The sequence below is a fragment of the Haemaphysalis longicornis genome, unplaced genomic scaffold (assembly GCF_048455015.1).
Source record: "Haemaphysalis longicornis isolate Haplotype H1 unplaced genomic scaffold, Haemaphysalis longicornis Haplotype H1 scaffold_8, whole genome shotgun sequence".
NCBI classification, from domain to species: domain Eukaryota; kingdom Metazoa; phylum Arthropoda; class Arachnida; order Ixodida; family Ixodidae; genus Haemaphysalis; species Haemaphysalis longicornis.
Genome location: NW_027526445.1, coordinates 131,110,107 through 131,173,460, shown reverse-complemented (window position 1 = coordinate 131,173,460; position 63,354 = coordinate 131,110,107). Strand labels below are relative to the sequence as shown.

Genomic DNA, 63,354 nt, shown 5'->3' with positions numbered 1-63,354 from the left:
GATTTAAACTAGTTAGTTCAGTAAGTTTCAGATTTACGAGAAAGCTGACGGAACTTTTATAATCCGTATTTATCAGAATCAGTTGCTCCTTTCGTCTTTTGTAATACCTCTTAAAACACAACCGAATTGTTATTCACCAATTTAGAAAACGGAGTCCCATTCCGGCAAACAGTGCGCAAAAGGTAGCCTTTCTCTAGCGGCGAAATGTCTGCATATGGTTTCCACATTGCGTTTTCCCACCCTGCAAACCAATCCTTAACGTATGTTTGCTGTACGACCACCTAATTGCGTTGGGTCCGGGTTACCCAGGACATGATGTCGAACAAGTTAATCCAGCCATGCGAAGAAAGCTCGCAATGGACGCGAAGCTGCGCCAAAACAGGCCTAAAACAACCGTCGCTAAAGAAGACGAGAAAGTCGTACCGCCGCCGCCGCCGCCGCCGCCGGCGAGCAGGCACTTCCGCGTGGAGAACGCTGGGTAAAGACGCCGCGCCATCTACAGTGTGCTCCGTGAGTGAACTCCCCCCCCCCGCCATCGCCTCCGCCGCGTTGGGAGTTGGTTGTCCCGCACGCCACGAAACAACCGTTAACTGGTAGAGCTAGAAAGCTTTGCTTTAAAAAGAGAAAAAGCATCGAGCAGTTGTTAGGGACATTATATTTTTAACTCAATTTATCATTAGTTTTCATGCCACACGTGCAACAGTCGATGAACTTTGACAAAGGCAATGCTATTGTCAAAGCCCCCTGTCCAGGTGTAGAGAATTGCGCTCCGTATAAAGCAACACCAGGCAGTAGACCTCCTCAGCAGTACTTTTCTTTTTTGCGGTAGCTATATGTACGAAGTAGGTGAAATATTTACACGCCTGCTTTGAGCCATCCAAAACAAAGAAAACCTGGATGCAATATACACCTGCATAAAGAGCTTGACCTGCGTGATCTACTGAACACCCCTTCAAATCAAACGTGTGGGTAACGGGAGGCTTGCAAGACAAGACAGGCTGACAATGGATTTTTTTTCATCCAAGCCGCAAAGACACTTCCACCCCCCTTAACAGAAGGCTCTGACAAATTAATAAAAGTTAAAGCCTTTCCTCTCAATGTGAAAGCTGTCGGAAGTGCAGAGCAATGATTCGCCATAATGGGCTGCAGCGCCGTTATCCGCTCACTGCTGGGTTTGTAATTTCCCGCCTTCGCAGTGCTCGCGCACCCCCTGCCTGAAACTGCGCCAGCGGGAGTTCTGTTCTTTTTGTGCTTGCTTTAGTTTCGTATGCTGGAGTTGTTTTGTGTCATTCCGAACGCGTCATTTTTTTTCTTGCGTGGCTGGAGCATTTCTGCGGCATTTCGAACGCACCATTCTTTTCTTGCACGGCTGGAGCCTTTCTGCGGCATTTCGAAGGCGCCATTTCTTCCTTGCGCGGCCACTTTTCTCGCTTACTATCGTAAAAACCAACCCAACGAGCGCTTGTAACTAAAAGAACGCAGGGTCTGTCCGTTCTTTACACAGATTTTGCCTGAAATGTACCTGCACTTTCCTTTGCGCTAAATAACGGGGAGATGTATGACAAGGGCTAGCGCTTCACGAGGATTGTGAACGATTATGAATATTTAAACCACGTGGTTTTCGAAGCCTCAGCGTGACCAGGCCTCTCAAGCTTGGACGTTCCTTGGTTTCCCTATAGGCGGCGTAAAAATCGACACCAACCTACAGCGGCAGTTTTCAAAGTCAAGTCCACCAGACGGCGCAACCGAGAGGTTACTTTTGGTAGAGAATACAAACCATTCATTCCGTGACTCAGAGAGCCAACAAAGTTCGCTTACAATGTGTTGTTTAAAAAGATTATTAACAAGTTCCGCATCAAACATCTGGTGAGCAAAATGTACGCAACTTTTTGCGAACAGCCGACTGGTGCACCACCTCGCTTGTGAATTCGCAACCACAAAGCCAAGCTAAGCCAAGCTAGATTGCGGTTAACTTATTCTCTGTGGTCATGTCAAATCTAGTTTTCTTGAGTATTTCTGCGCTGTGAACATGCAGTAAGTGTGATACGTGCCACCGGAAAGGCTCAGCGACCCGCGTGAGCCTGTTGGAGGCCATGTTAGCGGGGCCGCTGTACCGCCGCATCGACTTGTTGTGATGGCGCATCTAGGCCTATAGCCAGGCTGCGACTCCTCTTGCTATTGGCATCACTCTTCGTTTTACGGACTCGCCTCGGTCCAGACCTCGCCAAACGTACGTGTTGCTCCTCACGACGGATGCGCCCGTCCGAGCGTGCTCGCCACTACAAGTATGTCTCGCGCGCTGTGCACGGAGTTGGTTCCCACCACCTCGTTGAAGCATCGCCCCAAGGTATGCCGCCACATGTGCGCACCCCTTTCTGGCCGCCCGACAGTCACGTTGTGCCTCTTGCTCGCTGGAGACATTGCGATCAATCCCGGCCCCAAGCGCACGTCGTCACGTCCTACTTGCAGCCGCTGCGAAAAGGTTGTATATGACAACGTCGCCGCTCTCCAATGTGATGGATGCGGAAGGTGGGCACATCGCACGTGCGAACTGATGACGCTCGCTGTATACCGCCGCCTTTCATCGTCGACTGAGTGCTGGTTGTGTGCCCTTCGTTCGAAATCTTAGCGCAAGTGAACGAGTTGTTATGGCAGAACAAAAAAATGTCACGAAAGCGACGTACAATTGCAGCGATCGAAATGAAATGATGTCCTGGCCCCTGTAAACTTGCGGATGTCAATAAACGATTTGTTCTCACTTGCTGCTCACTGTGGTCTGTGCCAGTCGAGGCCATCTGGTCACCTGGCGTAACCTCACTTCACTAGCGCGGCGCAAGTAAACACGCGGCCAGCGTGCCAGCCAGCAACCAGCAGGAGCAGCGAGCCGGCGGCTGCCGTGCGAGAGCAGCCATGTTATTAAGGAGCTCAAGCGGCCTGTGCAAAAAGCATCCGCCATGTTTACAAAGCCTTGTTTCAGCGGCACCAAGCGGGCTCCCTCGGTAGTTCACGACGCCGCCGCTATGATTTTTCTGGCACTACAGGCAAAGCTAGACCATTGCTTCTCTAAAATCCTCCCTGTTCTGCGGCGTGACTCCCTGACCCCGGTACAGAAGCTTCTACGTGGGTGCATCATCTCGGTGCACCGCCTGATTCCGGCAGTCGCATCAACCGTTAGCGAGCTAAGACGACAAGGCGAGCTTATAAAGTGCTCTGCACTTAAAACAAAAGAGGATGGTTCAGCGAGAGAGTAGGGGAGAATTAGAGGGGTACCTTGACGTTGAACACGCGAATCCGGCCAGTCTCAAGGCCAAGGTAAATCTTGTGCCAAGCGAGTGTTGAGCACGTGATGGCTGCTCCAATCGGGAAGGTGTCGGTCAATTTACCAGTCTGAAACAAGATAGAGTCACGCGTTGGGCATGCAGAGCCGTGCAATGAACCCTTTCAGAAACCATCGAGCACATGCAAGGCGTAATGGTAACTACGTGCACGTGCACTTATTGGCTCGTGTCTCAACACATCTGTTTCTGAACATATGCGCATTGTATTCACTGAGTGCGCATGTATTATGGATGCATTTGCGCATGTTTAGAGTGTACTTATGAGACACGTTGCATTGGTTATGGCGAAAGACTTATGTTTCCATGGAAGGTGACCTTAAATGACACCGGCAGGTACATGAACGGTACAAAAACAGAGAACCGAAGCATGGCCAGAAGCGAAACAAAGCGTGCCAGCCATGTATATGAGCTGATTAAAGGGACACTAAAGGGTGGAAACAAGTTGGCCTGTATCAATGGATTACGGTGCCGAGAATCTAAATACATTCTTGCAACTAGCAATTGTTTAATAAAGGAGGAAATGCCAGAAACGTGAAAACAGGGATGACGATCCGTGCGAATTTAATTACTATGGTTTGTGACGTCACAGAAGTGGTGAATGGCGAGAGCTTATTGTAGAAGCATCTATATATATTTTCCTAAAATGAACAGTTCCCACGTGGTTGAGCACGTGGAATAAACGTACACCAATACTTAACGTGAGGTTATTCCACAGTACACCATGCAAAGACAGAAACTCGTATTATCTTTGTGCAGGCAGTTTGGTGCGGGACTTAGCTGAGGGCTGTTTTGGGTCCTTGGTCGGGTTTCAGTCAGGCTGCACGTGCAATAAAAGCTCTCTTGGAGTTTCTTCGCAGCACAGAACTGGACAGAGTTCTGTGATTGAAAATTTTGGGCGCATCAAATGACATATTTTCGTTTTCACATTTTTTCTGTCTTTTTTTTTTGTTTTTCTTCTCTCATCTAGCGTAGCAAGCCAGCCCGACGGGTCGGCTAACATCGCTGGTCTTCATTCAAATTATTCCCTCTCTCTCGTATCTAAAAAACACAGACTACAGCTTTTGTACACTGCAAGGCAGGCTGCTTCCCTCACAATTCAGTCAGCCATCATGCTTTCAGTTGCGTTTTTGAAAAGCATTGCCCCGCAATTAGCGAAGTCAATAACCTACGACAGTGAGCACGCGAGCTTCTGCAAGCAATATACCCGGCAGGAAGCAGCTAAAGTTCCTTGACCAGAATCGGCAAAAGAAACAAGATGTACTACGGGTGGTCAAGCGAACCGCCCGAGCTTCCAACCTCCCGTTCGCCGCGCCCGAAGGAAGACTAGGAGGAGGAACGGTTTATTTAAAATGTTGCTATCGGTAAAGCGTGCCCCGTTCGAACATAGTCGCCCGTGAAATGAACTTACTGCGAGTGGTTAGCTCACCGATCCGCACGTTCACCTCGAGCCGCCGTTGATAATCCGTAAAGCGTGCGTCACTCTGCCCGTGTTATGTTTGAGCCAGGGGGAGCGCAGGAAAGAATGAATGTCGACTTTGCTGCCGTGGTGAGTGTTTATTCTACGCTGAGTTCGCGCCCCGTGAGAGAACATAATATGAAATGGCTGTGATCTCCAGACGACGTGAAATGAAGACGTTTCCGTGACGGCGTCAGCCAGTAGCCCAGGACGCCGCCGCGCTTGATATTCGAAGTGGCGCTTGTTGCTTCAAAAGAGGCTTCGGTGGCAGTCGGCTGGATGGGGTTTGGGAATCAGGGGTAGGCAGGCACACCGGCCGCCCGAGCATAAAGCGTTTCGGATTCCGTCGGTGAAAAATCATAAACGTCGAATCCTCGGCCAGAGAAACGAGCCGTAGCCCGTCATGGCTAGGAGACTTAAAAAGCTACCGTTGCCAGCGTTTAAGCTCTAAACTGCACCGTTGCTGCCGGTGCCTCGGTCCTATTTTGTGACGCAATGGCTACATCACGAAAAAATGAAATCGAAGCAGGGTAGAGAAATGCCAGCTTTGTTTATTTCTCAGCAAGTAAAGCATCGTTGCTCGTCGAACAAAGCCGAGAGATCTTAGAAACGTATGATCTTGCAGTTGAAAGAAGATTTCATTCAGCCTTTAGTGCCCCTTTAAGGAATACCAAAATAAGTTATTGATTAGAAAGGTGGATTAGGGCGAGATTGAGATGAATTTAGATGGAACAATTATAGATTAGTCATCTATAGTACGGCGGAGTTAAGGTGGGAATAAGATCGATTAAGGACATCAAAATAACGTGGTAGTTGTGTCAGCGGGCGGACATGTATATAGTATTCTTTCCTCCATGTATACAAAAGATACCCAGGGGTAATATAAGAGGGGGTCAGGGGGACTCAAGCTTCCCCTCCCCCCCCCTCCTCTAATTTTTCAAACTACGGGGCTCATGTCCCCAGGTCTCCGCACATTTAGACAAATTATGCCTCTAAGACAAAAACAACAAAACAACTGGCTGTAGTGGTCCGAAGCAGGAGGCTCAATACGGCTGAGTCACTTAGCTAGAACGTCCGGCCCTTCTGCCAAAAGTGGTCGCTAATCCCCAGCTTGCCTTGTTTTTACTTACAGTGTTTATTTTTCCACAGGGCATGGATGACGGAGTATGAGGTGCTTATGAAGAAAGGTGATTAGGTGAACATGAAAATGCTCGCTTTGCGGATGAAGCCGAGGCGGGAACGGTGATGGGGCACATGTGTTCATGCAGTGTATGCGGGTGCGTCGTCTACGCGGAGGCTCCCATCGGTGCAAGATCTCGCATCCTTGTCAAATTCAGGGCAGGGCAGGACCAGAGCAAGCGGTGGAAGTCGGATATTGCATCGCTGCGGCGGAACTTGTAACTTATGCACTGGTATCATTAGACTTTTGTTGTGTTGTAAGGACGAGCAAACGATTTCTTTCGCATAATTTTATTCTCTGTGTCTATGCGCATTGTATCACGCATGGTTGGTTGACTGATTGTAGAGTTCAACGCGCCGACGCTACACAGGCGATGAGGAACGCCGCAGTGGAGGGCTCCAGGTTATTTTGACCATGTGGGTATCTTTAACGTGCGCCGAAATCTTGAACACACGTGCGTTTTTGCTTTTCGCCTCCATCAGAAAAGCGGCATCTACGGTCAGGAATCGAACCCGCGTCCTTGTGCTCAGTAGCACAACGCCACAGCCACTGAGAGCGAGACCAAAAGTTTTATTGAGCATTGATAAGCGTGGGGATGGCTTCTTAGTCCATAAGTACATGCATCGTATTTGCACGTTCCGTCCTCTCCGTCAGAATGATCTGGTCTGGGAAGTGTGCCCTGGACAGCGCTGTCTCCCACTGCTCGAAGTTGGGGTTACGGGAACGGTTGTGGCTGTATTCCAATTTGTGGCTGTATTCTCAGACTAAGTGGTATAGGGAGCCTGAATTTCCACAGAACTTGCCACTGAGCCACCGTGGCGGGTGTGTATCACGCATGAAGGCATACAGTGCAGTTCAAGTGACACGCAGTGCTCTTCCCGAACAAAACAAATAATAGCTTAAATAATTATATACACTGAATGTTTGAAGTGGGCAGAGAGCTGTTTCATAAAATATTTAGTGTTTGGTTCAATATTCAATTATAAAAGCCAGGGAAGAGTTGTCTGAAAAACACTACTCATTTCAGACGCCGGGTAAAAATAACCCGCTCTAGTTTCCGGAACCAAATAATAATAGTAATAATAATAAGAACAACAACAACAATAATAAAAATAACAATAATAATAATAACAATAATAATAATAATCGATTGACTTGAGCACCCCCCTTGCAAACACTTCCGAAGCCTCTTAACATTAAAAGGTTATCCGAATAGCACGCCCAACGTTATAGCTAGGTAATAGTACGCCAGCTTTCACTTTTAATGCACCTATAAGCAGAGTTAAGAGCCCCGAGTTTATCATTTTTTCAATATTAGATATGGCCCCGAGGAAGCTAGAAGGTGGGCAAGACGTGCTGTGTACCCAGTTATGATAAAAAAAGGCCCATCTCCCCGCGAGGGGGACTCGAGTAAATGCGTCGCATAGGGGGTGGGTGTATTGCGTTAACGTTTATTGTTTGGGGAGTTGGTGGTAGTGAATGCGTTGTATCAGCAGCTTCTTGACGTAGTTTGAATGAGTCAGGGATATAAGGACCCGTAACGTCTTCGCAACGGTGGCAATCAAGGCATCCACTGGCGAACTCCTGTCAGCGTGCTCCGTACGCACGAAAACAGTCGGCCAAGCGGAAGAGGCGGCAATAGCGCTGGCCATGGGACTACCAAACACACGTACAATACTGAGCGACTCGAAGTCAGCAATCCGAAACTTCGCTCGAGGAACGGTCTGGCGTGGTGCGGAGAGGCTAGCGAGACCCCGAGGGGTCGAGCAGGCATCTCAGGGCACCGCAGCGAGATCTCCCAACATCACCATCAAATGGTTCCCGGCCCATATGGGCAACGAACTAGCTACCAACATCAAGAACCGCAACGAAGAAGCGGACGCCACGGCCCGTGTCCTCGTCACGTGCCGGACCGAGGCGACCGCGTCTTTCGACACCAACGGAGAAGACCAAGAACAAGACTGCGAGCCCCTCACAGAATACAGCGGGATCCTAGCAGCCTACAGGGAAGCCAGGAGAGCCTTTCCGCCACCGCACCGTGAACTCACGCGCGCGGAGGCGGTGAGACTACGACAACTACAAACAGAATGTGTGTTGACGCCCACCCTGGCCCGACACATATGCCCGGAAATGTTCGCGGACACCGTGTGTAGTGTGTGCAGACGCGAACCCGCCACCCTCAAGCACATCATGTGGGGGGAGTGTGACAGTGCTGTGAACGCAGGGGATGCGCAGTGCCTGGATGCGACATACCCCGAAGAAGTGGGAGCGTGGTTACGTTCCGAAGATCCAACAACACAACGCAGGGCCATCCAGCGGCTCGAGGAGGCTCTAGCGAAGCAGACGAGAAAGGGAACCTCTGCCCCGGTAAACGGGAGTAGAGGAGCCCGAGTACCTGACGCCTAGCCGGAGCCACAATCCTCGGGGTCTAAGCCCGGAACTATAGGGCGTATTAGCCATAGTTCAAAGACAGGGATCAACCGCGCCCTGCGTGGCCGGAGACTTCCCACATGCCGGATACCAAATAAATGTTATTTCTCTCTCTCTCTCTAAGGCGCGTTCGTAGCCTTTCATTCTGTGTCGGTTTTGTGGCGCAGTGGGAAGAGCACCATGTACCTTGCGTTCCGCCCGCAGGGTCGTGGGATCGAAACCAGGCGCCGGTAAGTACTATTTTTTTATATAGTGTAGGGGGAGGGGTGCGGACCTGTTGTTAAGAGCTAGGAGGGTAGCGTGATGCGGGAGAGGAGGAGTGGGGGAGAGGACGCACCTGGAACGGCTGTTGCGGACGCCAAGGCACGCCGACAACGCCGGGTGACATCGTGAGTTGAAGAAATGCTCTGCATTTAAAATACAGTAAAGGATCAGCATGTTTCCTCTCCCCAGCTACCCTGGTTATCCCGCCGTGATGGCTCAGTGGCTAAGGCTTTGTGCTGCTGAGCACGAGGACGCGGGTTCGGTTCCTGGCCGCGGCGGCCTCTTTTCTGGTGGAGGCGAAAAGCAGAAAAGCCCGCCTTCGGCGCACGTTAAAGATCCCCAGGTAGCCAAAATTAATCCGGAGCCCTCCATTACGGCGCGCCTCATCACCTGCGTTGCGTCAGCGCGTTAAAAACTAAAATAAATCAAATCAATCAAATCTTTCAGCAACTACTAAAAGAAACTCAAAGAGGAGTCGGTTCGCCAGATAAATGCCTGGCGACAAGATGGCCGATTTGCTTTCTGGAAGTCGTCTAAGCATCACAGAATATCATTTCAATCCAAGTGCACACAAAGCTTAAGTCGGCCAGCTGACAAATGTATCTCCATATTGGGCTGCCTCCTAGAGAAGTCCTCCAGTGTACACGGCCTACGGGATTGTACAAATGCCGTTTCTGCCATGAGGTCCGCTTCCGGCTGATTCTCGATGTATTTTTTCATGTCCGCTCATTACAGATTTATTATTCTTCGTGCACATGGTGTGGCGTGCAACCCATCTCGAACACTGGTTCACATAGCGACGCGCCATGCCTGTTAGCCAAAGTGCAGAACGCAAACATTGTCCCAGGAATACGTTGCATGGTCTATAAGCCACATACCCAGCTGCCTGTTGTACCGAGACTCTTCCTAAGCTATTATATGTTGTTCATTCTTCTTCATTATCAAAGCTTGGCGTCAAGGTATTAGAAAGATTTAGCTTACCGTGTTACCGTACCGTTGCCTTTGTGTTACCACGCCACTGCGCATGCGCCAGCACTTCGCCACTGAGCTCCCTGCGCCGGCGAAGTGCAGCCTTGCGTCTTGATTACCGCTAATGCAGTGTGCTCGGCGATTGATGCTTAGAACAGCCAATAAAAGCAATCTCAGTTGATGTTGTTTATTACGTTATTCTTCTTACGACCACAACGTTGCTCAGATGGGCAATCAAAATGGCCGGCCTTCTTGTGCGTGCTAACCTTGCCGGCTTCAAGTACTTGAGATGAGTTTCTGGGCTCGCAAAGAGCTATTGTGCTTCAAGAACCGTACCAAGCAAGGTAGTGTAAGTTATTATGTAATTATTGCAGCGAAGATTGCTCATTTTATGGCAAAATATTGAGCTGTGATGTGAATTCTGGTTTACGATATTTGATGCTTATTGGTGATATCTGCATCATGTTTCCTTTCAAAACCGTACGGGAGATGTACACAATTACTCCAAAAGAAAATTATTGTACTGTAAGTATCTCATTAAAAATGTCCGAGATTCGAACTATTTCACGCAGCTGTAGGCAGCAGCAAACAAATCTGGACAAAAATTTTTGTGTCACTTGCTTTGAGATTTATCCCTTAAATCTCGCTACGTGCATTCCGGCGTCTGGTAGGCCAGAATACTGAAACCGGCAACGGTGCGCTAAAACATGTCTTCCGCCTCGACAGACATATCGGCGCATTCCCAGTGATACTATGCTACAGCAATAACGTTCTAATACGGTAGCGTGGTAACACAGTAAGCTAAAACTCACCATCAACCAGTTTACCGTAACAACACATTTAGGTTACTTAACATAAGCTCCGATTGAAGAATAGTAAATATTAAATTGCTTAGATTTCCATCCACTGCAGCTGAATGATAACTAATTGAACCTGGGTACTATAACCACTACAGGAGCAGAAGTGTGCCACCATATTTTTGGTATAGCTTCAGTTCTCCAGAAAACAAGTTCGCCTCGAGATATAAGGAAATTTGTCTTTCAGTCGAGTGACCCTTTAATATAAACATGAATAAGCATGCATGCATGCTAACGTGGCCCCGAAATAAAATCCTGCTGCGGCCGGTAGCTTGCAACCAGCGCCCAGAATGCCCGAGGAATACCACGCAAGAAAGGCTGGAAGAAACGAAGAAACGGCCGGGTGCCCAAAGAAACAAGTTTGTACACTTCCCGAAACACAATTGGCGCCTCTTTGGACGACATCACATCTGGTGCACACGTCGAGTTCCATTTGCTACCTCGATAAACTTTTTGCTGAATGTAAACAATTTAAGAGAAAGACTTTGGGCACACGACAGCCACCAGTTTGCTAGCCTTGCGATTTTGACGGCAAACGGTACCAATACCGCTGCCAGTGTATGCTCGCACCGACGACGCTCTCTTAGGTGCCAGAGCCACAGCATCACAGTGGCATCCAGCCAGAAAATATAGGCCAGAATGGTTCGAATGAGCAATTCCACAAAACTGTACACTTATTTGCAGGCTTGAGGAACATATTGCACTGCACGTCGGCCTGTACACGGGATAGCAAATACAACTAGAGGACAGGGACTTGCACCCGCTACCTGTAAAAGCAGTTTATGGTTTTGCTTAAATCACAAACTAAAAAAACGAAACCCCTAGCTTCCACTCAATGCGAAAGCTGTCGGAACTGCAGAGCAGTCCTTCGCCATAACGGGCTGTGGCGACATTGTCCGCTCACTGCTACCACCCATCACAGTCTTCGCCGCCCTGTCTCACTCCTTTCTTGACGAATTGAACGGAGGTTTGTCCAATGCACTTCAGATTTCCCGACTCCGGAGTGCTCTCGCGCCCCCTACCTGAAGTAGCGGGAGTGGGAGTTCTGTTCCTTTTGTGCTGGCTTTCATCTAGCACGTGCCGGCGCCTAACTGCGTAGTTTCCAACGAGTTTCCAACCCAAAGGGCGTTCCTGACTAAATGGGTGGGGGCTGCCGGTTATACACAGATTTTGTCTCAAATGTACCTGCAGTTTTCTTTGCTCTATACAACGGGGAGATGTATGACAAGCGCCAGGGGTTCAGGAGTTTCAAACTGTTGTGACTGTATAAATCGCTTGTTCTTCGAAGCCTCTGTTTGGGTCCGTTGCGCCGTAATGCCGTGAGGCTATATTTGGGTCGGTTATCTCACTGCGTCGCCTGATTCCGGCAGTGGCTAGACATTGTGACAGCGAACGAGAACAAGGCAAGGCAGGTACGAGAACAAAGCAGGCCCTTAAAGTGCTCTGCACTTAAAAAGACCAGGGTGAACATCAAAAATAGAAACATGCGATGGGAGAACCCTCACCTCTGTATTGTAGCATCGAAGATTTCCGCCCTGTGAGGCAGTGTACAAAGCACCCGGCTGCTGTGGCTTCGGCCGCCACACCTCGAGCGATCTCACGTGTCCGGTTCTCCCGTGGTACTTGATCCACCGTCTGGGGTTCTTGGTAAGTGTAAGAATACAAATGCAGTGTGGATTGAGATTGTATTGCCTCCTTGACAAGCACAAATGGTGCAAGGCAATATTACCCCTGCCTCTCCATAATCGGTGGCCAATGTAGTGTTCCTTAGAGGAGGACTGACACAACATTTCACAGTTACATTTTTTTCACTGCTACGGGTTCCTACCAGCTCAGTAATAAGAATGGCACATTAGATGGTCGAACACAGTGCTAATATTTATTTACAGCCTCATTTATTCGTGCTAGTTTCGGTTTCGATAAAACGAACACCAGCAAACCACGAAAGACAAAATGATATCCTCAAATGGTCACAGTATCCGATGTCATTTCAAGATATCCCTGTAACGTCTGTACAGTGTTTCACCCAAGGTCACCTATTTGCGAGCATTCATGCAATATTACTACAGGTGTGTTATTATAACATAATTAGGCGACGTCGCTAGGATGTCCACAATGTTAGATTTTTCTTTATATTGAGAATTCGCATTCATAGCGGTGTACATATAGGGGCCCAGGACACGTCACAGTGTGTCGTATACCTGTACTGCACGAGCATTTCGAAGGCCTTTGAGTCAAACGTCACTTGACTCGAACGACACTTGTGAGCTAATACACAACGTTTTTCAAAGGTCTTTGGTTAAAATGCTATTTTAGCAAAGCAGCACCGCCAACTACTTTAGAGGTTCTCAAAAGCCTTTGAAAAATGTACGGTTGTGCTCTAAGGAGCAGTTTGTGTATGCTGTAATTTCAAAGCAGTTATTTACGAGTAAAAAAGGAGGTTGAAAATGCACAATATTCATAACTCTTCACTTGTTTTTTGTTTTCTATCACTCGCTCTATGATTAAAGGTGACTTGGTACTGGGAACACCAGTGGTGCGAAAAAAAGAAAAAAAGAACAACTGGCTTTCAGTGCATTTATCAACAGAGGGGGCACGCCCCCATTGTGGCAAATGGTGTCGTCATCTTCACAGAGGAGGCCAGAAGGGTGATAGGTATTGGCCAGGATAGATGCGATGAAAGTATTTGCGACACGGAACGGTGTTAGTTTGAAGGAGCCGACACGAGCGTTCTTCCGTTGTAGGAAGTATAGAGTAAAAAGTGAGGGGCGGGCTGCAGAATGTATTTCTGGTAGAGGAGGCAGTAGTGCGCGGTGATATCTGTGCTCATGATACGCCTATATAGAGTGGATAATAAGGCTATCTAGAGTGGATTGGTCTCCGTGGTTACGGGTAACAGAAGGGCCTGCTCGGGCAGTAAGACCTCCACCTGCTGTAACGGCCACGTCAATACCTTCCAAGCCAGTGTGGGCAGGTGTCCACATGAGCTCCAAGGGCTTTGTGGAAACAGAACGAATAAAGTTATATGTATGTGTGTAATACCGGTTTTGTGCAAGAGTTCATGATTCCGGTTTTGCGTTTTTCATACATTTGAGTGTGCAAATGCGACTGAAAAACTCCTTGTTTAGCGCTTATTACAGCGAAGCTCGAAGCTGTCTGGCGCTAGATTTTGAGAAAAATTGTATGCTTCGGCTAAGAATCGCAGGCGCTCGAGTGCTGCTTAGCTCAGCTAGAGAGCAGCTCCCTCTAATTAGAGGAATAGCTGCTGAGCAGCGCTCGACCACGTGTGATTTCATTATCTTCTTTCCCGGGATACTTGTTTAAATAAGTGTCTTGAGAAAAAGAATACTGAAAGTGGCCGCTAAGACGTACGACTCTACGATTATGACGAGTTTTATTTACTTCTTATAATTAGTTCACAGTGAAGTTGTAAACGTAACAGAATTACCCACTGCTGTGTCTAACAGCTCTTGTTTTACCAAAACTATCTCAAAACAAATTATGTACTGATTGGCTGCTATGATCAACTCCATCATTGCGCCGAGTTTCTCATACGTGTCGCAATAGTTAGTTCTCAGTGAATTTGCAGACGTTACAGAATTCCCTTCTGCTGTCAATACAAGGCCGTCTCCGATATGAGCGCCAGCTTGTGCCGTAATCACAAGCTAGTCATTAGCGCACCTTCGGTGCGATTACGCCGACTCAGCTCCACGCCCAAGCGAGGTCCGGGACGCGCTCCCTTATTTGTATCTTTTGCTCCCGCCTCCGGCGTGGTCAGTCGTGTTGTACAATGTGCAAATAAACCCTTTCTTTTCAATAAGTCTTATTCGCCTCGCCATGCAACCTCAACGCCCCAGCCTTCACGCCCAGCCCTCACACCGGAATAAGTATAATTACAGCGAACGAATGTAACTCTTATTTCTCTGATACTATGCCTGAAGAAATTATATAACTATTGGGCGTTAAGATGACTATATCCTACTTCCGCATTTCATGTACTTGTCGCAATTAGTTAGTTCAGAGTGCAGTCGTAAATGTTACAGCATTCCCGTCGTCTGTCAATACATGTCCATATACGGGGGGAGTGTACAAAGTTGAAGAAATACGGAAGATCGTCGTGTGATGATTTAGAAATGTTTTAATGGTGTACAGTGAAGCGACACTTTAGCCAGCTGTGAGATTCCAATGAATAGTTTTGCCGTCCACTTCATGTTGCTGAACTTAATTTTAACAATGCAAACAAAAAAAGCAAGACGACAAAGGAGCACAGAGACATATCCTACAGATATGTACGTACAAGCTGGCCCGCTCGCAATTCATCTAAAATCGGCAACAATTTAAACAAGGAAATTTTATTTGGCCATCCTTGTACTCAACTTTCCTGTGTTGCTCGTTTAACCTTCTTTTAGCCGGAAAGTTGGGGGAAGTTCAGCTGTAAAAACTTGGGGCAAAGCATCATCCGTACTGACGCAAGCTTACCTGACACAACCTCACAATTGCAAGTTTTCCACACAAAAACAACGCCGTAGCGGTCAACACGGCTCTCACACTTACACACGCGCGTGAGTGGCGTTGTGGCCATGCAGCAGCAATTGGCTGTTGCCGCAAGGCAGATATGAACTAAGTTGGCATAGCTTGCTTCCTTTGGTAGAATTCAGGCCCGCGATAGCAGCGCCAGATTTCTCTCATGTATATATTAGTATCGAACTCTATGGAGGCGGCAACCATGACAGGAGGGCACTCATGACATCACTGTTCTTGTCGCACTAGGGCCGGCCTGGACGCCTCTGTACGGAAAAAAATGGCAGCATCTCCACTTCGTAGATGATGGCGAGGGTGCTGAGTACGGGGACTCGAAATGACATCCAAGTTGCGCCCTCAGTGACGTCCGATTTGCGCCCCGACCGTCATTCGATTTGAAGCGTGAGTTGCACCTTGATTAATCCCTAAATGAAACTGTAATTCACGGCTGAAATAGAATTTCGCTTGATTTTCGCTTGATGGTGGTGTGTGCACAGATGGACGCGGACGGACATTGGGAGGTCCTAAGGTACTCCGCACCATTACAGGCGAGGGAGTAAGCCATTTGACCCTCGGGTACTGACTCACGGTCATAGCCCAATTTGCAATAATAAAAAAAAGAAACGGTCGTAGCCCAATGGGTAAGACGGCTGACACTAACTTTGCCTGGTCTACCAGACACAGGCTCGAATCCTGCAAGTGCCTGTGTGATTTTTTGCGATTTTAATGCTATGCGTATGGACGCGGACAGACATTGTGTGGCCCTAAGGTACTCTGCACCTAAAAGCGAGTGCGCGCCCGCGCGTCCACGCCGGCTGTGGTAGCACGCGCCCGGACACCATGATGTCAGTCCCAAAACTGTGACGTGATGCAGAACGCGGGGCAGCGCACGCCAACAGCAGCCACCGCTACTTCGGGGGAGCCCGGACGTCGGCAGGATGGGGCAAGGCGCTCAATGCGCCATGCTGATGCCAATGTCTCTTTCTCGTGCGTACAAAGATTAAAATTGATTTAAAGTATGCCACGCTGAACGGTTGCTGTTCAAGCTTGCTCGGAGATTCTCCATAGAGAAAAGAAGCTTTTTACATAGTTATCTCGGGTGTAGCCCGAAAGAACCCATTCCCGTTTGACCCCTTCCCGTTTGAACCCATTCCCAAAACGCCCTTCCCGCTTGACCCGTCCCGTGTGCGCCCGTTCCCGAAACGACCTTCCCGCTTGGGTGCTTCCTGTTTCAGCCCGTTCCCAAAACGCCCTTCCCGTTACAACCCGCTCCCAAAGCGCCCTTCTCATTTGAACCCGCATCGTTGCAACCCATTTGTAGTTCTGAAAATATGCGTTACCGTCTTCGAAACTGTTCTCTAAAATGTGCTTAAAAGCAACGGGTCATGCACTGAAAACTTGTATGCAGGAAATTTTCTGGAATCGACCGATATTTCCGGCCGATAAAAGTTTCTGAATGCCTTAGGCCGATACTGCCCTTTTGACAAAAAATTTGTAGCGGCGAAAGTTTACTAGAAAGATACCCAATATTTTGAGTAATGCACGCATTGGATTTTTCTGCAGTTGGTGCAGCAGAAGTTTATTTATCAGCCACTCGTATGCTCACTGTTTGGAGCGTAGCTTTCTTTGTCTTCGGGTTCGAGAGATCTAAATCAAAGATGTCCGTAGGAGAGACTTTAAAAAAGGCAAAAACATGTGCATAAATCTGAGAATTGGCTACTAATGCCTTTCCTGCGTGAGTAATGGGCAGATTTTTTATTTATTTACCGATACTTTACGGCCTGGTCGGGCTCATGCAGGAGTGAACATAAAACACATCAGTATTGGTTGCCGTAGTTTAAAAACGCCCAAAACAAATAAGTAAAAGATATAAATATCGAATAGACGCAAAGAGGTCCGAACGCAAAGGGGTCCGAACAACGATATGCATTCGTAATGTATTCCAATTTTAAACCACCAAATATTCAACCAGAACACACATTTCCAATACGTGGGGAAAATTCTTCTAATGATACCGAGTTCCTGTTCGTTCAGTTAATTTATTCCAGTAAGAAATTGCGCGAGGAAACAAAGAGAACTTTCGAATAGTAATTCAGCTGATTGGCTGCCTAATATTCTTACTATGATGTCTTCTCGCTAAACGTCTGAAAGGCCCTTGGAGGTAGTATTCCCGCGACAATTTTAAGTTTCTGTAGTAAAAAAAATTTAGGCTAGAGACGACCCTGCGCTGCTTAAGTTTTTTAAGGTTTGCTATATTATGAAAATTGAGTATACTAGAGTGACGGGAATAAACAGAATCTATAAAACGCAAAGCTAAGTTTATAATTTTCGCCGCTTCTCATGACTGCGATTTTTATCAGATGTGACATTTGTATCCAGATACATAGGGTTACTTTATTTTTATACATCTTTTTATCTTTTATAATTTTCATCTGTTTCTTTTCGACATTGATGTACACTTGCGCTATTATAACGAATTAATGTGTTAGTCCGCCAAATACGATTTCTTTCATAGTGAGGGTGTTTTTGCGATTTTTTATTTGTGCTTCCGCGGCGCTTTTCTGGGCTTTTTGATTTTATCATTTTTGGTAATGGAGTATCAGATAGTTTTGATTTATTTAGTCACTTTTAACATTTGTTGTCTTTTCTGGAGGGGGGGGGTTCAAATATTTTTTTTTATTCGTTATTTACTCGTCCTTTGAGGAATATCTTGAAGCTTGAGTTAAAGTTAGCTCTAGAGTGTGGACAAAATATATGTTTTAGTATAAACCTTTGGTAGGCGCGCTTTGCCCTCGTTGGCCTTGCGCCATAAAACACCAACCATCATCATCATAAACCTTTGGTTGATCGTGTGTGTTAGTAGTTCCTCCTCACACTCTTTCGGGACACAGCCATGATGGCGTCGTTTTAATGTAATAAAACTTAAGGGCCTGGTGTTTTGGGGGTGGATCTAAAGAAGCTAGAGACGAGAGTCAGTCGACCGAACAAGTGCAAACGAGGGCAGACGCAGGGCTACCCTCACGACCTAAATACATTTAGTTAAGTGCATTTAGGTATTTTGCTGTTTTCGTTTCCATAAGCAACGTGTTTGTTAAATTTGTTAATTTGTTAATTGGTGTGTTAATTTAAAAGATTTGTTTGTTAATTTGTTAATAGTTAATTTGTTTCTTGGGCTTCGTTAATTTAAAAGATTAAAATATTTGTTAATTGGTTTGACTTGAATTGTACCCAAATGAAAATCAATATAAAAATGTTGTTATAACGTTTCATAAACTGGGTACGTTATTCCGGGAACGGACTAAATAGGAAAATACGAAACGGGAAGGTTCTTTCGTCCCGGGTTGAAATGGGAAGGAACAAACGGGAAGGTTGAAATAGTAATGGGTTCAAACGGGAACGGGCCAAGTGGGAAAGGGCGAAACGGGAAGGTCGTTTTGCACCGGGTTGAAACAGGACGGAATAAGCGGGAAGGGCGAAATGGGAATGGGTTCAAACGGGAACCTCCCGTTATCTCAGCTTTGAAATTTCGTGTCAGTACTGTTTTAAAGGCCCACTAGCAGCCGAATAATTTTCACGTTCTTGACTAAATAACATACTGTTCCACTTGTTACGAAGTAATAAGACTGGTCCCGTGTCTCTTTCATTTTGCTTTTGCAAGGCAGAACAGAACATCCCAAATGAAGAAGAATAAGTACTGCCTTTAGACTGATCAAGGTGCAAGCTGCTGGACACCCAGTAAAAGGCATAGAAAGTATGAATAGTATAGGCCTACAGCCCACTTCGTTGCCTCGTCGCTTCTGTAATAAGGCCAACTACACTCAAACTTCCCCTCGGCCAAGTTTACTTTGAACCTACACTACACACCACCGAACCAACGGGGACATGACTGGTAGCCTCGGGAAATGCGTGGCTAATTAGTTATAAGCGCTTAATATAGCTCCGTAGCTGGCGACGGTGCCCCTGCGGGCGGATCGCACAAACAGCCATGAAGTGGAAGGGACATCCCAGCCGGCCCAGCATTTTTCCTACGGCTAGCCAAGAGAACCGATTGAGCTACGCTGGACGTGTTTCTTCTTGGAGTGCGGCGAGGGCAAAGCTTCGCGCACAGGTTTGCAGCAGTCGGCCAGCCACGTGCAGCCGCTTGACGTCACTTCAACCGTGGTCGTAATGGCCGCGCCCTCCACAATTTCGTTTTCAAATTTACCGATTGTCATTTGTCGTTTGCGACGCAGATACGTGCGTTTCAGCTGTCATATTTTGTACATTGCAGTCTTTTTAGGCAGACTATACGGAAACAACGTTTTCCTTTGAGCATCCAACTTTAGCAGCTCTTTGACATGGATGCGACCGGATGCAACGCTGTTTTTTTTATGGCCACGCAACATTTTGCCTTCCGAAGAGCTAAAAAAATATTGCTTAAAACACAGTCGCCCGAGGCACAGTGCCGCTAGTAGTGTGCTTTTTTTGAACCATATCGAACAGGCAGCGCAAAAAAAGGACGGGACAAAAGAAGAATGAACGACGACACAGCGCTGCGCTCTCAACTGAATATTATTAGAAAAAATACACACATATATCTTCCGCGCTGAAGAGCCACGTGGATTCATATTTTGTCATCCCCGATTACATTCCAATAAAGCATTGTCAGACTGCACGTGCCAAATACCACACAATGCGCACCGCGACCAGACGGTAAGAAAAATTCCCACTATCACCTTGGCAATGGCGATTACAACGCTGACGAAACGCACGTGCCAAGGACCACACTAATGCGCACCGCGACCAGTCAAGAACACAAATTCACTATCAGCTAACGACACTGAAGGAACGCTGACGCACTTGTCTCCTTTTTTTTCTAATGTGATACGCTTCTATAATTTCAGTGTCTTGAAAAACACGGACACCCCCACACTTCGCACAATGCTGAGCAAATGGGAATACTTGTCTCGTTGCAACGTGTGCTTGTGCTCCAAGAGCCTAAGGGTTAGCCACTGATAGTGGTCGCGGTGCACATTAGTGTTGACCTTGGCACGTGCATTTTGTCAGCGTTGTAATCACCTTTGGCAAGGCGATAGTGTGAATTTGTCTTACTGCCGGGTCGCGGTGCGCATTGTGAGGTATTTGGCACGTGCAGTCTGAAAATGCTTTATTTGTGATGTAATCGGGGGTGACAAGATATGAAGCCACGTGGCTCTTCAGCGTGGAGTATATATATGTGTGTGTTTTTTCTAATAAAATCCGGTTGAGAGTTCAGCGCTGTGTCGTCGTTCATTTTCCTTTTGTCCCGTTCCTTTTGCGCTGCTTGTTCGATGTGGTCACTACAAGCCAACTAGCCGAACTTGTCACCCTTTTTTTTGGAGCCCGCTGATCGACTAGAAAAGGTTTGCAAAAGAACAAAAGTGGACCAACAGTGCACCCACTTTGCTTTTCCCCTAATCTGATTGCAGAAAAAGAATGAATAAGGGATTCTTTCATTCACACATTCCTACTACAGGCTTGGGGTCACATGAAAAGTTAAGTGCACCTTTGAAAATACCGGGTAGTTATGCCTCAAATTGTCTCAAGAGGTTTCCTGAACTGAGCGTAGCTACGCTGACCTGTAGTTTATTAAATAAAGCTTTATTCATTCAAGTTGTCTCAGCCAGAATGACGTGCCAGAGTGCCTTTCGCATCAATAGCAAACGCTGTACAGCGCAACAGAGCACCAAACGGCCGGTGTTCTGATCCTGTTCTATTGGGGGCATCGATCGGGCCTCTGCCTCTAATCATCATCATCATCATCAGCCTATTTGAGTCAACAACATCCCGGATACCTTGGAGGCTACAGTACAAAGGTTCAATCATGCTAGGAAGGCTCTTGGGGACACAAACAGCACTCCCTCACCAGAGAAGGATCTGGCCACCCTGTTGCAGTAGTTGGCCCAACCCCCTCATGAGTGACCTGCCTCTAGGGATCCGTTATTTCAAAGCTAGCAAAAAATAATCGCTACAGTCCAACTCACTGATTACAATACCAGTTATAACAATATATTGGATTTAGCAATCAACAGTTGCGGCACCATAAACTTCGCTATAATTTGTATGGTAAAATAAACTGCTTATTACAATGGTTATTTTCCTTAATATTGGTTATAACAATTGAGCCCGACGGTATGAGCCTGCGGAAAATACAGTTTTTGAAGAAAGCAATGCCATCTTAGTACCATGCAATGTGCCGATCATTAAAAAAAGACACAGTCAAGGATTTGATGCGGAGACTTCCTCCTAAGAGAAAGACGAGTGTTCTTTCGTGAGGGCCCTGTGGAGTCGGTGGGCCCACCCATGGATAATCGTGGGCGCTTGGCCGTGCGGTTACATTACGGTGTTGTAAATATTGGGTGAATACCACTAATCGCTTGCAAAAGTAACTTTTTCTGCCCAACCCTGTTATAACAATTACTGGTTATAACAACGACTTTATTGTTCACCTTAAATATTGTTATAAGTGGGTTACACTGCATATCTTAAAACAAAACGAAATTTAGAGCCCTTTCATTACTCTGTATGTGGAAGACCAGCGAAGCTGTATTGGCAGATAAATGCATTGATATAGTTCAAGAGGACTGTGATTTGGGCGAGTTGGTGAATGTTCATGATTGACAATCCAGCGCGCGAAAACACGGCACAAAAAAGAACGAGAGTTAGACCTGTCCTGTCTAACTCTCGTTCTTTTTTGTGCCGTGTTTTCGCGCGCTGGATTGTCAATCATGAAATACATTGAGTTATGTGTGGAAACTTTATACATTAATTAAATAAAGACGCGTATAAATTTCTTGGGAATTATTTTAAATTAATTCTCTTATAATTTATTTCGGGATAGTTTCAATAGAACAAGAGATAGCAGTTTTTTGTAACCATACTCCCTCAGTAGGCTGCCGTGTATTGACAGCAGACAGGAATTCTATAGCATTTACAACCTCACTGTGAAATAGTGGGAACAGGTAAAATAACTCCAGGTAATATTAGAGTCATCTTAGCGGCCGATTTTAGTATGTTTTTTTCTAAGCTATCTATTATAGATTGACAGATATAAAGCCTTTTATGCTAGCTCTAGAGCAAGCGTGTGCAATTATTTTTCGGCGCAACTCAACGCACACCCAATTTAGGTACAAACCTAGTGCAATGCAGCATGGCAGGAAAATAATGTTAGAACTGTGTCCACGAGTTTGCGCAGAGGCACTCTTTACCTTGAGGGAGTGACGTTTGACACCCAGACTGGAACTGGAATAGACGAAGTCACCATCGAGCTGCAAAAAAAAAAGTCATGGGTGAGAGAGCACCGAAAAAATGTCGGCGTCCAAGGGTTCGTACACCACCATAACACGTGCACTTTTATGCTATTGTGCTGCACTTAGACGACACACTCAAGGGAAGCCCACCGCCACGAACGCGACAGTTTTGGGCGAGCAGAACTGAAAAAATAAACAATAATGTTGGTCAATTCTCCCGTAACAATTCTATAAACAGACATTACTGTGTAAAAGGCTGAACAGAATTGAAGAGCAACCGCACAGAAGTTCCACTACTTTCATGGTCAGCTTAAATCGCTATTGATTTACAGTGAGGGTTTATGAAACTACTCGCCATCTTTGTAGTTTATTGAGTGAAACTTCACAAATGCTTTACCAAGCCAAGGCCCTTTTTAACCACGAACTCCCGATTTCGATAGAGTTTGAGCAGATCTAGCAGTCTAGGATTCATTTGCGAAATGCATACAATAAGCTGCACACGACAGCATCATTTGCAAACCGAATACAGTTCTTATAATGGATACGGGATCATGCAACAGCAGCTATTTGCATAGTCAGATATGGCTATCATCCGAACCCTACTCCACCTCAACACAGAAACGTTGGCCTGCTGCACAAGCACAGCAGTACACGCAAACCAAGGGGAGCTAACATTGAGAAATAAAATACCACGGCCGAGTCCATCAGGCTGCAAGTTAACCGGGTACTAACACCAATTTTCCGTGGGAATATTGTTACACAGTTCACTTCCTTTACTCAACAGAATACCCTGCCTGAACTGTGGGCGGCCTGCGGCACGTGAAACATATATATGCTTCAATTTTTTTCTCATTTATTGCGCTGACCGAACAGCATGCTGAGTGACGCGCAGAAAATGGACATCAGTGTGACATGACTCCGTGAGTCGGAAAGAAGTGACGTAGCCATGTGACTTCAACGCTCATCAGAAACTCGTGACGTCGCTTCATACACATGGTCTGGGGAGCGGCACCTGGGCACTGCTGCGTTCACAAACTGATGCGCGTAGCCAGAACTACAGGCATAACCGTCGCCCGGAAGGGCACTCTTGCCAAATATAAAGTTTTACGCACGAAAAAGGATCATATAATATAGCCCGGAATCGCAATAGAAGTCGCCTTCAGGACTTTTGGTGAAAGTGGTCTTCAAATTTCCTTTGCAATATTAGGCCTAAACGCCTTCAGGCAGCTCAGTCGCTCAGCTCCGGCGGCGGGACGGTCGAAACAACGCCTACGCCAGCCTCTACAGTGTTTTGATGTCTGCACAAATAGGTGAAGTCATACCGTGGTTCTGTTCACGCGCCCGCCGGGCTGGAAGCACGGGCAACTAAAGCGGACGATTTTCAGGCCACTGAGTGTAATTAATTATCGGGCGCTCAAGCAATTAAAGGGGCCCGGACACAAAAATTCTGCATCGTGTTTTTTTTGCAATAAGTAGCTAATGGCCTATTTATCACGTGTAGAAACCTCGTTTGCTTCAGCACGCGATGGTTGTTTAATTAAAGACGTTTTTAATGCGGCCAGTCGTAGTTTCGGTTTCAGCAGATTCGGTGTAAGGCTGGATTTTGCATAAACAAAGCTGCCCATGTGACTGCCTGACTGATATCATAGAGCAGAGCTGCCGTAGCACTGCCGTTTGCGCGTCGGCGGCAGTTTCTGCTAATGCCTCTAAGTTGTGATCTCGTCAGCCGCTTAATTAAAAAGCTACCATTGACGTGATGCAGGCGCTGCGAGTGCAAATTACCGCCGCGGCTAGAGAACGACGCGCGACGCTCGAGACAGTGGGTGGGGAGATGCGCGCTAGGAGCAGCCGGCCGGTCTGCCTACAGGTCTGCCTACATATGTCTTAGGCTTGACAATGCGGCGGATATTAGATTGCCGCTCTCGTAAGCGGTGCAGATGACGATTTTTAATGCAATTCGCCATCGCCTTCCTTTCTCATATGTGCTGCCGTGTATGGGAATGAGTCCCATTTCGTGCAGCGGTAACAAGCTATCGCTCGAGCTACCTGCGCCGGCCTGCGCCATTTCGTGGCCGTGGCCGCCGTTTGCGCAGCGACCGTGCGGCTCGCTCAGTGCACTTTTCGTGTCCACGGCGCGTTTTCGCGTCCATTGTAATAAAAAAGCAATAAAAATAGAGTGCGTGGAATCGTTGTAGAACTCGAGAGCAAAAGCACCGACCTCCGATCGGAGCGGCGAGGAGGCAAGTAACGCTGGCATAGCGGAAGCGGACGACACATATTTATTTATTCCCAATACTGCAAGCCCTGTCGGGCTGTTGCAGAGTGGGAACTACATCATACAATGACAATTCTTATTTGTCAACAAAAGATTCAACTGTGTCTACATTTTCAAAGAAATCTGCGACAAGACAGTTCCAGTCGACAATCGTTCTGACAAGAAAAGTGTTTTTAAATGTGTCAATTCTTCGTGTGTAGGGCATTTGTGGGTGATTGGTTCGTGATAAGACTCTTCCTGGGGACGCAAATAGAGATTAGGGTTTAAATTGAGCTTTTTGTTGTAAAGCTGATGCAAAAAGTTTAGTCGTGCGATTTTTCGGCGAACTGAAAGTTGACGGAGTTTAACCTCAGTGAGCAGGGATGTAATTGATTGCCTCCTCTCACAAATGAAAAAAAAATAAATCGCGCTGCTAGCCTCTGAACACGCTCCAGTTTATTTGATATTGGTGGTGCGGGTCCCAGATTACACTAGCGTATTCTAAGGTAGGTCGAAAAATATTTTTGTACGCCTGAAGTTTAACCTCAGGAGGAGCACCTCTTAATTTTGTCTCAGTAGTCCAAATTTGCGCTGAGCTGATACGCAGATATTGTCGATATGTCCATTCCAATTTAGTGTATCTCTAATTGTCATACCAAGATATTTAATTTGGGTGGATCTTTTGATTTGGTTCGTGTTCACTGCATAGTCAAACATCAAAGGCGTTTTCTTGTTTGAGACTGTCATGCAGGCAGACTTCTTAGGGTTGATTTCCATATCCCATTGTGCACACCAATTGTAAATAAAGTTTAAAGCATCGTTAAACAAGTTTGGGCAGAGACAGTCTTCACACGTGTAAACAAAAGACAGTCGTCAGCAAACCATCGCACTTCAATGTTGGGATGTACACCACTTGCAATGTCATTAATGTAAAGCAGAAACAAAATTGGGCCGAAAACCGACCCTTGCGGCACACCAGAAGAGATGGACAAAAAGATTAATGTTCTCCGGATATTTTCACAAAATGTTGGCGATTTGTCAGGAAAGCTTGAATCCACCTAATTATTTGTAAATTCACACCGTAAAAATGCAATTTATTTAAAAGTTTCGCAAGACATACCCTGTAGAAAGCTTTTGATAAATCTAATGAAATAGAATTCAAAGCTGCAGCAAAGTAATGAACTGTTTCAAATAACTGTGTCACAGTTGAAAGGCGTCGGCGAAAACCATGTTTGTTATTTTCAAAGTACGCAACAGGATGTTTACCAAATATGTGCTCTAAATCTTTACACACTGTATATGTAATGGAAATGGGGCGATAGTTTTCAACCATCGCCTTGTCTCCAACTTTGGGCACGGGCACAATCCTTGATAGCAGCCAATCACTCGGTAAGCACCAGTTTCCAATGAGGAGGCAAAAATTTCGACTAAGAATAATACAACCCATTCGCAATAGCGCTTTAAAAACTCGTTCGGTATTTTATCAAGCCCTGAAGACTTCTTGTTATCTAATTTTAAAAGCAAGTCAATTATACCTTCCTTAGAGATAACAATGTCATCTTCGTAATGTCTGCCATGTTCTTGATTTATCGAGGCCATGTCTGTTTGGCGAGTATATGTACTGTTAAAGAAATTGTTAAAAGCTTCAGAACCTGAAACAGGATCACTGCAAATATTTCCATTTTAAAGTACACTGGTTGTAGCCGGATTTCACCCAACCAAGTATCTCCAAAACTTCTGAGGTGAATTTTTCCAATAATCAGCCAATGTTGTCAAAAAATGTTTTTTAGCAGTTTTTAACTCCTAAAAGGGGTAACTGAAAGGGGTAAGTGAAATCTAAAAGGGGTAACTGCTCATACTTGATGGAACCTTTAATCAATAATGCTACACCACCCCCTCTCGTTTCCCGATCTTTACGGATTACGCTGTATGAACTGGGAAATACTTCGTCATTTGTAATTTCTTCGTTTGACCATGTCTCAGTTATGGTAATTAAATCAGGATCATGCTGTAACGATACGCATTCCAATTCTTCAAGCTTGTTCACGACACTTCGGGCGTTTATGCTTAGTAGCTTAATTTCATTGCTAGCCTGCTGTCAGTCCCGATCCCGCGAAGCAGTTACGTTATCACTGAGCATTCTGGCCCGAGCATTAGACACGGTGTGTTTGGATGTTCTTTATTTACTCCACATCAAGCGAATGTCTATTGCGCGAGTTCCTCCGCTGGCTGCTCTGTTGCGTTTCGGACACTTTAAGATTGATTTTAAATATGAGCCGTTTTTTTCGAGATGAGCCAGATCCACCTTACGAGAATTTGAGAACCAAGCGGAAGTCTGTTACCGGACGTAAATGCAACGCCGTTAAAGCTATTATATGATATATTTTACATATCAGCTAGGGGAAGTTTATGGCCACAAGTAATTAAAAATTATGCCATGAATTTCAGCAATATTGGGGTGATAAATTTGGATTTGGCTCAAATTGAATTGAAATACAATATAATCTCGATAAACGGAAATCGCTTAAGCGGAATTGCCGCTTAAACGGAACAGGATCCTGTAAGTTGGTTGGTTTTGTATTCAGATAGCGTAAAAAAACTCTCGGTAACCGGAAGTAAAATTTTAGCGTCACCGTGTAAACGGAACCAGAAATGGCGCTCTTGTGAAACCCATTGGCATGAGAATCAGATTTTTACTGTTCCGGCCCTTTTGTTTTTTTTCTTCCTCCATGTTGGCCTCGTAAGCCTTGTTGGCCTCGTAAGCCTCGTCTTGTTCGTGGTCAGCCGTGTTAGCGCAACGAATGCAACATCGCAGTTTCCGTTCCAGTCGTTCGGTCTCAATTCAAGACGCCCGATGTTACAGGTCTCAGCTCCTGCCGCCTCGTTCATGTCATCGTTCTATTCGCGCTTCATTACCGCGTTGCCGTCTTTTAAATTCAGTGGCTCGTAAGCACTCGCGAAGTTGAGACCTCTAGCATCCGTGAAGATGCAGTTGCGAAGACTCAAACAAAAATAACTGATGCATTTTGTAGTGCACAGCGACTCATTGTTGCCAAATCAACTTTGTGAATGCTGTGCCTAAACCTCTTGTAGTTTTCTTGCTTTGTGAAAAACTATGAGCTACATTCACTTTCTAGTGCTTAGCGTTCCATGGAATGGTATTAAGAGGGTGTATGCACATACATTTGCACTTTCACACATCTGTCTCAGTAAACAGAACTCCTGTTAAACGGAATTTTTTTCGGTCCCTTGAAGTTCCGTTTATCGAGAGTCTACTATACTCGAGTTGATGCAGTATTCGCATGAAAACTTTATTTAAATTCTAATCAAGGCGTGTGTATCCCCTGTGAAATTCCGGACACCACTGAACACATTATTTGAACATGCCCTCAATTTCAAACTGAAATATAGATTCTCCTGCACACCCTCCCCGCTAACTTACCACCAAATTCCTTAAATGAGCTCGTGCGTCCCTCCTACCAACCTAATTTATCGAAGGCAGTGTGAGACACTCACCTGCATTTCATTGCCCAACCCACTATTTTCCCTTGCTATTTCCCACCCATACCCGTCGTGAACCTAAACTTATCGCTACCCCTAAGGGGGTCTGATGCACTAGCAAGAGACCCCCGGGTGTTTTTTGTAGATTTAAATAAACGTTGAAAAGAAAAATTTCAATTGACTTCAATAATGGTGTGTTTGAGTTTTGGTGGAAAACGCAGTACAAATATGCAACAGGGCTTCAAGAACAGTAAAACTATACATGGCATGCATGTGAGTCCTCTTGGCCCCATTAGCAGCTCTTTTCGAATTATTCTCTAGGATAATTTTCTTAGGTACGCCTGAAGGCAGTTGCGAAGTAAGCAAGCTTTTCTTTGTTTTGTCATGAATTTCGAAAATGGTTCACAAGAAGGCTGCTGATATCTTCTTATTCACCTTAATGAATTAGTTCGTACTCTCAGAGGGGCAAAGACGGGGGAGGGGATTTGCCAGGGCTTGTAAGCGCCGGCTCGTTACTCTTTAGTTTTACTAAAATGATAAATATGGCAGTAAAGAATAAACAAAACCAGAGCATTTCATATGGTAGGGTGAGACGAAATGAAATCACTGTTTAACATCTCTATGTTTCATCTCTTTTACTTCTCGCGTTCACTTCATCGTTGACATCTGGGGACAGAACTTTCGCTGATCTCTTAATTGCCATCTGAATTCGTAGTAAGCCAGCTCCAAATAGCAAAAAATAAGTTTCCGGAAACACCCACGAAATGGTCCGAATAGCCAAGCAAAAACCAAACGCCCATTGGGCAAATAGGTTTGGCGCATTTTGATCCGTGAATCCACAGGATCTGGCCCATTTTCGATACGAGCTACGATCTGCGTACGAGTTTTCATGGCGTCATTTCAACTATTTTCTTGCCACCCCTTTCTTAGGGAAAAGTTGCCGAGTTTTTCTTGTCACTGCAGTTTTATCCGAATTAGTTCCGTTTTCTGGATCTGGCTCACTTCGGAAAAAAAAAACATGCCTCATATGTTTTAAGCTGTATTTGCTGCTGATATTTTTCAGATGATGTATGTGTGTTCACACCAATTTGTCTCCGAAGTTATCTGGCCTTCAAAACTTTGCGTCAGTGCTCCTTTAAAGTGCTCTTTTGTGATCGCCAAGCTATTAAGCATCAATGAAAGCAATAAAAACGGAACATAAAATTTTGGTGTCATTACTCCTCTAAAGTAACCATAAATAATTCACAAGCGACACTGCACAACTTTCACCCAAGTAAAGACCATCGCTTGGAACACGTTAGACATGGCTAATCTCCCTGAACCATGTAGCACCCTTTCGCGCTTCCCGCCTGCCTTTCTGGAGAGTATAACCTCGAGCATAACTTCGAGAATATAACTTCGAGGCAGTTTAAACAAAAACGCAAAGTGTTCTCCTACCCCCTACGTCGTTCCCACAAGAAATAAACTCAGCGCTTGAGTAAGATGTTATCGTCCAGATCTCCAACTTACCTTAACGGCGACAATAGCTGACCGATGAGCACGAAAAACTCGTAGCTTGTTCTGCTGGCCTGTCAAAATGATAAAGCAAATGTTGCGCTTGAGTTTAAACACCAGCACCGCATTCGTCTCTTAAAAGGGGCCATGAAGTCAAAAAATACATTTGTTTCATTAAAAAGAATGCTTTGTCCCCGTAGGAATGATACTAATTTTGTCGCAAAATTCAAACAAATTATAGAGATATTGGGTAAAACAGGTGAACCAGTGCCCACTCACCGGCCACTTGCCAGCCTTATCTATCTATGAGGTCACAGAATTTTATTTGTGGAATTGGAAGGCGCCGACCAAGGCCAACGCCAAGAAACACGAATGGGAAATTGTAGTGGGGCTGTAGGTCTGATTTATGATATCATCTGAACGTTAACCTGCAGTTAACGCCGCGAACAAAATGTTTTAGGTCGGGCTCCCAATATGTTACCCCTGCCGGCATTCATCACTGTAATAGCACGAAATTTAAAAAAGTTTTGTCATTCTTTGCATTGTTTCGGGTAAATAAATGTCTTTCGTGACCAGAATGGACCTGAGTGAGCTACGAAATGCTGGTTATTTTAAACTGAACGGAGTTGCGTTTCGCCTTCATGGCCCCTTTAAACCCCACTGTGATGTTATTTTCCTGTAAGGAACCTGCAAATATGCTGCGCGTCGCACTATATCCACTGAAATTCCGCCCCCTGTGCTGTTTGCTTGGGCTTTGACACACTAGTCCAACCAGTAGCTATGATGCAGCACCGGGTATGCTTGTCGTTTACTAGCTGTCGGGCATGACCGTGTCACTTAACGGGACGAGAACCAAAATTACACATGAATGCTTCCTTCGAACTGGACCGTCTTTAAAGGAGCCATGAAGAGAAAACACAAGTTTGGTTCATTCGAAAGATTGCCTCGTTAGAACCATAACGACACCACTTATAACGCAAACTTCGCTCAAATAAGCTACATAATTAGGAAAAACGGGAATGGTCATGCGACCCACCAGCTCATTTCCCGCAACAGAACCTATGCCGTCACATGGGCTAAGCTCTGCGATTGGCGGAGGCCGGCAAAAGCAAACGCATGTTAGGCAGGGCTTACAGTTTGCATAGCGAGCTAAATGCCCGTGAAACATACTGCACATTCTTTTTATGACAAAGAACGGTGGAGTAAACGGTTGAAGTTCCGAACGAACACGCAAGCGTGTGCGCCAATGCGTACGAAACAACCGCCTGGCCGAGCTCGACATCTCGCCGTCGCGCAGACGAATTTTCGGGTTCGAGGCGCTCTGACCTTGGAGGAAAAATGCCGTAAACACCGCGCATTGACGCTCGTATCTTTCTGGTCGAAGCAGAGAGCTCGCGCGAACGGCTTTCCATACACGACACCGGCCAACTGGCATAAGCGATACTGCTACTGAAGTTGAAAATACGGCACATACGTACCAGTCTGTATTCGTCCGTGGCGACGGCGCTGACGAGGCAGCGGTGCCGACGGCAGGGCGTTCGTCTGTTGTGGCTATCGCGGAATGGTCGCTTTCCCGTCCACCGCGTATCCCACAACTCTTGCCGCTCGTGCACTTAGAAGCGTTGAGCGTTCAAGTGGTGTGAGGTTGTTAAATGCAAGCCCGAGCTCCTCGGCGAGAGTTTTGTTCTCCGGATCAGGCGATTCCATGACTAGGGCTGCGGGTGCACTAGGTTTTACTAGCATTTTTAAAATGGCCGCCGTCTCGGTCGACTCCCGCGTGTGGGTGCTATATGGAGTCGACATACTAAGTATCTGTTTCATGGACCGGCCCGTGTGACACCATTGCTCACGTCACCAAATGTGCAATTTTAGCGGGAGATTTAAAATTTTGGCTTAAATTGCCTTATTTCTCAGTGAATAAAGCATCATTTGCTCCCGGGAAAGCGCTTGGGGTACTATGAAACACCTAATCTTTCGAATAAAACAAACTTTTGTTTTCTCTTCATGGCTCCTTTAAACCACGAATATGCGATACAGTTCCCTATACACCGCTGCTTGTCAACTGCATCACACTTGGTACATTTACGCAATTGAGGGACATTTCTATAAGTGAACGTGATGTCATTTCTGCCGCAATATCATCGATGGCATTGCTTCTGGCTGCGATGTCATATTAGCCTTTAAGAAATTAATGCAGCTTGATCTTCGTTGTCTATTATGATCAATCAGTGAAAGCTGCCCCCTGAAAACTGTACATAACTTCCGATTTAAGCGTTAATCAAACATCACAGCTTCTTCCATCTAGCGTAAATGCATTGCGGCCACTTCGGGTGTAAACTTCTTCCGTTGCTCAGTTTCGCCTACATCTCTGCGAAGGAGACGCACCCCAAATTTGCTTGCCGCAATTAAATTTTAGCACATGAAGTCCTGCTCTTTACTAGAGTTGCTCAGATATCAAAATTTGCAAGCTTACTACACACTTCAACAAGAAAAATTGTACTTGTAGATGCTTTTTCCACTACTGCTTCTCAGGAAAACCTGTTGTGTGAACCTGTTTAATTGGGAATCGCAGAACAGTGTATGACAAGTGCAGCTTCAAGTATTATCTTTCCGTACCACGTAAACACATCGTTATGTTAACACACCTTTGTGTTAATAGGCGATCAAAAGACGTCCCAGCCACGAGCCTCAGGCATCCCGAACACTTTCATAGACGTCACAGCTTTGACCTAACGGGATCTACTCGAAACGTGTGGACTGAAATTCCCCAGTGAAGTGTTTGCGGCTAAGGTATCGTGCTACTTTAAAAAGTATTGAATATCACAGCTGTTTTACTACTGTGGATTTCGCACAAGTGGGACGAACATGCTCACAAACGAAAAAAAAAAAAGAAAAATAGAACTCACTGATGTTGGCACTGGCAGTGGAGTCCTCTATTCTCGACCGCTTACTGTAATAAAACATGTGTAACAGTTTCGCTTGGAGCCTCACAACATGGTATTTCAATATTGAAGAAATTGCAGTGCTACATATTTGGTACTGCCTTTTCGTTCACGCTCGAAATACAAAATAATCATCAGGCAAACCTAACAGACACCTCTTAAGCTATGTTTAGTGAACGTACTTATAGGGTTGCCAAGTGCTTAATGACCTTGTTTGAACTGGAAATCTCACCTTTCACAGTTTTTTCAGCTTTAGTTCGGCAATACGTGGTTCCTTTTTTTAAATAGCTAAAGCTGGTATTTCTCACCTTTGTTCCCCTTCCGTTTTTCACAATAAAAAATAATATAACATGTCAAAAATTTGCAGAGGGTCTGCCTACAGAGATTACAAAGCAAGGGTGGTGCTGACACCTTGGAGCAAGTGTGGAAAATATCAATGCAATTACTCAGCGTGGCGACATAGATGGCACGATCATTGGCCGGCTGTTCCCCTAGTTTCTGAATTTTGTAGCCAGTTAACTCTCTCTTCCTCTCCACACAAACACACACAGATATATATTGTAAGCACTGTAGTTCGCCGCCGAACAATATTTCACTTATTTTAATCTTATGTGTAATCATCATCAGGTGTCATCCTTTTCAGTAACGCTTCATCTTCTTCACCTGTACATGATTATTATCATTCCTGAGGCTAGTTCTGCTTGGCTGCGCGTTGGCCAAATAAATGACGTCTGTCTTCCCTGCTCTATCAGCGAGCGACTTCACCTTGAAGGCCTCTTACAATATATATATATATATATATATATATATATATATATATATATATATGGAATCAGAATAGCAAATGACGAGCTCGTTGAATTAAGACAGAAATAAGGGTCGCAGTCAAGAAAACCATGGAAAGCAAATGGGAGAATGTGGTAGGTCATTGAAACAGATAAAGCAATTTGGGAAGACCGAAAGAAAGTGGGGAAAAAATGCCCGCCTGGTGGAATCCGAACCCACGACCTCCAGAATACGCGTCTGGTGCGATGACCACTACGTTACCGGCGTGGCTATTTTCCCCTTCACTTTCTGGGGTATTTATGTTGAGGTATTTTTTGTTTCCTGCGCTTGGGGGTGGTAGCCAGCGCCACTCGGACTACTCGGGGTGAAGGGGACCTTCTTTTTAACCCCCGGGCAGTGACTCGAGTGTCTACGACATGTCGAGAGTGGTCGACCAGCCTTGAACCCTCTTAAGCTCCCTATGGCACCAAGACTGCCAGAACAGAGGCCCTCGCTATGCATGTAGTGAATCAGAAAGGGAAATGAGGGGCTCGTTGAATTAAGACAGAAATAAGGGTTGGCAGTCAAGAAATTCTTGGAAAGCAAAGGGGAGAATGTGGTAGGTCATTGAAACAGATAAAGATTTTGGAGAGACAGAAAGAAAGTAACGAAAAAATGGAGGTTCAGAGGCCGTCAACTAGCGCCGCCCCTCGACAACCGCGGGAGACGCGGAGCGTCTTGCGGTATCCCAGCGGCTCGCCACGTGAAACGTGGTCTCTGAACCTCCCTAAATATAAGCTGAAGTCAGGAGGAAATCCGCCGCAGAGATAGCGCGGTTGGTAGCGCACCGCACGCGTTATGCGGAGGTCGTGGGTTCGATTCCTTCTTCCGATCACGGCGGATTTTATCTCGACTTTGATTTCTTAATTCCTGTATCACACAAAAATGACATTCACTTCATTCGGCGCTATAAAGCACAGTCAAGTAGCCGAATAGCACTGGCAATAAGGACTGCATCTTTGATGTCTGATCCCCGCCCCGGCTAGTATGAAACCTACGGGGTGAGCAGAACACTCATAATTGCAGAATTCCCAATAAAGCAAGGAATACTGAATCAGCATTGTTATTAGTCCGCAGCGCGTCTTCCTTCTCGATTCTGTTCAGATTCTCGACTATCGTCGCCAAGTCGAGCGTATGATATTGGTTGTCGTGATAGTTAGGACCTATGGCTATTATATACAGACAAATATACATATGTGTATATATACTATTTCTATTAATTTCCACTAATATGTCCTTAACACGCGTTGCTTCGTTCACCCACTCTGCTGTCTTCTTGTCCCTTAACGTTACACCGATCATCTTCCGTTCGATTGCTCGCTGAGTCGTCTTCAATTTAATTTAAACCCTTTTAGTGAGCCTCCAAGTTTTTTCCCCGTAGGTAATTACCGGTAAGATGCAGCTGTCATACACTTTCTTCTTCAGATACAATGGTGAACTTCCATTCATTATCTGAGAATGCCTGCAGAATGCTCCACCCCATTCCTTTCTTTCTAATTATTTCCGCCTCATTGTTGGGAACCGGGCTCATTACTTGTCCTAAGTAGATATATTCGCTTACTACTTCCACTGCCTCGCCACCTATCTCAAACCGCTGTGCTCTCCCGAGGATAATGAGCATTACTTTGGTTTAGAGCATATTAATTTTCATGCGCACGGTTCTACTCTGTTCTTCCAGTGCGGTAATCATGCTTTGCAATTCGTCCCCCGAGTTACTTGGCAAGGCGCCATCAGTAAATCTGAGGTTACTGAGGTATTCTCCATTAACCCTTACGCCTACTTTTTCCCAATAAAATGTTCTGAATACCTCTTGTAAACATTCTGTGAATAACTATAACTATAACTATTACAGGCAGGCAGGCAGGCAGGTATGAACAGGGCGAAAGGTCTAATAACTGTAGGTCTCGTGGTCACCCACTTGAAACTTTCAACTGCACCTGTACAACAAGGCGAAACAGCAGGCCAAAATCAAAACTAAAAATACAGCTTACGACCAGCTGCAGTTAGAAAACTCCTTTAACGTTGCTTAGAAGCACGTTTTGGTCTTTTAAGAATGTATCGTCAGCAGGAGTTCCCACATACATTTGCTTACCCCTCCCCATAAAGAAAAAACAACCCTTGGACAAGCTTCACCAGTTTCTCTTCACCACTCACGATTTGTGATATCACGCATTGTAGCAGAGAAAGACCTACGTGGTGGTGATTTGGTGGTGGTTTTTAAAGTTTCAGCCTTTCCTGAGATAAGAACGAACTTTTGCCATGAGAGACACAGTGGCGTTCCCCGTACTGTAATTTCGCAACCACTTTTTGCTGTTTATGTCCCTTAGGAGACTTGTAGAAAACCTCGAAGCTTCTTCGCAACAAACATCTGGCAATATCAGAACATGCCGCTATTGTACCGGAAAATGTTTCCAACTTGCCACCGACAGTGACGCGATTCGTGAAAAAATTTTAATGCGGGACAAAAATTATGACAAACCTTCATGGCCTAAGACCTGATCATCAGTTTTCACTCAGTGTACTTTGGCTAGAAGCGATAATGCCATCTATACCTTTTGCTAAGCAAAACAAAGCTGTTCATGTTGTGAACAAGAACTTTCCGTTTTTTTCTTCCTTCACGAGCACTTTGAAAGTTATGCTCGCGAAGTATTCCACACAGCAGCATCAAGACAGCAAAATAACCTTTTTTGTGCCAAGGATTAAATTACCCGAAACACGATCAAAACGTCAACAGCAGGGTTAAAAGGGAGGGTGAAATGGCGGTTGGCGTGTTATAAAAAAAGACAAGACAATAGCTAACTAAACAGCGGATGACGCAGTAGTACGCACATTTAGCAAGGCCATGGTTTACCGCAAGGATTTAAAAATTTGGCGGCCATAATGACTCTAAAATCTCTGGATTTTACCGCAGAACTATGGTTGTCTGGTATATCAACGTTCACATCTGACTTTGAAACACTGAGCAGTAGGCACTTGTGCAAAGAAGTTTAGCAGCTATTGGGACACCGGGATCGAAGAAACACGAGTTTTTTTAATATGTCGATTTTTCGTTTTCACTTGCGTCATCAACTATCCTTCTTTCACTGGGAAAAAATAAAAACGAAATCCGAAAGACAACTTAATAAAACGTGTCTGAATGACTCGCGGTGACCCACGAAAACGCGTTATCACGCCGAATTTTGACCATCTTTGAGAGTTATTGCCGCTGAGCAGCTTGGCTGGCCGCCATTTTGGTGACTTAAGAGGTATAAAAAGCATTCTTCTCTCAATCGAAGCGCTCGTCAGCTTCGTATCTCCGCGTAAAAAAATTAAAAAAAGTTTCCTCCTGCCTGTTTTGAGACCTCCTACTGGGTATTTAAATCACGTGACACGAATTCGGGATCACCATTGGCTGCCGCCACTTGTGAACCGTGTGCATCGTCTCGTTCGCTAGCTTCGCACATAGCATAAGTCTAGAGCTATCGTTTCGATTTCCTTGTCGCAAGTTTATCGCGAACGATGAGAAGAAGAGAGGCTTTCGTCGCCGCTAGTCCCACCCGTGCAAGGGAAAGCGCAAGCGGCGCATGATTGCGACGACAACGGCCACGCAGGAACAGCAGCCTCTACCAGGCGGGGCTGATATTATCAGCGACGCTATCGGCTTTGTAAGCGCATCGGATAACAAGCTGGCAGCCTTCCAAGGCGGAGAGACAGCCGGCAGTGGAAGAGGTGGAAGCGCGAAGTCGATGCTCTGACTGAAATTGTGTGCCGCGCCGTGTGCGCGACATGCGGGAAGTGCGAACTCGTCGTAGTTGAGGGCGCGAACAAGCTCAACGGCCTCGCATCGGTACTGGAACCCAAATGCAAAAACGGGCCCTACAGGAGTTTCTATTCACTCGTCGCATCGGGCTCCCGCCATCGGTCGCGGAGGCCGCGACCCGGAACTCTGCAGTGGAAGGCCTCGTGATAGTTTGGCCATCAATGTGAAAGCGGTACTCGTTGCACGCGTGGTTGGCATCCGACACGATAGGCTGTCCAGGTTATGCGGCAGGAGAGTTCTAGCTTTAGGACGTCAATTTAGACATTTCACACTATACCCCCCAAAAGTTTAATGTTGTTTGAGAAAGAATTTCTGACTCTGCCAAAGAGAATGTTTCAATTGAGTTCTTCTCAGTTTGCCGTTTTTGTCCCGTTTTCTGAGTTCGTGCCCAATAGTTTTCCCATTTAGAGTTGTCGTATTGCAATTAAATTGTGCACAGATGTTTAGTATAACACGTAGAGTGTACAAATATTGTACGTTATGCAATTTGTACCACTGGGCATTTCTGACGGCCATAAAACAAAAATAAAGCAAAAAAGGCACACTACCAGACAATTCTTTTCCTGGTGAAAGAAACGGACATAAACATTTTTTTCAGGTAGACATATGTACTCTGCAGTTCATAAGTAACCACCTAGGCTATTTTAAAACTTTAGGTAATAATTTTTACTATAAAAATAGTCTGCACAAACAAGTTATTTTTCTGCACATCACGCTGTGTAAAATTTTATCCGGAATCTCATTGCATATATGAGATTCGAGAATTGCAAATTCGAAATCTCATTGAATATATGAGGAGAGGAGGCGACTCTTTATACGCTGTTCAAATTTAAGCCTCCTAACTTCGTTATTAAAAAAAAGTTGTTTAGAACAATTTTCGCCTGAGATAAATGAGGGTACAGGTGTTTGGCTTGTTCGCAAAAAAACGTTTGCCGTTGAAGTTTCTACAGGCAGTATTCATAGCAGAGGTGCTTCTGCAACAAAAAATATATAATAGTGCATGCGCGGTTGCGAACAAGCGGCTTCGATGCTCTATGAGCCGTCGATTTGCTTTACACGGTGGTTCGATCCTAGACATGCCAAAAATCACCCGAGTAATTTTCAGGCGAATATATTGTGAACAATAATTAGGTGCACAAGCACAGGTGCTTCAGCAGAGCCCATGAAACAGCTGGACTAATATAAAGTGCCAAAGGCAGCTGTGTAAATCGGTAAGGGCTTCCGTTTACTTCCCTAACCTCAGCCGCCTGTATTAGCTGCATGTGATACACCAGTGAAGAAAAAAAAGAAAGTGCTCATTGTTAGTGACTTTATCGTCCCTTCCAGAAAAAGCAAACACACCTTTTATCGTCAAATGCTTCCCACGAAATCACGAACACAATTTGCCTTTGCCTTGATTCGTCTGCCCGCCGAGTTAGAACTTCTGCTAGTGCTGGCTACGTATTATTTCGAGAGCACTTTGTACGCACGTGGGCGAGCCTGGACTTTCTTCTGCCGTCATGTCCCGCTTTGAAGTGGCCTGTGTTGTTTGCGCGCCGCCGCTCGCTTCCCGAGACACTGTTGGCGTCATCCGCGAAGAGCCAGGTGTCGATAGCTGCTGCAATAACTGTGCTTCCCCGATTTTCAAAATTTGCTTGTCTGAGGGCCGGCTTGTAGAAGACGACCCCTGCGATAGAAGACGACACAGCAAAACTCAGCATGCTATGCAAGCTAGCAACCATTTGCTTTCATCACAAAGCGCGACGCATCCACAATATGCACAGCTTCGGCTGCCAGACCAGCATACAGGGCTCTGTTTCGGCAGTCGCCGAAGTCATGTTGATTCGGTACCCCGTGAGAGCAACGTGCACGCCACACGATGTTTTTGAAAGATATGAGCGAAAGCCTCTCCTTTATGGCTTCAAGTTACTGTCTTTTGCTGAAACAACAGGCATTTCTCTTGCGCTCCCTAATCGCAAAGTAACAGTACTCTTTGCGTAGGGCTGCATGCAATTGTTTTTCTTCTCCATCGTAGATAACAAGCCATTGCACAAAGAACGCCTCACAAAATCTCGTTGCTCGTGAATTTAGGTGTATCGAATTGTTCAACTATATCGCCCCGACTGGTTCGACATGACCGGGTTTGATTCCTGTCATTGCCGGGATCAATGCATTTGTGACGTGTACAGTGCCTCACTTTCTGTTGTTCCTTTTCGTCCACTGTGGACGGGTTCATTGCAGCGGCGTTGTTTTGGCAATCCTCCGACAAGCCAACTTTCTTGCTGGCAGCAGACGGTTCGTCTGTAGCGCACTCGTATTGGCAGCCGTCCGCCGACTCATCCGTGGGGTGTTTGTCCCGCTCCATGAACTCCGCGGGCTCTGTTGTGGGAACAACCGTTGTCCTCCCCAAAGAAGGCTGCAAAGAAAAAGTCAGGGAAGAGGGCGAAAATCTCCCCATTTCCTCCATTTCTGGCACAAGAGTCCATTCTCATGTGGCTACAGGCCCACCACTTCCTTTACCGCGATCTACTAGTCCGCTTCCCACACTGCCTCTATTGCTTTCAGCAACTGCTAAACGAGCCTTGAAATTCAGCCCCAGTAGCCTAAAATTTCTGTTTCCGGCTGCCGGTAGGAGTGAACGCGGGATGGTTAGCTTCGTACTCACTGCGACAACGGCCGATGTCGGCTGTGGTGAACCGTTTTTACGTACTGAGCGGGTGTGCCGTACACTGAGATAAGTGCCTGGGTATCGGGAACGGAGAGTGGAACACAGCACGGGCGGTATTTCAGAATATCAAGTGGGTAACGACGCCGGTTAAGTACTTCGGCGGGCTCCTTGAGTATTATTCCGCCAGTGATCCTTACTGGCGAAGACAACCAGTGGAGTCACGAGAGAAAACAAAGGTGGAAGGGCACCAATTTATCCATCTTTGCTTGTGGACAGTATGCAACATTTTCATGGTTAGCAAACTGTGATACATGTTACAAGCTTAGTACTCCACTGTTCGAAGGCAGATGTTCAAAAGTTGCATAGGATTTCCGGGGTATTCATCTGGAGCTCATCCTGAGAGCCAACGAGCCATACAAATCTCTTCCGACAGGTACGGGATGGGGGGTTAGAGTTAGCTAATTTATTGTCGCGACAGTTGGTGAACCGTTCTTTTTTTATTTTTCCTTGCGAGATGTAAAAGACCCATTTTTGCGCACTATTCGCCAAGTTAGGTTAGGCAGGATATTGCCTGAATTTACATTTACGACATTGTGTTTGCTTGGAGGTATCTGCGGTTACTTCAAAGAAGTTGTTGATCCTTTTCGTTTCTAATTGCGCGTTTTTCATCGGAATATTTGAGTGCAGTATCTAGGGAAAAACTGTATGATGATCTTTGTTACACTGCCTTCCAGTTACCTTGCATAGAACCATTTACTCTGCAGGACCAGGACGAGATGTGTTAAAACGGGTTAAAAGAATGCCAGTTGCACTGGCGGTTAAAAGGCTGTTCTTTAAACTACATACAACTACTCTCCTTGTCAAGACATGCATGCAAGAAAAGGGTTTTTGATGCCGTTGGGGGAACATTGTTGGTTGTGCGAAAAACCGGAAACGATTGAACATGTTTTCATTTATTGTTGGACGGGGTTTTCTTCTCAGTTGTGCTGAAACGAACGCTGAAAAAGAAGTTCCAATTGAAGCTCACGGTATTCGGTATTTGTCCGTTCAAAAGCAAGATGGTATTCCATTGGATTTATTCATCCTACTGGGCCCGCACAGTATATGGAGGTGTCCGATGGCAGTCCGGTACTCCAACATTGAGGTACGCGTCCTGTCGGGACTATTTCCAAGAGGCCGTGGTCTCCTTCATTTAAGTTGTAAAGGCACAAGTTGATGTACCAGACTGGCTGTCACAGGTGGAAAAGCTAACACAGATGGAAATATTCGAACCACTAGCGCTATACCTCAAAGTCGGTATAGTAATTTTATCATGTAGTTCAAATTTTTTTGTGTCTACTACTGGCTGTGTTTGTACCAACTGAACATGTTTGGAAATAAAGAAAAATGCCCCAGTAGCCTAGGGTTTAGCCCGAAAGAACAGATTCCCATTTGACCTCTTCCCGTTTGAACCCATTCCCAAAACGCCCTTCCCGCTTGACCCGTACCGTGTGCGCCCGTTCCCGAAACCACCTTCCTGTTTGGGCGCTTTCTGTTTCAGCCCGTTCCCAAAACGCCCTTCCCGTTGTAACCCGCTCCAAAAGCGCCCTTCTCATTTGAACCCGTATCGTTCCAACCCATTTGAATTTCTGAAAACATGCGTTACCGTCTTCGAAACTGTTCCCCAAAATGTGCTAAGAAGCAACGGGTCATGCACTAAAAACTTGTATGCACCAAATTTTCCGGAATCGACCGATATTTCCGGCGGATAAAAGTTTCCAAATGCCTTAGGCCGATACTGCCCTCTTGACACAAAATTTGTAGCGGCGAAAGTGTACTAGAAAGATACCCAATATCTTGAGTAATGCACGCATTGGATTTTTCTGCAGTTGGTGTTCGTACGTGCTGCTGAAATTTGTTTATCAGCCGCGCTTATGCTCATTGTTTGGAGCGTAGCTTTGTCTTCGGGTTCGAGAGATCTATATAGATCAAAGATGTCTGTAAGAGAGACTTTAAAAAAGGCAAAACCATGTGCAGAAATCTGAGCATTGGCTACTAATGCCTTTCCTACGTGAGTAGTGGGCAGATATTTTTATTTATTTACCGATACTTTACGGCCTGGTCGGGCTCATGCAGGAGTGAACACAGAAACACATCAGTATTCGTTGTCGTAGTTTAAAAACGCCCAACACAAATAAGTAAAAGACATAAATATGTAATAGACGCAAAGGGGTCCGAACAAGGATATGCATTCGTAATGTATTCCAATTTTAAAACACGACAATTCAACCAGAACACATATTTCCAATACGTGGGGAAAATTCTTCTAACGATACCGAGTTCACTGTTCGTTCAGTTAACTTCTTCCAGTAAGAAATTGCACGAGGAAACAAAGAGAACTTTCGAATAGTAATTAAGCTGATTGGCTGCCTAATTATCTTACTATGACGTCTTCTCTCTGAACGTCTGAAAGGCCCGTGGAGGTAGTATTCCCAAGACAATTTTAAGTTTCTGTAGTAAAGAAAATTTAGGCTAGAGACGACCCTGCGTTGCTTACGTTTCTGAAGGTTTGTCCTAATAAAGGAGCCATGAAGAGAAAATACAACTTCGTTTAATTTGAAAGAACTAGGATTCAGTATCTCACCCAGCTCCATTAAAGCCACAAAAGATGTTTTTTTAACGAAAAAACAAGCAAGAAGTATTTAAAAACCTTCAAATTTTGCGCCACAGTGACGTGTTTTGAGCAAGAATGACGTCATACAGGCCAACAATAAAACATAATTTTCAGTGCGTTAACTGCACGTTAGCATTCAAGTGATGCGGTCAAATTAAACTAGAGGCCCCATTACAGACGTCCAGTCATGTGCGGTCACGACAGGTCAGTTAGGCGGCCGCCAATCGCACAAACAAGGTTCCGTGACGTCATAGAAAAGTTGTGGGAAATTGGCTAAGGGGTCGCGACTGCTTCACTTCTTTAATATCTCTGTTATTTGTTCGAAGATTGCGATGTTATTGGTATCATTGTTATCGGGACTAAGCAGTCTTTCTAATAAACCTAACTTGTATTTTGTCTTCATGGCTCCTTTAAGCAAACTGAATACACTAGAGTGAAGGGAATAAACAGAATCAATAAAACGCAAAGCTAAGTTTATAATTTTCGCCGCTTCTCACGACTGCGATTTTTTATAGCCAGATGTGGCATATGTGACGAGGGACTGACAGCTCCTTTTGTAATGGACACGCCTGGTTGACAAAGGCCGAAATTCCTTCGGCGCGCGTCGTAGGAACAATACTTATAGAGGCCGCCCGAGGGTCGATGGCCAGCGCTCGGAGTTGCTATAGGTCGGTTGGTTTTTATTAGTTATTTACTCGTCCTTTGATGAATATCTTGAAGCTTGAGTTAAAGTTAGCCCTAGAGTGTGGATAAAATATGTGTTTGTGTATAAACCTTTGGTTGATCGTGTGTTAGTAGCTCCTCCTCACACTCTTTCGGGACACGGCCTTGATGGCGTCGTTTTAATGTAATAAAACTCAAGTGCCTGGTGTTTTGGGGCGGATCTAAAGAATCTAGAGACGAGAGTCAGTCGACCGAACAAGAGCAAACGAGGGCAGACGCAGGGCGACCCTCGCGACCTGAATACATTTAGTTAAGTGCATTTAGGTATTTCGCTGTTTTGTTTTCATAAACGATGTGTTTGTAATTTGTTAATTTGTTGTTAATTTGTTAATTGCTTTGTTAATTTAAAAGATTTTTGTTAATTGTTAATTTGTTTGTTAGGGTTTGTTAATTTAAAATATTTGTTAATTGGTATGACTTGAGTTGTAACGAAATGTCGTCGTCTGTAGATTCAAAAAGTGAAGCCCAAGTTTGAAAAGCAGTCAAGGACTCTGGATGTACTGAGCATGCTATCGCAGCGGCTGTGAACAAACGGAAATAAAGAAAAAACAATAAGAAAATGTTTTTTATAATGTTTCATAAACTGGGTACGTTATTCCGGGAAGGTTCTTTCGCCCCGGGTTGAAATGGGAAGGAACAAACGGGAAGGTTGAAATGGGAACGGGTACAAACGGGAACGGGCCAAGTGGGAAAGGGCGAAACGGGAAGGTCGTTTTGCGCCGGGTTGAAACGGGAGGGAACAAGCGGAAAGGATGAAATGGGAATGGGTTCAAACGGGAACCTCCCGTAGACTAATGTGTAGAGCCACGGGTTCTTGGTGCCTGGCTTCGAGCCCCAACAGTGCAAAAGGTTTTGCAAGAACCGTGATTTTTTTAATCTAAAATGCTCTCCTGGCTTATTTATACCATTCTTTTTGCACGTAAGGGCGGTTTTTTATCTTTTAGGTTCGCTTTTTGGGTGGGGCACGGCATCCCAACACGTTAAAAGGGACACTGAAGTGGTTTGTAAACATTGCGGGATTGCTAGGGCAAACTGTAGTCTCGAGTCTCCAGGCCATTATTCGACTACTCTCGCTTGCGTTTACGCGACTTTATTCAGTAGAAAAATCAATTAAACATGCTGTCCTCCTCTCTGCATCCCCCTTGCCGATTTTCTATTAAGTTTCGTATGACGTCAAAACAAGATGGCTTGGCTCGACTGTGCTGCTGTGCGGCTCGCCGACCCTCCGGCAGAATTGATCGGCCCAGCGTTTAGTCGGCCGGCCGCCGGCGAGTCGTCGCAATTCGTTCGCTCAGTGGAGACAAAACCACGGCACGTTTGGGACACGAAAAATATGCCCTTAGTGTTTTAGGTTGTAGGCTGCACCCGTATCAAGCTAGAAGTCAAAAGCCCATGGTTTACCATGCACACGTGTTCGACGTGCCAACGTCGTCGCGTGAATTCGATGCGGTTGACTTTCTACGTCGTTTCTTCGATACCAACGCATGTAACGACAAAAATGGCATCAACGGCATGGTCACCGCCGAAGAGAAGTCTTTCGCTTGTGATTTCCGAAACAAAACAGCATCAAGGAGGTTTTCCCAGATATGCCTATAGCGGACAGCAACATGGGCTGATTGAGCAAGCAATATTTCGGCCTCCTATTTAGTTTCCGTCGCACGCGTGGTCGCGTAGCGGTACAGTAGGCCGCCAGGAGGTTGCCTTCTTGACATTCCCATAGTTGTGCACGCAACGGAGCATATGTTACCCTAACGGCTACAATTGATATAATAAAAGATTATAAAATAATTATGGCTCCCCTTCAACTTCTTTATAACGAGGTTTGAGTGTATTGGTTTTGTTATTTCGAGTTGGTCAAAGCATAGGGCTCTATGGGTGTCTGAGGTGGGATAGGGATATCTTCGTTAAAGGAGCCATGAAGAGAAAATGCGAGTTGGTTTTATTCGAAAGATTTCGTCTTTTATAGTGCCCCCAGCGCTTGTCCGGATACAAACGGTGCTTTATTCACTGAGAAATTAAACAACTTAGGTTAAAATTTTGATTTTCCCGCTCAATCGTGCGTTTTCGTGGTCCCAAATGACATCACAGGAACCGACCGCTCTGCAACCTAGAATACCTTCATTCACGCATCCGCCGTACAGGGTAGAGACACGTATACGCTGACGCCGCCATTTTCGGTTGCTCGCTCGCCGCCGAAGCAAGTCATTGTGTCAAAACCGCGCTAAAATTATCGCCGCAACGCGGTTTACTGAAGAAGTTTGAATCATATTGTCTGTTTCGCGTTGCTAGGTCTCATGGGAAACGAAAAGAATAACACTTTGAGCCCGTTGGCCCAATTGCGCCGGCACGGGACCGTTCAAAGGTTGTCTCCACCCTGTACAGCGGTGTTGGTTTGTTCCCGCGTTTCTTTACGTTCCGTAACCTAGATGGCGCCACCATACCATGGCAAGCGTTTGGTTTGTTTTTGCCCGCATTTAAACCTGGCTTGTTTTTGTTCTGGGAGAAAATATTCGTTCCCTGAAACAGTGTGCTCGCTTGACAAATGGGGTCACGTAAGACACCGTAGCTTGCGTCAATCGGCCAGTGTCGTCTGAGACAACCCCAAGCCCCGTAGTGCTGTGCAGCTAAACCAAGCATGCTGTGCGCAGTACGAACAGCAGAACGCATCAGTACTTGTATGTTTACATGTGCTTTCGTAACTTCCACTGTTTGTCCCATCATTCTTATTGCTTTGTAAAGAATGTGCCCTAAATTTAAGCGCAAATCGCTCGTTCGTCTAGTTTGTAAGCTCTACCTAATTTGCGTCTGCTTCTGCCAGCCTCCGCCAATCGCAGAGCTTAGCTCATGTGACATCATAGGTTCTGTTGCGGGAAATGAGCTGGTGGTTCGCATGACCATTCCCGTTTTTCCTAATTATGTAGCTTATTTGAGCGAAGTTTACGTTAAAAGTGGTGTCAGTATGATTCTAACGAGACAATCTTTTGAATAAACCAAACTTGTGTTTTCTCTTCATGGCTCCTTTAAAGTGGGACTTTCGTTACGGCGGGTTTCATTAAATTGAGTTTTCACTAGCAACAACAACGCAGTAAAGGTCGTTGCGGCAGCGAAGAAGAAGCAAATCAGCTGCAATCATGGGCCTAAATTGTCGTGACGGTCGTGAAGGTTGCGTACAGCTTCGCCACATTAAAATCTTACGCGCCAGGGTGATCTTCCTTCAGTTTTTGGAGAGAAAAGTGTGTTCTAAAGTGTCGTCTCTCTTACACCACCGTCCCAACCTATTTAGAGACGTCGGCTATACAACCGGGTGGCAGGAAAGCAGGTATAAATTTAGTAGATTGCAAGAATGATGGACCAGTAGAACCAGTGCACAGACAAACAACAAGTCGATATTAACCACGAAATTGGTGAACATCAAAACCTCTAAGGCTGAGATAGCAGAAAATCAGATCGCAAAACATTACATCACTGCAGTTGTCGGTGCGGCGGCCGCACCGACAACTGCGGCGGCCGCACCGCACCGAGACGTTCCCGCTGAAGGTGGAACGAGGCTGTGCACCCCCAGTGGATAGTTAAATAAGGAATTATCACACGAGTTTAGCTGCACAATGCAGACAAAGATAAGATGTGGACAACTTTGCGTCTAGACCCTTCCTGCATTTTTTTGGTGAGTATTTTTATGGCCTCCAGCCAACCGGAGCCTCACTTTTCAGCCTCGCAACTGTAATGGTTGGTTATACACCCCAGTTAAACTATTTTTAAATACAATAGTTTTTTGGGGGGGCTATTTGAAGGCGAAGATTTTTGTCTGTCTGTCACTCGATTCAGCCGCCCGACCAAAGTGAAGCAGACGCTGCACAATAGGTTTATGTACACGGCTTAACGGCTAAGTCCGGTGGCAATGTTCATACTTCTCAATATTGCCGAGACAAAAACAAAATATTACGAATATTTGAGGCAAGGCATCAATACATGTGATATTCGCAGTGTTTTTTTTTAATTAAAAAGAATTAAAGCCGTTCCGCTTAATGCAAAGCTGTCGGAAGTGCAGAGCAGTGATTCGTCATAATGGGCTGTAGCGCTGTTATCCTCTCACTGCTACCACCCAATGCAATTCAAGTTTCCCGCCTTCGCAGTGCTCGCGCACCCCCTGCTAGAAACCGTGGCAGCTGGAGTTCCGTTCTTCTCGTGCTTGCTTTCCCCTCGAACGTGCCGGCGTCGCACTGCCACCTTTTTTCGATTACTATCGTAAAAACCAACAAAAGGAGCGTTACGTATATTTTGCCTCAAATGTACAGTGAGGTCCACTGTTAACGACGAGCGCGTGGATGCTGCGGTCAGCGAAGCGCCGGCGCCGAGAAGTGGGGGGAATCGAAAACAGCCGGCAAATGCAGAGTTACTTGATGTAGGAGTTGCGAAACTCCCCACAGGCCCCATGCATCAAAAAGTGACCCTACGATTGGTCCACTGTTTTGGATTTTCCCGTACAGTGGCTCCATCTATTGCTGACAAAATAACTGTACAACGTGGTTTGCCAAACGACGACCTGGGCGAAAAATGGTATTTCGGTGCTTACGTAAATTTGTTGGGCCGAAGAAGCCCAGCGTGCACAACCACACAAGCGTTTTATATGCATCTGAACCAAGAGCAGCAAAAAAAATGCGACCGTGTGTCAGCGAAATGCGTTGCTTCCTGCGCATTGTCGTCTGCTGTGCGTCATCGGCGATCTTCCGGCGGCAAAAAATAAGAGTTAAAAATTCGCTTCGACGGCTTTAGGCAAGCTTTGAAGGAATATTTAAAGCCACTTGATAAGCTACTGGATTAGTTTTGGCATTCAGTGTGGTGTAGGCCGAGCCAGAACTGCAAATTTAGTACTTCAGGTCGGACCTATGTTGTGCCGAAGTGCCCCGCAAGCGCCATCGGTCGAGGCAGTTCTATCGCAACAAAAACCGCACATAAGCGCTGAATAACTTCGGAAAGTACAAAAAAGTACGAACCTTTAAAATGAATTTTTGCGTTAAAGCGTCAGTTTGAATAATTACAGTGTTTTTAGATAGTGCGTGCGGTGGCCGCAGTGGCGTCACCGCACGTACGATATTAATATTTTTATTTATTTTGTTTGTAATTTTTGGCGAGGTGATTGTGCAGCGGCGTTGCGACTAAGGCCGCTGTGCAACGCCACCCCGTTACAAAGGGGAAGCCACTAAGCATCATCATCATCATCCAAAGGGGGGGGGGGGTATTTTCGAAGCGGGCTTTCGCAACTGCCTACGTGGAAGAGCTCTGGGCACATGCGCACTGACCGCATCAGGCGGGAGAAGTCACTCTGCCGTCTGCTACGGCTCTCGTCTGCGCCGCTCACATCCTTGAGTGCAAAATCCCTCAGCTTTCAAGCTGTGCGGCGCAGCGAGCGCCGTAACAGACGACAGAGCCGCCTCATGCGGTCAGTGCGCATGTGCCGGCTGTCTCCGATTCTCGCCACGTTTCGGCGCCGGCGCTTCGCGGAGCGCAGCACTTACGCGCTCGCCGTTTCCCTTTAACAGTGGACCCTACAGGTTTCTTTACGCTAAACAAGGGGGAGATGTATGACAACCGCAAGCGGTGCACGAGTTTCGAACCTCTTTGTCTATATAAACCGCTTGGCTTTCGAACATTCTGGGTTAAGCTACGACGACAGCCGCTACGACCGAACGCGGTGTGGCTCTATTTGGGTCCAGCGATCGAGCTACGACGACAAGGCGAGCCCCTAAAGTGCTCTTCACTTAAAATACACGGATGATCGATTTAATTAAACATACGTACAGAAATATACAAAAACGGTCGCCCGCAGTTTACCTACCGGCATTTTGCGAAATCAAGCTGAAACAGAAACGAAACGTCCCGCACGTTTCACTTTGAGCGCACGTGGAGTAGTGCGCCTCTATTCACGTGCATCTCCGCCGTCCGGCAACGCTGACATTGAGGCATTCGGCGTGGAGCCGTGGAACGCGGTAAATATAAATTGACTTAAGCAAACCACTTGCTTGTTTACCTTGGGAGGAGCGATACGGGGGAGGAACAGCATGAGAAGTGAGCGGGAAAGTGATTGATTGATTGATTGATTGATTGATTGATTGATTGATTGATTGATTGATTGATTGATTGATTGATTGATTGATTGATTGACGCGCCGACACTACACTAGGGATGAAGCGCGCCGTAGTGGAGGGCTCCGGATGAATTTTGATGGCCTGGGGATCTTTAACGTGCGCCGTAATCTCGAACACACGGGTGTTTTTGCTTTTACCCTCCATCAGAAACGCGGCAGCCGCGGCCGGGAATTAAACCCGCGACCTTAGGCTCAGCAGTACAACGCCATAGCCACTGAACCACCGCAGCGGCTGGTGAGCGGGAAAGCGAAGGCCGGCATTTACTTGAAAGGGGCGCCAGATGACTATCATCTTTCGTCGACATTTGCAACGAAGTAAGAAGATACGCAGCCACTTTTTTTTTCATTTGTGATAGTCTACTTTTTTCGTATTTTTGTAGATAAATTTACTCTAAACTTGATGGTATCACTGGCAAATTTGCAACGCAAAGAAAAAAGTTATAAATGCAGAAGTGCAGCTTGCTGGGCCAGTTGGTCCTCGTGTTTTGCTTCCTTTTTTCGCTGGTTTCCGTCCCGTCGTTATAAATGCAACCGCTTTAAGTTAAGACTATTGCATAAAAATGTTTTTTTTTTGGCGTCTGTGGACACTGCACAAATCCTGTTACACCACACCATTCAGCCACTGTAAAAACTAGCAACACTGGGACAGTTACTTCCCCTGAACATAAAGGTCACCTGGCATCCAAGAGAACAAGCAGACACTGTCTTAACAAAAAAAGATATCAGGTTTGCCTTAATCTTGGAATGCAACCCACCATGCACCACAAAAGCTAAGACCAAGAAGTAGACAGAACTTTTACAAATTCTCGGAGGCTAACCACCCTCGAAAACAGAGAGAGAAGAGAAAGAGAGAGAAAAAATAAAAGATTATCCATACCCTTTTTTCTGACGCTTTCAACGTTTCTGTAGATGCACTCACTTCGTCACCGCCTCCGTTAGACGGTTCTTCCTCATCCGAGCCCAAACCAATCACATCTGGCGTACAAATTGAAGCTGTTGATGCTTGTAAGCGCCTCGCCGGCGACACCCTTGCACCACTTGCACCAGAGCCATGGATTTCTTTCGGGCATGTCGATGCTGTACTTTCTGATATAGGGGTAGACGGCAGCCGTGCTCTGATCGGTGTGGAGAGGTGTTGCAAGTGCTCAAGAATCTCATCTTTGGAATACTCAGCGAGGAGCTGCTCGATGCCCTTTTCAAGGCTGTTACGGCAGGACCTTGGCTTGTCCGATGAGGAGACAGGCTGCAAGAATTTCGAAAGGTTCAGGCGAACAGATTTCTAGAAGCCACACCCTCCGGCCAAGCTCTGTTCCATTTTACATAATTTTTATCACATACAGCAGAGCTTCCTTTTGCAGCCTACTTTCCCTTAACTTATTTTTGGGCCTTTACAGCCGCACCAAAATTGATTTTTAATGCACTGTTTTTCTTGCTTTAGACAAATACACCAATCTCAGCACCAACTAGAGACAAAATTTTTCCATTCAATACAAACACTGCCCGATGTTAAAATACACGGTGTATCTACAGTGCCGTCTGGCAACACTAGGAGCGCTCCACTAAAGTGATGTCCGGCTGTGTTTTATTACATAGCACCGCGCGCGTCGGTACTACTTTGTTCTCTTCAAGGTTTTTAGAATAGATAAAAAACACTCGCTCACCCTAACACTAACTAACCTAACGTTACCTTGGCTAGTATAACCTGGATTATCTGACCTAACATAATGAATCGTTTAAACCTCTTAGAAAATACTGAACTAAAACAAGAAAACAAAAACTATAAAACACAACAAGAACTATAAAAGACCCTGATTCGAATTTCCTCCTTTAATATTTCACAGAGATATGACATTACCCTTACATCAATAAAACACTCCCAAACCTACCGAGCCAGAAAACTGTGAAGGCTGTCAGACTACAGCCACGGCTTAAGCGTTGCGGAGTGGGCATCCCCATTTCTAATTCAATTCCAGGGAATTCGAAATCGCCACAAATTCAGTCCTCTTAATTCCCCGGAAAGGCAAAACTTATCCCATTGCTACTCCTGGAGTGTACGGGCAGTTGTTTCCCACTGCACGGTCATTCTACGCCAAATTTCCCAGACAATACGCTCGACCATCTCCGATTACACTATAAAAAATACCGGTTGATTTTCGGACTGCTCGGAAAAGAACATTTCTCTTACAGAGATTCGAATATCACATTCAGTCTAGAAAACCTTGAAAACCATGTTGTAAGGGAGAAAATAATGTTAAGAAAAAGCGGCCACCACAGCACTAGTCGGCGGGACTTGAGTTCGCTTCACAGCAGAGAGTGCTCCTGCGCGGTAGCGGAGAGGCGCGGCGGCAGCGCAGGTCGATATACGGCATGTTCCGTTTGTTCCTAACGATGTGGCCGGCTTTGTAAAAGTGATTCGACATACATCTTCTGGCCTTCTATGGTACCGCAGGCGAAGCCAGTCACTAAAAGCGGAACCGACAAAGACCTTCAAAGGATTTCTACAATTCCAAGCCGTTCTGGTAGTCTTATTTGATGCCTTTTAAAGCCGACAACATTGCAGAAGCACGGTATCCCGATAACTGAGATATTGAGAATGCTTATCCAATGATAAAGACGGATGTCAAGCATGTCGTTTCACAGAACCGAGACCTAAACTTGTTTGAATAGTAATCTTGGACATCATCCAATCATGTAGCACCTTTTACTGACGTCACTGCTGTTATTTGGTGCAGCCGCCGTAACCGTGCTTGGTAGTTTTTCTTCTTTAAAGGGACAGACAACCGATTTTTGTCGAGTATATATTCTCTATCCCAAATGAAAGGGCATCACTTAAAGCACCTTGACAAAAGACGGTTTTGCTGATAACCCCCTAGAACTGTTTAAAGCGAAATTTTTAGATCTGCGAGCCGTATGTGTCCCTCCCAAAAATGATGCTGGCAACCATGACATAGAGTAGCTCGGACACATACTTTTGTCTGTATGCGAAATGAAAAACAATATGTAAAAACTTGTCACCAGCAAAAAAAAAGTTTTAATCGCAGGCTTTCCTGTTCGTATATGTGTTTTTTCAATGCAACGGTCTATTGTGCACGAATACGCTATCTGTTGGGATAGACGATAGGTAGAATCTGGCTTCACGTTGCGGAGGTGGGAAGTTCGATTCTCCCCGGGCGAGACGTTTTTTTTTTTTTGTTTTTTTTTATAGCTGCCGTTGGCGTATTTGGTAACTGAAATCAAATATTTTGGCAGAACAAACGCCTCTGACTCAAAGAGAATCGTCAAAGCTCCTTCACTGGGTCTGTTTACTGAACGTTGCCGTTGATTCTGGGCATGGAGGCTCAGTTAGCCACACTGAGAGTCATGCTGAGAGTCACCCAGCGACAGCGGGCGGCGTGTCTTTAAAAATTTCAGAATAATGTTTAGAAATACATACACAATTTAACCTTGTACAATTACTTGTGTTAAAAGGTTTTCAATGCGTAAATAAACGTTTCAGCAGTTACAGTAGCTGCTAGGTTTGCAGGTCACGTGACAGGGACACATATTGTAGTGCCAAGTTTCCACACTACGAACCGCCACCCTTCCGATTTCAGGAAGTTTGCTGCCAAATTAAAATTATTTTCGCCGATTTCTTTAGAAATTGCTTGTGGTTACCGGGCTATATAAAACGCTGGCTTTCATATGAGCTAGAGAACATATACGAGACAAAAATCGGTTGTCTGTCCCTTTAAGGCTTTATAAAATAAATACCGCCTTATCGCCCGGATAAACGATGAATAGTGTGTTTAGTTTAGCCCGTCTACGCAGTGCAAGCAAGAACAGTTAGCTTGGAAATTTTACTTCAGTGTCCCTTTAAGGCCCCTAAAATGTCGGCATAACATTGTGGCGCCATCAGTTAGTTTAACTTGTAACCCCGTGCAACGCCAACTTTGTGAAGCCGGAACGTCCGCGCGTGACGTGAGTTTTAGTAGAACCTTTCGTCAGTTTTCCGTCGCGATATGGTCTAAGGTCCCTACCTTAATATGGTCACGCTTATTGCGCCATCTGCTGAATGTTTTGCGAAGCGAGTTGCCTATTACGTGGCCTCCGCGATCGGCTACCGACGCGCCGCCGGTAGCCGATTGCGGAGGCCACGCCTATTAGCTTATCTGCAAGAAATGTGCCTCGAGCATTTACGAGCGCCCAAACCACTAGGAGCAAACGCCTTGGCGCCACTATGGACTGAAAAACGTGCATAACATGATACAAATGTCCTTTCAACTAAGTACGCACCGTACTGGAAGAATAGAAGCACACAATGCTCTGAATCGAAAGACCCGATTTGACGCACACAATTTATTTAACTTCAAGAGAATCGAGAAATGGTTTCGAAAGAACACATCGTCAAGGCATGCGCTTCGAGGCCGAAGCGCGAAATTAACAGGCGATCGATTGCCTCTTGTTCGTCGTAAGGGTATCGAACTGGCTTATTGCGATTTACTGGGCGAACAAGTCCCTGCACGGCGCCGCAAGCCAAAAAGGTTTCCAAAAAATCGTCCACACTCTACATACTCGGTGCGGGTTGTCTCGTCGATAGCGATAGTTAACTCCACCGCATTTTATCGCGAAACGAAAGCGTACACAACGCACACACAGCTTCGGCTGCCGGTATGGGTGCAAAACTTCGTTCGAGCAGACAGCCCTATACGTATATAGGGAGCAATACACTTGTTCTATCAAACGCAAACTACTGTTCACAGAACAGCGACTAGTGGAAGGCCGACGCGCTACTTGCTGCCATGATTTAAACAAGGAGAAAACAGGCATATGTGCTCATGACTACGCCGAACCTGCAATAACTATCGCAACCGCCATTGGCACAGCGGCTTCGCAGCTTGCGAATTTCGGCAACGGCTTAAGTTATACCTGCACATTTATGTTTATGACTTATAAAAGTAAACGCGCAAGGAAAAATTTTGTTTTTCTTTGAAAGCTTCTGTGCGGGGCTCTGGTTCTGTTGTTCGTCACGTGACTCTTGGCGCATCCGGTAGGTCGCCGTTTGCGCCATCTCTGGTGGGCGATTGATAGCTTCACTTTTTGAGTATTTACGCGGATATTTTCAGGGTACTGCCCCAGAGAGCGGTATATTTGTATTCTGGGGATGCCAATCTATCTATTTACACCAACTTCGGTTTTGACCTCCGTGTTCGTTTAAGGACTGTGCACCAACAAAACGCACGGCCAACTGTGTTTTCAACGTCCTTTCCCACTGGTTTTTGCATTTCAAGGTGAACATACCCACGTTCGCGCAAGGCTTGCAAACTTCATTGATTTGATTGTAGGGTTTAACGCGCCGACGCAACGCAGGCGATGAGGCGCGCCGTAGTGGAGGGCTCCGGATTAATTTTGACCACCTGGGGATCTTTAACGTGCGCCGAAATCTCGCACACACGGCCGTTTTTGCTTTTCGCCTCCATCATTAAAACTGCCGCCGCGGCCGGGAAAGGCTTGCAAACTTACCGTCGCCGTCGTGGAGCCCACCGTGTCTCCCTCCACTGACTCCTTATTGATAGGTGTACGCGGCCATGAACCTTCACCACTGTTTCCCATGCCAGAAGCCTTGGTAGCCGCTGTGTTGGCAGCCGCAGAAGACGCCATTTTTGTATTTGGAATCGGGTGTGGAGTCATGCGGCGCAGCCCACGGGTTGGGAATGTGCCCAACAAGTTCCTTGCACAAAAATATTACGTCGCACCAGATGCCTTTCCTGAAATGTCAGCTGGCGGTGCAGCACACTCTCAGCGCCAGAGCTTCCTCCGTGGACACCTAGGAAGCATTGCTGGCAGTTCCGTTCAATTTCTCTGCCAGATCACAGCAAGTCAGTAGTCCAGCACGGTTAACACAGAGCTGGTGTGTCTACAGAAACCTCCGGAAGCTTGGAACTTGCTCTTCGGTGGCTCCGCGTCAGAACACTTCCACTGCTGACCCAAACTGCACACAAACAAGGCGTGAAAAACTTTATGAGTGGTTTGACTAAAAGAAAATACTTATTTGCACTCTCATTATCCGTAAACTAAGCTCTGCCAGAATAGACGAAGCTGCGGTTATTCTTTTTAGCCCCCGCCACCCTCCTCCATCTGAGTGTAGGCTCAGTATGACAGGCCAATGTATGGCACTGAACTCTTAAACATATCCTCATCATCAGCATATTTTATCTCCACTGCAAGATGCGGCAGTCTCCAATTGACTTCCAACTTCTATAAACCTTTGCGGTCCTGATTCAGTATATGTGGTTGCAAAACCCCCTTAAGCGTGCCCAATTTCTATTCTTGGCATAATGGAGTATAGTCTTCTGCAATATGTCAGCAAAGATATGAAATTGATGTCTGGAACGTTCCTGAAATTGCCTAATGTCTTTAAAATAATTCTGAAATAGCTAGCCTCCTTTTTGTTAACCAGTGGAAAATTACAGAACATGAAAATTTCGTGAAAATCGTTTTTCTGCTGATGCGTGCCTATTTTTGCAGTGGCAGACAATTCGCTACCGTTGCCGAAAGGTAGGGTTGCACGAGGGAGTCACTATCCGAGGCAGAATTTCGCAAGGGCTACAATAACAGCTACAATAACAGCTACAATGAAATGTACAATGAGTCCTGTTTCATGAGACCACATACACACCAAAATCGAAAGCTCATGAATGTTTTGGTTTCTTTACGCTATCCGTGCGAATTATGCAGCAATTAAACTGGTAGCTTTTGTCAAGTCGTAGAAGAATTCTGTAAGATATGAAAAAGTGCCCCATGTACTGTAGGTTACACAAACAATTATTATGCACGTGCAATTGATTTTGTAAGTTTTTTAACACATGGCAGAGGCCAACTGCAACGAACGTTTACCCCAAGTACTGCCAACGCTCCGGCTATAGGACCTAACTGGCAGCTTTGGGACACGTCACGGCGATCAATCATCGGCGTTGACAATCATCGGCTCGGCAGAAGACGACGCTGCTCCTGCCTGCTGGTGAAGCACGAAACCAGCCATGAAGCCGAAGTATCACGAGAGCCACCCGGTCAAGCTCCCCTAATTGCCCTTATCACACTGCAGCTGTGTTTATATTTCTTGCAGGCTTTTACACCACTTTTTCGGTCTGATTTGCTCGGCCCACTCGCTCAGCCAGCTCTGACACCCTATTAGCCGCCCGTTTTACCATTCGGGTTTTAAAACCCCAATTTTTGCTGGTCACTCGCGCGTATACCTATTTCAGATGGCATACCTTGTACTTTGTACTTTCCGGTCCCTTTAGCCCGCCGCAGTGCCTCAGTGGCTAAGGCATTGTGCTGCTGAGCTCAAGGAACCGGGTTCGATGCCGGTAGCGGTGGCTGCTTTTAGTACGGAGGCGAAAAGCGAAAACGCCCGTGTGTAGAGATTTTGGGGCACGTTAGCGATCCCCAGATGGCCAGAATTAATACAGAGCCCTCCACTACGGCGCGCCGCACAGCCGAGGTGCAGCTTTGGCGCGCCCCATAATCAATCAAGATCATCCGAGGCTTCCCCCATCAGCTCAATCAAAAGAATATAATCTTGCCGCACTTGAAACTGTCCAGAGGTGGAGTGAAAGATGGAATATGCCATAGCCACACCATTTTTTTTTTATTTTGGAATCTTTTCTGTGCACAGGCGGCGCCGGTAGAGAAATACGGCGAAGAATAGGTATGGGCTGGGAAGCACTGGGAAAGTACTCCCAAATAATGAAAAGTAAGCTACCACTGTCACCCAGAAGAAAAATCTATGACCAGTGCATACTGCCGGTGATGAAATGCGTACGAAGCTGAAACTTGGCGCCCACTAACAACTAGACAGCGAACTTACAGGCCGGCTCAACGGACCATAAAACGAGTAATGTTAGGAATAAAATTCACGGACAGGACACGAGCTACTTGGATCAGAGAACAAACTAGAGTTGACAACCTCATTGTCCAAAGAAAAAAAAAAGAAATGGACTTGGGCCGGTCATGTGGTGAGACGAACCGACAACCGGTGGACAATTAGGGTAACAGAGTGTACACCAAGAGGTGGGTCTTGAAGAAGGGGAAGGCCAATAATCCCATGGAGGGATCAAATAAGGAAATTCGGGGGTAAACTGTGGACTCGAGTAGCGCAGGTTGGAGGTTAATGGGAGAGGCCTTCGTGCTGCAGCGTACCTGAGAAGGCTGCCGGTGCTGCTGCTGCTGATGATGAGACCCTTTAACCTTGAACAATCTGCAATATAACAAATATTTTCTAGCTTAAAACGAAAAGTGCTCCCATCAAAGCATCAGTAATAAATTCCTTTTGCACACTCTTTCAAACGAGCCCATGCCTGTGTTTTTACATGGACCGCCGCACACAGCGGTTATAGCGGCTGAAAAGGAGAAATTTGGCAAAATTGGCAATCTTATTATGTTTACCACCCTAGAACTATCGCTTCCCAACTCCAATATATTTTCCTCCACTGACCATCAACCATATAAACCCGTCATGCAGCTTCATTGCCTCTGAAAAAATTCAACTGTTAAAAATGTCTAAATATGGCGCAGAAGCGCCACTTTTCTTCGCCACAAATCCCGCTGCTAAACACGGTAGCTGCTGTTAATGCACTGTAGCAAAGCAGGCGCGGTTTTTCTCTATCAACTGCAACTCTTTCACCACGCTCCATAAATTATTTTATTGCAATTTTTTCGCAATGTATAGGTTGTTGTCACAGCCCCAATTGGCAAATTGCTGTCAGAGATAAACTACTTTATTCCCTATAGAAGTCGGTTACGAGAACGAATTGTGCGGTGAAGGGATACACTATAGAGATAGACTATAGGGATAGACTATAGGCGATTTTTTATAGTAAAATCTTAGGTAGTCAAGCGTAGTGTCTGAGACATGGGGGGGGGGAGGGAATGGTTGTAAACCATAGCAAATATCAGTTTTTTTGAAACCGCGCTTTGGTATCAGTACCACTTCGAAGACTTCACAGGTTCAGTTGGCATGCAATTACAAAAAAAGACATTTAATTGTTCCACTCGGTATCGCAAGCCTGCGCAACTTGGGTAGCTCAGATGAAGCAAAAAACAAAAAAAAGAAACATTGCAAACTAGTTATTGTCAATTGTATGCTCAAGTGGTTTTCGTAAAAATAAGCTCCAGAGCAAAAGCGACTGCCTTTCGCAGACTTCAAGCAAACTCCTATCCTCACCCCATTATCCCATTATCCTCCAAGCTAGGTACCCCACCCTCTCCTACGCTACGTGTAATTTCTGTCCCCAACATAGCGCCCTGTACCAGATGGTATGGGAGAGTCAGAAAACCCCATCCCTTATACCCAAATCCTCACCCAACGTACGAGCAGTGGGCGGGCCAGCTGGCCAGCTCCGACCTCTCAATCGAGCGTAGCCTGGTGAAAAGGGCTCCAGCGCGGACCAGGGCTCCCCGGACTAGAGGAGGCCCCCCACCGGGCGGGCGCCCAGCCATCAGCGCCTCAAGCTCGTCTAAATAAAGTTTATTCCCTTACTCACATTACCCACATAGCTTCAATGTGCACTCTTCAGATCATTGAGTGAAGGCTGAAGTCCCTTCGCCTTTTACAAGTTGCAACGTTGCGCATGTTTTTCTAGGAATTAATAAGTGGGACATCATCACTCAGTTGCCCGCAAACTGCTCCTGATAATGTGGAGCAAATAATAATAATAATAATAATATTAATAATAATAATAATAATAATAATAATAATCTTTATTCATCACCAAAGAAAAGCTACAGCGAAACGGGCCCATCTAAGCCAATAGCGGCTTGTGTGATGTGGCCCTTCATCGTGAGGAAGACATGTGGTTTCTTTATAAATACAGAATATTCAACATTGCAACAGAAAGTAATTAGTAAAATTGGATACATTTACAGGAAATCGGCGTAAAGCAGCAGCACACTCCATACGGAGTAGTAGAACATCAGAAAACAAACAATAAATACCAGAATTACTTATATACATGTGACTCTTGAAGTAGAAATAATAAACACTTCAACTTTGCAAAGAGAAAAGGGATGCGAAAACAGAACTTACATTCACAGTGAATCGAAGCAGAGCAATCGTATACTCTAAACAGTAGTGAACACAGACCACAATGCAAGAAAATGAGACTATACACGTAAATCGTACTCTTGGGACAGAAGCAATAACAATTTCCATTCAGATCGCGATTTCACAGAAAAAAATTCATCGGGCAAGTTGTTAAAAATTGTTGGGATGTACACACGTCGTCTCGCTGCTCCATATTTAGTTGAAAAGCGCGGAACAACAAACCGTGTTTTTTTGCGCAGCTGACGCGGGGCGATATGAGGGAGCTTAAATTCATCAGTCCAGTAATGACGCAGTACAACCGTAGAAGTGAATAAAGATTTAAATGAATGAAAACCAAGTTCGGAAAAAATGTCTTTGCCTAAAGATAAAGTTCGATTGTAAGCCACACTCTTTAATATATTTTTTAACAGGTTATCGATTCGGTCTTGCCAACCTCTGGAGCAGAAACCAAAAACCGTTATTCCATATCTTAAAACACTATATGCAAGCGCATGAACTATCATCTTTTTAATTGGGAAAGGCACCAAGCTTCTTACATTGAAGAGTAAACACGCCACGGATCTAAGTTTTGAGCAGACGTAAGCACAATGGTTTTGCCACGACAAATCACTGTCGAAATGAATTCCGAGATACTTAATTGTATTTGTGTATTCCACGGGAGAGCATTGACAGGATGTGCAGTCATGGTGATGCAGAAATACCGGCAAGTCCATCTCACAATGTTTCAGGAAATTTTTGAAACACATGGCTTTAGTCTTGCCATGATTGACGGTGAAGTTGTTTTTCGAGAACCAAGACATAGCTTTGTACACTGATTGCTGTAGTTGCTCAACTGCCGATTTATATTTAACATGCTTTGTTAGGAGGACAATGTCATCCGCGTATTGAAACACTACCCCGTTTGGGATTATTGGCACAAAATCATTTACAAACAAATTGAAAAGGAGAGGAGATAAAATTGATCCCTGTGGGACACCGGCATCAAGCGGCAGTTTGGTGCTGGAGTATGTATTACCTATAACAACCATTTGTGACCTGTCAGCGAGGTAGTTCTTAAGTACAGCTTGAAAGGGGCCCCTGAAACCGATGAGGTATAATTTGCGGAGTAATATGTCGTGACAAACTGTATCAAAGGCTTTGGATACGTCGAGAAACAAGGCGCAGCAAAACAAATTATGTTCAAAAGACTTACACAACTCATCTGCAAATTCTTCCAAAAGCGCAATTGTGCCCCGGCCTTGCACAAAGCCAAATTGCCTGTCCGACATAATGGAGAACTTATGAATAAACGAATTCATCACCTCAAGCAAAAATTTTTCTAGAACCTGGGATAATACCGGCAGAATTGAGATGGGGCGGTAGTTCTCAAAATTTGATTTCTTACCTGCCTTGTGTAATGGTCTAACTAAAGCAGTTTTTAGATTTTTAGGAATAACTTCCGTGTCGAGGAAGCCATTCAGCATGAAAAGAACAACGTCTGCTAGCGCCTCAAAATTTCTTGTCAGTATGCCTACGGATATTCCATCCATTCCCGGTGGTTTATTTATTCGAAAACTAGAAAGGATCCGTGCAAGGTCCGATTTTGAAAGCCGAGGCAAAAAAGCGGATGCGGCCAATGAATCCCTCAGCGTCAAGTCTTGTTGAGACTTTGCGGACGCCGCTTTTGAGGCCTGGCTGAAGAAATGATTGAACAAATTGGCTGTTTCAACAGCACTTCCAGGGAAATGTTCTGCCACAGAGTTTTCTTCATTAGATTTTCCCCTGAGGTGGTTCACTAGGGACCAGGTTTTGCCAGCATTTTTGGACGAATAATAATTGCCGTTTGGACGAATAATAATAATAATAATAATGAAACTTTATTTCTGTTCCATGAATAGAGATACAGAAATAGGAACCGGTGGAAAAAAGCTGCCGTAGACCCCTTGACGCAGCCGCAGCCCCCTTTCTGCTCAACAGCACATTTCAAATAACGCGAGCCTTCAAGCATCAGAGACTGCCGCCAGCAAAACCGAGCCGCAGCGATTACGGAAAGCAATTAGGGAACACGCAGAACTTTGGGGCATCGGTGGCAACATGTTTAGTTTGTCGGGTTTCGAAATCACGCATCCAGTTCCTAAATTTGAAAAGGTTCACCGAGCTTGCCTCTCAAGACTTAAGCACAACTCTGAGAGTCGGCAATAAATAACGCCAAAATATAAAATCATGGACCTGAAAACCGCTGGCAAAACAGTCGTCACAGTGTTCAGGCAATTTAATCAATAGCGCGATCTACCAAATAGCTATGAAAGTTCAGACTTACGAGCCTATTTGCCGCTATTTAGTGCCCTTTAAAAAAACCTTTAAAAGTGTGATTAGGTTCAGGCTCCCCTTTTTGTTGGGGCTTCATTAGCAGCGTATAGTAAACAGCGGCGTGTTTAATAGCGATGTGGACAAAATAAATAAATAAATAAATAAATAAATAAATAAATAAATAAATAAATAAATAAATAAATAAAGCTTGCACTGAAGCGTTGTTCTTATGTTGACCAGCATAAACATGCAACGACGTAAACAGAAACGTTCGAAATGGAGTACTCCAAACAATTCTCCTCCATGTGCATTTTGGGGTAGTTTTGCTAGAAGCACGGGTAAAACGGCGCCGATTAGATTTTAAATCAATAGCGAAATTTTCACCTGAAGGGTTGCCGCAAGCAACTGGCTCGCCAACGCGAGAAATGCGCAAGACCGCCATTACGCGCCACCTCGTCGAATTCTAAACTATAAGACGATGCTGAATTAACGACTCTGGTTTTTCTCAAATTTGTAGACACGCCGCAATTCTGTACGAATTTCCTAACCTACAGACAACATCGAGATCATTCAGCTCACAACGGAAACTCTAGACCTCCCTCGTGCGAGAACATGTGAAGCATACCAAAATTGCGGTAAACGCCTGAAACGACAACACTTCTTATTGCAAATGAACGTAGAATTTCCCACCTGTTACGAATGTCTCACGCAGTTTGCCTTACCCCGCAGAAAGCATGGATAAGGGCAGCCACCTTGAGGCGCTCGAAGTACGCCGCGCCATTGAGCGCGCTCAAGGGCGCACAGGAGTTCATCAGTTTGTTCCTCCTCGTGCGCTCGTAGAGACAGGAAGGAGCGCAGACGAGTTTATCAGTTTGTTCCTCCTCGTGCGCTCGTAGAGACAGGAAGAAGCGAACGGATCAACACGCACACACACATAAAAAAGAGGGCCTTCTCGATTAACAGTCCTTGGTCGTTCGCGGACTGCCGGAGACGCTATCCGGCACTTATTTTTCTCATGTATTTCTATATGACTTCTGGGGCGGTATTCTCGTAACTGTCCCTTTTGAAAACGTCCCTTTTGCGTCCCTTTCAACGTGACGTACTTCCGGTTAAGCAGTGGGCCTTTGATTCAAATACCGTAACTGTTCTTGCAAACGCAGTTTAAAGAACTGAAACCGTATCAGAGTATCTTTTATGTGTGTATTGTTCCGCCAGCGAACCAACAATAAGGCGACGAAAAATCGTCTGCTCCAAATCGTCTGATCCGAGTAGCCACGGCTCATAGCTCCGCCGTGCTTGCATTGCGTCACATCCGGGTGTTCGCTTTTAGCCAATCAGGGCTTGCTCAAAAGAGACACTTTTGAAAGGGACACAAAAGGGACAAAACACGGGAATACCGCCCCTGATTCGAGCGCAGTCGTCGGACTGCCCGCTAACCGTCCAGAACTCGTAATTCGAGGATGCCCAGAGCAAAGTGCAAGCGTGTGCGTCCGTCATACCTCACGCAGATCGAGCGTTGTGATAGCTTAATCGGACCAAATGTTCTTATTTTTTTTTTTTGTCTTTGAAGGGATGGGCCCCGCTGGGCACCGCCGCGCAACGCAAGGGCGAGGGCAATGGGAGACATCGTGACGTCATGCAGCCGGCCTTCGCAAGCCAACCTTCGTGTACCTCTGTTGACGCAGCTCCCTCGCTGTTTCCCTTCCGCAAGCCGCACG

At 45.6% G+C, this 63,354-nt stretch overlaps 1 protein-coding gene across 1 annotated transcript; it reads right to left on the bottom strand.

Moving 5' to 3' along the window:
• Positions 1–3,418: 3,418 nt before the first annotated feature.
• LOC144149213 (uncharacterized) lies at positions 3,419–62,488 on the bottom strand. Its single transcript, XM_077680751.1, has 11 exons — positions 62,327–62,488; positions 57,445–57,502; positions 54,766–55,234; positions 50,144–50,509; positions 39,275–39,493; positions 38,568–38,764; positions 32,439–32,482; positions 29,548–29,606; positions 22,242–22,301; positions 12,000–12,137; positions 3,419–4,214 (listed from the first exon to the last, which is right to left on the bottom strand). The coding sequence occupies exons 3-11, from the start codon at positions 54,931–54,933 to the stop codon at positions 4,032–4,034; spliced, it is 1,434 nt and encodes a 477-aa protein (XP_077536877.1). The 5' UTR covers positions 54,934–55,234; positions 57,445–57,502; positions 62,327–62,488; the 3' UTR covers positions 3,419–4,031.
• Positions 62,489–63,354: the final 866 nt, after the last annotated feature.

Coding starts and splice junctions, on each gene's coding strand:
- LOC144149213 (XM_077680751.1), bottom strand. CDS start 54,933: ATGACTCCACACCCGATTCCAAATACAAAAATGGCGTCTTCTGCGGCT. Junction 39,494..50,143: donor TGAAAGCGTCAGAAAAAAGG/GTATGGATAATC, acceptor TTTTCTTTGCAG/CCTTCTTTGGGGAGGACAAC. Junction 22,302..29,547: donor CAGCTATTGTCGCCGTTAAG/GTAAGTTGGAGA, acceptor TTTTTTTTGCAG/CTCGATGGTGACTTCGTCTA.